The sequence below is a fragment of the Melozone crissalis genome, unplaced genomic scaffold (genome assembly GCF_028551555.1).
Source record: "Melozone crissalis strain CALT ecotype California unplaced genomic scaffold, PUWL_Pcris_2 ptg000061l_1, whole genome shotgun sequence".
NCBI classification, from domain to species: domain Eukaryota; kingdom Metazoa; phylum Chordata; class Aves; order Passeriformes; family Passerellidae; genus Melozone; species Melozone crissalis.
The window spans coordinates 19,139,580-19,211,377 of NW_026535839.1; positions in this window are offsets into that span (position 1 = coordinate 19,139,580).

Below are 71,798 nucleotides of genomic sequence, written 5' to 3' on the forward strand. Positions count from 1 at the left end.
AGACCCGAGTCCCCTGAAGGCCACCCTGGGACCCTGATCTCATCCCACTGAGCCCTGGGAGAACAAGGAACACAAGGAGCCTCTTCAGAGTCTGGTTCTTAGGCCTGCTCCTGAGAGTGGTTCTGGAGGAGAGCTAAGCCTCTCTGCCCTGTCCTCAAGAGATGCCCTTTGCTGATGGAGCTGCTGTGCTGGAGCCCAGCTTTGTTCCAGCAGTGCCCATGGCCTGGCCCTGCCTGTGGCCACAGCAGGGACACGCAGCAGGACAGTGACCAAGCTGCCAGAGCACTCCGGCCTTACAGCCACAGCAGGGCTGGGAAGGACAGGGTGGAGTTGGGCAGAGCAGATGTGGGAAGAGCCAGGGCCATTGTTCCTGGCTGTGCTGCTGTGCTGGGAGCCTCTACTCTTCACCTCTGCTCAAAGGCAGAGACAGAGAAGGGCTCAGGAAGAATCCAGGATAGACAGGTTAGAGTAAGAACTTGTTTTTATTTAAATGCCAAGAGAACAAGCCTCTTGTAAGTCTTTCTATTTCAAAAGAAAGGTGGATATTCATGTAGAAATGCTAAGAGTAATACTACAGTATTTTGTGAGAAACATTACAACAATAGAAAAAGTTGCCATAGTAAAAAATAGACAAATAAGGGGAAAAGGCTGAGATTTTAAAGAGTTATATTCTGAAGGTTCTGTAGCAGAAAAGAGAATTTCTTGCTTCTAAAGTTGCAGTCACCAGTTTTCCCAGGGCATCCTTGAGCTCCTGGTTCCTCAGGCTGTAGATGAAGAGGTTCAGGGCTGGAGGCACCACCGAGTACAGAACTGACAGGGCCAGATCCAGGGATGAGGACGAGATGGGGGGGGGCTTCAAGTAGACTAAAAAGCCAGTGCTGACAAACAGGGAGACCGTGGCCAGGTGAGGGAGGCAGGTGGAAAAGGCTTTGTGCCGTCCCTGCTCAGAGGGGATCCTCAGCACAGCCCTGAAGATCTGCACATAGGAGAAAACAATGAACACAAAACAACCAAAATATAGATGACCACTTAGCAGAATGAGCCAAAGTTCCCTGAGTTTGGAGTGTGAGCAGGAGAGTTTGAGGATCTGTGGGATTTCACAGAAGAACTGGCCCAGAGCATTGCCATTGCACAGGGGCAGGGAAAATGTATTGGCTGTGTGCAGAAGAGCATTGAGAAAGCCACTGGGCCAGGCAGCTGCTGCCATGTGGGCACAAGCTCTGCTGCCCAGGAGGGTCCCGTAGTGCAGGGATTTGCAGATGGACACGTAGCAGTCGTAGCACATGGCAGTGAGAAGTGCAAATTCTGCTGACATGAAAAAGGCAAAGAAGAAAACCTGTGTAGCACATCCACATCCTGAGTAGATGTCCATGGTGTCCCAGAGGGAATTGTGCATGGCTTTGGGGACAGTGGTGCAGATGGAGCCCAGGTCGCTGAGGGCCAGGTTGAGCAGGAAGAAGAACATGGGCGGGGGCAGGTGTTGGCCGCAGGCTACGGCGCTGATGATGAGGCCGTTGCCCAGGAGGGCAGCCAGGGAGATGGCCAGCAAGAGGCAGAAGTGCAGGAGCTGCGCCTGCCGCATGTCTGCCAATGCCAGCAGGAGTAAGTGCCTGATTGAGATGCTGTTGGACATTTGCAGCCTTGGGTTTTGGTTATTTATAGAGGACTATCATCTGTCTGGAAAGGAAATGGCAGTGCCAGATTAGGCATTTCTTCACTCTGGGAATCGTGGACTGTTGAAAGAAGACTTGAATAGCTGGACAAAGTCTTTATGTTAATCCTATATATTTTATTTGGAATCCCCTTAAAATTAATTCTCTTCCCGTAACGGAATTTTGCTAAACTTTATTTGAGTTCGGGTTTGTGCTGCTGAGTTTCTGCCTCACAGAGTTTCTGTCTCATATTCAGCACTGCTCTCAGCCTGAACACTGCGGAGCCCAAAAGGGAAAACAGGGCTCCCTGTGCCCCAGTGCAGTCAGACCTGCTGGAACCACACTGGTGCCCTTTGTTGATTTCACCACTTTTGATTTCAGCATGATCACACTTAAAATTTTCTTGAAAAATAAAGTGAACTTCTTGAATTCTCCAGTTAAAAAATTATTTTCTCCAAACCCTTCTCTCTTTCCCTGTGCAGCTGGACAGGATGAGATACCAAGGGTTGGTCTGGCTCTCTGCTGACTTGAGTTGTGCCTACTGGGAACTGTTCCTCTCAATCCAAGCCTTGTCCCTGCCTGTGCTGCCAGGGCCCAGCCCAGCCCTGGGGGCTCAGCTCTGCCCTGCAGACACCCCGCAGCACAGGGCACTGCCCAGGGGCATCTCCCTGGCACCAGGGCCTTAAGGGCAGGCCAGACAAACAGAGATGCTGCAAGCCAAGGTGCTGTTGCTGCTGTCTGTAGGGAGAGGAGGCTGAGGAGGCACTTTCTGAGGGAGATCTGAGGCACATCTGCTGATGCCCAGGCTGACAGTGAAGGAGTCTCAGTGACACAGCCAAAGCTGACAGCCCCTTTCCCTTCCCTTGAGGAGAAAGCTGAGAGCAGCCCTGGCCATGCAGCATCATCTTCACAGCAGGAGGAATCTGCCCTGATGGGGGTGGCTCCTTCCACCTCCAATTTCTCCCCTGCAGCATCCATGGGGATCTGCCAGGCAGGCTGAGAGCTGCCCCTGGCAGGTGGCACATGCCCTGGGCTGGCCAAGAGCCCTGAGGGCTGCAGGAGCTGCTCTGCAGGACAACCCTGGCTGCAGCCCCAGCTTCACCCCCTGCAGTTGTCCCTGGCAGCAGGAGTCGTCCTGCCCTGTCACTCTGACGGTGCCCAGGGCAGCCCCGCTCTGCAGCACATCCTCCTCCTGCTCCTGTGCCACAGAGAAACTGGGAGAGTTCTCCTGACACATCCCCCAGGCTGTGGGGTGTGCTGGCTTCAGGAGATCCCTCCAGGGGCGCAGGGGACATTGCCCTGCACCCACAGACTCACCATGCACAGGGCTGTGAAGATGTTTCCCCAAGTGAAGTCTCAGCTCAATGTCTTCCTAGTCCTGATTGCCTTCAGACTGTCTCTGCCTGGCTTTTGTCCCCTCAGTGCCTGCAGGCAGAGCCCTCTGCCCTGCTGGGCTGGGAGAAGAGCTGGTCCTGGGAAGAGCTGTTCCTTTAAAGCTCAGCAGCACAGACACAGCATAAGGACTTTAATGAGCCTCTTTGGGATTTAGTGTTGTTTACATCAGACTCATTCCCTAAGAGGGTCTTCAAAAAACTTCTCAACAACTCAAAATTAAATTGAAACTCCAAAGTTTCTTGAAGTTTTAATGGGTCCCACTGAGGGACACAACTGATAAAATGTCCTCAGGTTCCAGTTAGAGCAGAACACTGGAGGCAGTGATGACAGCTGGGGACAAAGAAGGCAAAGGTGTCTCTGGTGCTGAGCACACCTGGATGTGTCTCAGGAATGCAAAGGGCCAAGGCCTGAGCCTCAGCCCCTGGCCAGGCAGATTCTGTCCCTCCCTCCTTGCTCAGGGCTCTTCCTGGGATGGGCACTGGCATGTGGGGATGTGCAATGGCAAGGGCAGGAGCATGGGGCGGCCCCTGCCAGGCTGCTGAGCAGGGACAAGGAGGCAATGAGGCCCCAGGCCTGCAAGAGTCACTTGTCTCCTCCTCCTGCCTCAGGATCAGGCCCAGCAGCCATGGCCAAAGTGCTGCCCAAGGTGGCTTTTGCGGGGCTGTCTTGCAGCTGCCGCACATGCCTGTGCTCTGTGCAGCCCAGGCTGTGCTACGGTGCCCCTGCCCTGTCCCTCTGTCCCTGCAGGCTGTGGGGAACTGACCCCTCTGTACTTTTTGGACACATACGTTGGCATATTGGAACGTTGTCCACATAGATGGCTACAGAACACCAAAACAAATTCTCATCCTTTTTTTCTGAATATATAGCATCATAAGTCCCTATACTATCCTTTGGTGGTTTTTATTATAATGAAACTGTCCTTTCTCAATAGAAGGTTGTCCTTCTTTGTGTGTAATATCTAAAACAAAGGTAAAAAAATGAGAAATTATTTTAGGCATTGGAATTCGTGACCATAGCACTCCAGGAAGGGGAAAGTTAGAATCCATGTGTTTTTTTAATACAACTATTGTTCTGGAAGCTTGAAACATAACTGAAGAGGACAACAGGGAACTGACTTTGTCCTGCAGCCTTATGGTGCTTCTTTTTTAATAAATTAATGTGTAAAATTATAACTAACCTGATGTCACTTGTATTTTTAGAGGGAAAAATGGGGTGATTAACGGTAACTAAGGCCTATCCATAAGACATTCTATAAATCTTTAGGTTACTGAGCCCCAAAGGATAAGTTATCATGGTATACCATGATAAAGGTATCAATTTTATCAACACCATATGGATCCCCCCTTATCTGGCCTTTGGACACTCAACTTTTCAGCTACCTCATACAGACATGTTCATACACACAGACAAGTGTGCAAAAAGTTTTCTCATCTGATTCCACCAGATCCCACTGGCTCTGCAGAGCTGTCAGAAAATACATATCGTGTCAAATGAGGAAACAGGGTACATCTTTCCTCCCTGGCTTCTCTGGATCTGTAGGGTCGCTGCCTCTGGGCAGAGCTCGAGCAGAAAAGGGAACCCCAGTTCTCCTCCCTGCCAGGGAGCCCCCAGGCTTCTCCTCCATAACCTCCCCTTCTTTCACTCCCACACTCCCCTTCAGAGCCCCTGTGCTGGTTTTAGGCCTCAGGGCTCTTCCAGGTCAGTCCCTGTCCTGCTGTGTGACTGTCCAGGGACTGCAGGCAGAGACAGACCGTGGGCACTGCTGGGACAGAGCTGGGCTCTGCAGCAGTATTTCCATTGTGCAAGGGCATCTCCCCAGTGCAGGGCCTGAAAGCTTCAATCCTCTTCCCAGTTTGCTCTCAGGGATGTGCCCAACACAGGGTCCTGGAGAGGAAACCAGCAGTGACCAGCAGAAGTGTGGCAGTGATCAGGGTGGGGGCTGTGCCAGCATTGCCCTTGCAAAGCCAGCATTGCTACAGCAGTGGCCTCTCACCCCAGGTCACAGAGGTTGTTCTTCCCTCCATGGAGGGACATCAAGTGACGGGGTCAGGAGTCTGTGTTTGCAGTGCACGGCCATTCCACAGCCTTGAACATCATGTGTGTTTGAGGGGACATAAACCCAGTGAGCACAAACACCTTCAGCTGCTCCTGGAGCTTCCAGAGAGTAACATCCCCTGGGAACCCCTGAGTGCAGGGCTGGGATGAGCTCCTGAGCACAGAGCTCCCCATGTTCATCCCTTTGGCCATGGGGCACCTCAGGAAGGGCAGGGCAGGGCAGGGCAGGGCAGGGCAGGGCAGGGCAGGGTGACACCCGCAGGGCTGAGGTCCCTGCCAGGCTCTGGCAGTGGCAGTGGAGCCCAGGGAGCTCCTGCCCATGCTGCAATGAACTCTGTGCGTGTGTGCAAGGGAAGGACTCGTGTGCCTGGACAGCCCTGGGACTGTGAGCAGGGCATGAGCCCAGCTCAGGGGTGGGCACCTGACAGAGCCCTGACATTGCTGGCTGTGCCTATGTCTTTGTTTAGGGCAAATCTGTGAGAAAACCTCCAAAGGGGGTGCCTCCAGAAAGCAAACCCACACGACCCCTCCCCTCAGTCTGTTCGGGAAGGATTCCTTGAAGAGAAATGGAAAAAACCTGTTTATTTAACAGGCAAAGCACTCGCAAGCACACAAAATGAACAGTACCAGATGACAACACTCTTTCACCACTCTGAAAAAGATGACCAATTCAGAAAGTCTCTCTCAGGGGGTGGTCGCTCTGTTCGCAGTCCCTCTGGTGCTGGGGCAGCTGCTGCAGTCACAAGGTGCAAACTCTTGGTGTTCCCAGGTCCCAGTCTAGAGCAGGTTTGAGTAGGTCCAAAAAAGGGAAAGGAGAAACAGTCCAGGGAAAAATTTGGACTGCTTAACTAAACTAACTAATGAGCAGAAGCAAAAAGCAAGGGCAAAGCAGGAGCAAAGCAGAAGCAAGAGCAAGAGCAAAGCAAAAAGCAAAAGCAGCACAATGTACTGCCCTGTCTCTGTGTCGCACCAGCTGTGGGGGAGCGGCTGATAGCAAAACCAAAACAAAACATTCGCTCTTCAGAGGCAGACTTGACGGCACAGAACACAATATCCAGCATAAACAGAACAGATGAATGGGGATACAAGCATCATGATGTCACCCCAGGAAATTCCACCCCTTATCCCCATATTGTCAACATACTACCACACATCATGCATTTTATTGATGTAAAACTTCCATCTGTTCCCCCCAAAAATTACAAGCAATATTCATCATGCCCTCATTGCATCCCCACACTGGACCACTGAACCCAGGCCCCATACCACAGAGCTGCAGGATTCCCCCCTTTCACTTTACTCACTGAAAGCTCCATCTTTCACTTGCTAACACCCTCGATACTTACACATTTCCTTCTATCTCATCTCTGTATGGTTTTTAATCTACAGACAATTGCAGTAACATCCAACGAATATCATTTTTGCATTTGCATATCATTTTCACCCCACAATCAGATCTCCCTGAATTACACATCATGTTGTTCCATCTCTTTGCATTATCCAGCATGTGCAACCTGAGCAAAGACAATCCCAATAATGGGTTTGTCTTTACTTGAGGCAGAATTGATCCACACAGTCTTCCCTAACAAACCTCTGATATGTACCACTGGGACTTTGTCTCCAGCTAATATATTCAGGGACTCAGACTGGGCAGGACCTGCTTGGAACCTCAGGTGTTAACTAACCAGGTGGCTTTTGCTAAATGCTGCTCCCAATTTTTGAAAGATCCCCCACCCAAAGTTTTCAACTGGGTTTTAGTAGTCCATTGTACCTCTCCACTTTTCCTGCATCTGGTGCACGGTAGGGGATATGGTACACCCACTCAATGCCATGTTCCCTAGCCCAGGTGTTGATTATGCTGTTCTTGAAATGAGTCCCATTTTCTGACTCAGTCCTCTCAGGGGTACCATGCCTCCAAAGGACCTGCTTTTCAAGGCCCAGGATGGTGTTCCAGGCCGTAGCATGAGACACAGGGTAGGTTTCCAACCATCCTGTGGTGGCTTCCACCATGGTCAGCACGTAGCGCTCGCCCTGGCGCGTCTGGGGCAGTGTGATGTAGTCCATCTGCCAGGCCTCCCCATACTTGTACTTGGACCACCGCCCACCGTACCACAGGGGGTTCACTCGCTTGGCCTGCTTGATGGCAGCACACATCTCACAGTCATGGATAGCCTCAGAAATACTGTCCATGGTTAGATCCACCCCTTGGTCTCATGCCCACTTATAGGTGGCATCTCTGCCCTGATGGCCTGAGGCATCATGGGCCCATCGAGCTAGGAATAACTCTCCCTTATGTTCCCAGTCTAGGTCTATTTTGGACACCCCTATCTTTGCAGCTTGGTCTACCTGCTCATTGTTTTGGTGCTCCTCATTGGCTCTACTCTTGGGGACATGGGCATCTACAAGGCGGACTTCCACAGGTAGCCTCCCTACCCTGGTAGCAATGTCTTTCCACTCTTCAGCAGCCCAAATTGGTTTTCCTCTACGCTGCCAGTTAGCCTTTTTCCACCTCTCCAGCCATCCCCACAGAGCATTGGCTACCATCCATGAATCAGTGTAGAGGTAGAGCTTTGGCCACTTCTCTCTCTCAGCAATGTCCAGGGCCAGTTGAACAGCTTTGAGTTCAGCAAGTTGGCTTGATCCACCTTCTCCTTAGGTAGAACCTGTCGTGTGGGGCTCCATACGGCTGCTTTCAACTTCCGGTTCATTCCCACAATGCGACAGGAACCGTCAGTGAAAAGAGCATAGCATGTTTCCTCTGGTGGCAGTTGGTTATAGGGAGGAGCCTCTTCAGCACGTGTCACTGGTTCTTGTTCCTCTTTGTCTGTGACACCAAAATTTTCACCTTCGGGCCAATTTGTAATGACCTCCAAAATCCCAGGGCAATTCAGTTTACCTATACGGGCGCGCTGAGTGATAAGAGCAATCCACTTGCTTCATGTAGCACTGGTGGCATAGTGAGTGGAAGGAACCTTGCCTTTGAACATCCACCCCAGCACTGGTAGTCGGGGTGCCAGGAGGAGTTGTGCTTCAGTGCCTATTACCTCCAAGGCAGCCTGGACTCCTTCATAGGCAGCCAAGATTTCCTTCTCTGTGGGAGTGTAGTTGGCTTCAAAGCCTCTGTAGCTTCGACTCCAAAATCCCAGTGGTCAGCCTCAAGTCTCCCCAGATACCTTCTGCCAAAGGCTCCAGGACAAGCCATGGTTCCTGGCTGCAGAGTAGAGCATGTTCTTTACCTCTGGTCCTGTCCTGACTCGGCCAAGGGCTATTGCATGAGCAATCTCCTGCTTGATCTGGACAAAGGCTTGTTGCTGATCAGAGCCCCAGTGGAAATTGTTCTTCTTGCGGGTGACCAGGCAAAGAGGGCTCACGATCTGACTGTATTCGGGAATATGCATCCTCCAAAAACCTATGGCGCCTAGGAAAGCTTGTGTATCTTTCTTATTGGTGGGTGGAGACATTGTTGTGATTTTGTGGTTGACATCTGTGGGAATCTGACGCCGTCCATCTTGCCACTTCACTCCCAGGAATTGAATCTCACAAGTTGGTCCCTTTGCTTTGCTCTTTTTAATGGCAAAACCAGTTTCCAGGAGGATCTGGATGATTTCCTTCCGTTTCTCAAACACTTCCGCAACAGTGTTCCCCCACACAAGATGTCACCAATATACTGCAGATGTTCTGGAGCCTCACCCCTTTCTAGTGCAGTCTGGATCAGTCCATGGCAGATGGTGGGGCTGTGCTTCCACCTCTGGGGCAGTCGGTTCCAGGTGTACTGCACTCCCTCCATGTGAAAGCAAACTGAGGCCTGCATTCTGCTGCCAGAGGAATGGAGAAAAATGCATTGGCAATGTCTATAGTGGCATACCACTTTGCTGCCTTGGACTCAAGCTCATACTGGAGCTCTAATATGTCTGGCACGGCAGCACTCAATGGTGGAGTCACTTCATTCAATGCACGGTAGTCCACTGTCCATCTCCATTCTCCTTCAGATTTTCGCACAGGTCAAATGGGGCAGCTCTCGGATCATCTTATGGATGGGGATCACAGCATCTTGAGTAGTTCTATACTGTCGTCGATGCACTATGGAAGTGGCAATTGGCACTCGTTGTTCTTCTCCTGTCAGGCATCCTACTGCAGATGGATTCTCAGACAACCCAGGCAAGCTGTTCAGTTGCTGGATGCCCTCAGTCTCTACAGTAGCTATTCCAAATACCCATCAGAGTCGTTTTGGGTCTTTGAAATACCCACTTCGAAGGTAGTCTTTGCCCAAAATACATGGGGCCTCTGGGCCAGTCACAATAGGATGCTTCTTCCACTCATTTCCCGTTAGGCTCACATCAGCTTCCACCAAAGTGAAATCCTGGGATCCCCCTGTCACACCAGCAATAGAAATGGACTCTGTCCGCACGTCTTGATGGGATTAATGTACATTGTGCACCAGTATCAACCAAAGCTTTGCACTCTTGTGGTTCCGATGTGCCAGGCCAACGAATCCACACAGACCAGAAAACATGATTTTCCCTAGCCTCTACCTGGCTAGAGGCAGGGCCCCTCTAAGTCTGGTTATCCTTCTTTCCCTGGACATATGTTTTGGATGTTCCTTCGAGGGGATCAGACATGTCATCATCATCATACCTGGCCATTCGGCTACGGGCAACTGGAGCTGCTTTCCTTCTGGTGGCTTCCTTCAGTTCACGCACCCATCGTGCCAGAACAGCAGTAGGTTTTCCATCCCACCTTCTCATGTCTTCCCCACAATCAGGCAGGTAGAACCACAGCTCAGCTCGTGGGGCGTACCTTCTCTCGCCATCTGGGAAACCTCTGCCTTGGATACCAGAACCTCGGATCTGTACTGCTGAAATTTGGAGAAGGTCTTCTTTAATCTCCTCTTTAAGCTTCTTATGATTCTCCTGTATCTTATCCTCTAAGTTCTGCAGACGTGTTTCTACCGCTGCGATTCTGGCATGTGTCGGGCCATGTACAGCATTTGCATATGCTCGGAGCTTCCTTGCCATGTCAAGCACAGTCTCATCCCTCTCATCCCTCTTCATGATGGCTGAGGCAGAAGCATATTCATGTGGCCCAAGTCGTACAAGTTTTTGCCACATCGAGACGTGCATGGTACCAACTCTGGGTTCCTAGTTGTTACATCATCTGAGAAGATAATCTCTGCCACTGCCATTTCTCTCAGGCGTTGGATCCCTTGCTCTATTGTCTTCCACTGAGTTTGTTGCATATAGAGATCATCTGCACACAGGTATCTTCGTGCAACACTTTCCAAGACCCGTGCCCAGAGGCTGTGTGGATTAGCCCCCCTCATTGTGGAGAGTTTTGTGGAAGAGTAGCTCGAGGAGAGGGGACACAGCCGAATCAATTTGGTAAAGATGTCCTAACCAGGGCAGAGGCCCTTTCTCAGGCAGGGTGTCTTTGTTTACAAAGAAGATGCTGAAGTTATACAAGGACGGGGTGTGGAATGCAGAAGTTGCTATTCTTGCTAACCACAGGAATGTAGATAAAGGCTTAATTAGGCAGGGTTGACATGTAGCTGAAAAGCCAACCCTGAGCTCAGCTTTTGCAATATGTATGAGGCTCATTATGTACTGTATTTAGGTTGCTGAATTAATCAACAAATTAGACCTGTTGATGACCATCTGGTGTCCTGGTCTCCTTCCTTCGACACCTCATCATTTATTGGTCGATGACAGGATCCTGTGACAGGGATCCCAAATGCCACGCTTCAGTGCCATCCAGAATTGTAGCCACACCTGCAGCATCCCAGAGATGGACCAGCCAACTAATTATGGATTCATCAGGTCGTCAAGGGTAATCCTTCCGCAAGCCACGAAGGTCCTTCAGGGAATAAGACTCAATATTTGCATCTGACCTTGCACCTGTTGCTTTGACTCCTGATTTTATGTCAGGAGGCATTGAGGTTCCTTCTTCATCATCATCATCATCCACTGGTCGATTGGTCTTGTCCGTGCATTTTCCCACTTCTAGTGCTGGTAGCAACAACCATGGGTTTAGCTGCTGGCTTAGGCTCACTATCTGGTTGGGCTACTGGCTTCAAGCCTGGGGTGTTGGCTGCAGCCTGAGTAACTGGGATAATTGCTGATTTATCTCCCTGCCCCCCTGCCTCTCTCTGCTGCCCGACAGTATCTAGCAGTGTGCGATAAGCATATGCCAGGGCCCAGCTCACTGCAATGACCTTCCTCTCCTTAGGCTCATCCTGGTACTTCTCTTTCAGATATTTCCCCACCTCAGCTGGGTTCTGAATTTGTTCATGGGGAAAATCCCAGACTATAGGGTCAGAGAATTCCTTCAGGATTTGGTCCATATCCTCCCATTTCCCACATCACTTAGGATTTCCCACACCGGGGTCTACTCCTGAGTCAGGGGTCTCATCAGCCTGTCTAGAAATCTCAGCCCTCATTCTAGAGAAGCAGCAGGCTGTATAGAGGAAGGTTACCAGATTGAATACAAGGAAGATGGTTTCTTTAACATTGAGGGGAAACTTAACATCCTTCACTAGTGATGCAACTGATTCATAGGAGAAGAAGGAAAGCAGAGGCTAAAAAATCTCATTCCCTCCTGCTCCTCCTCTAATAAACTGGGTGCATAACCATAGCCATGAACCATTCATACCTGGAGCAGATCCTAACATGCTTATAAACTTCTTGCAAATCATTGCCACCAAGCCCAGCAGGATAGCTAGTCTGGTCACTGCCCCTCTGATGTAAAAACTACGTATTAGGGACAATACTAGAGCTATTTCTGGATAAGAAAATAAACCTAGGGACCACTGAGGTGTTAAAATCTCAAAAAACCCTAGGGACCAGAAATGCATGCAAGCCTTCACCCCAACAGATATTATGTATTCAAAAAGCATGGCTATAAGTTGATTTAAACAAACACAGAGTAATAGCAACCAAAATGCAGTCAAAACAGGGTTTTTCCACTCTCTTGAGCCCCACATTGGGCGCCAAGATTTTGTTCTGGTTTAGGGCAAATTTGGTAGAGAATCTCCAAAGGAGGGCCCCTCCAGAAAGCAAACCCACACAGCCCCTCCCCCCAACCGGTTCAGGAAGAATTCCTCGGAGAGAAGTGGAAAGAACCTGTTCATTTAACAGGCACAGCACCCCCCAGAACACAAAATGAACAATACCGGATGACACCACTCTGATAAAGGTGATGAAATCAGAAAGTCTCTTTCGGGGGTGGTTGCTCTGTTAGTCCCTCTGGTGCTGGGGCAGCTACTGCAGCCAAACGGTGCAAACCCTTGGTGTTTCCAGGTCCCAGTCCGGAGCAGGTTCGAGATGGTCAAAGAAAAAGGAGAGGAGAAACAGTCCAGGAAGGAATTTGGACTGTTTAGCTAAACTAGCTAATAAGCAGAAGCAAAAGTATGCAGAAGGGAGAGCAGAGAGAGAACAAGCAAAGCAGAAAGCCAAAAGCAAAAAGTGAAAATAGCCCTATGTACTGCCCTTCTCTGTGTCCCTGATAAGAGAAACCCAAACAAAACTTTCACTCTTCAGAGACAGACTTAAAGGCACAGAACATATAAATGGGGATACAAGCATCATAACGTCACCCCAGGACAGAGTGCCTCCATCCATGTACTCCATAACCAGGGACAGTTCCTCACCCACAAGGTAGCTGAAAGAAGGAAACAAGGGCGTGGAGATGAATTTACATGGCTAGGTTGCTGTTTGGAAAAGACGGGTTGATTCTTCTTTTCCGGTCCCTTTGAGACAAAGAAAAAATAAAGGAAGAGACATTCCCACTTGGCTGTGCATTGTTTGCCATCTGTGCAGTCTCAAGGAGAAAGGCACAGCTGCGAAAAAGAAGATGTCTTAGATGGGCAGCAAGCAAAATGCGCAGTTTAGTAACAGTCCAGATATAAAACCTGTCATGCATGGTGTTTCTGGGAAAAAGCAGCTAGTCTTCCTGGCATACATAGCAATGGAAAACAGTGGCAACAATCCAAGGGAAATCCTTGTTAGTTTACCTGGACATAAGAAGACACTTGAAAAAAATCAAGCTCCAAAACAAAGTGGTGGCTGTGAATATAGAGATCATTGATTTAGTAAGACACGACTCATCCGAGGTTTTGAAAAATTTTCAAATACTATTGCCAGCAAAGACTCATGCAGACAAAATGCAATCTCTTCCCATCCACTGGAGATGAAAAGAGCAAAAATTATTAGTGAATAATTACAGCTCTATTTTCTGCCAGTGACCAAAGTGGGATTTTACCTTCCATGTTTGCAATAGATGAACAAACATTCATGGGACAAAAGCACAACTCACCTGTCAAAACAGTTGACCAGGTTGGGATTCCTGTTCACCTTCATGACCATGAGTTCATTGACTTTTGGTTCCTTCTTCCTCAGTCCTTGAAGCTGTATTTTCTTTATGGCCACCTATAATGACATTGAAAATCAGTAACTTGAGAGGTTGGTGGCACGAGACCACAAGGAACGTGAAGTGAGTGATTTTGCAATGACACGGCTGAGCTGTGCCAAACTGCCTTGTGATTAGGCACTGCAGTAATTAGGAACTGACATTCCAACAGCCCATTTCTCTGCTGCCTTGGGAGCCAGTTACGGGACACGTGGGGCCACTGACATTTTTCCTTGACCACTTGGTAACAGCACTGTCTCAGCTATCACCCACAAACCTCTGACCACACTCTCTGCTGCTTTGTTTGGGACTCAGAAGAAGTAATCCATGCCTTAATACTCTGTGGATACATCTTCTGATATGGGCAGGGCTTAGGGCTTTCAGGGACGCCTTGCAGATCTCTCCCTATGCGCAGTTCCCAAGTGCAGCACTGCAGGTGGCCAAGGAACTACCAGTAACTTTCAGATGGATTTGCTGGCAACCAGAAATGAGAATTCAGGACTCTGAAGCTGTAGCCTCAAAGAGCAGTGAGGTGCTTGCAGGCACCGCCTTTGTTTTAGCAATGGAGAGCGAGTGAGCGCGTTCTTCTCTGAAACGAACCGCTGCCCTCCGTGCCTTCCTTCCGGCAGCTGAGGAGGACAAAGTCCCAGATGTGTTCTGTGGGCTGGCACCAGTCTGTGCTTCTTGTGCCTTTTCAACACAGCTCTGCCCAAAGCTTCAGCCACAGCTCACACCAGAGGGGAAAGCCCTCGAGTGCAGCAGAGTCTGCAGGGGCTGTTGACATTTACCTCTCCTCCTGTGGCAGTGTCGAGTGCTTTACAAACATCTCCAAAAGTCCTAGAAACAAAACAGAAGCAGAGAAAGGAAAAGTAATTTAGATCTTGCAGTGAAAGCCAGCCCACACAGGAGATCTGTGCTGTAAATGCCTAAGACCTGCAGAACACTGGAAGCATGGAGATGTCTTTGACAATGCCTTCTGAGCACACTTAGAAATTCTGATCAGCACTGACAATCTAAGCCCAGTGCCTAAACACATTTGCAGCTTGTCTGACTTCACACTTGATACCTATTCCACCAGCAAAACACCTGACGCATAGCTTTGTACAATTAACATTGCTTGGACTCACCCACTGCCAATATTTTCCAGTTCAATGTATTTTAGAATAGGATTTTCCATCTTCACCATTCTCCCTGAGGGAAACAAAATGCAAGATGTTCGCTTTAAAGCAGAGATCACACCTTCTAGGAGATACAAAAGGCAGCCCCACTGTCTGGGGCTCTGAGCCCTCCCTTGGTGGACAGCTGGCTAACAACAACAGGAACAGCAACTGGAACAACAAGAAAAGAACAGCAAGCCCACAGCACAAGTGGCTGGCACGGAGACTGATTTCTAGCATCCTTTAAAGTGAGAGACCTCTTGACAGCAGACACACTGGGAAGCCCAGGGAGATACATTCAGAGGAGACTGGGACCAGAAGAGAATACCTACCAAGGCAAGTAAGTTTGTCATCTAGAAACATTAAGGAGAGCTGGAACTAACAGTGCCTTTCTTTTCTTGAGAATAAACACTGTGAGATTTATAAAAGTTTCCTCCTTGCTAAGATTAAATGCACCTGGACATCTGGTATCAATTCCTCTGAACAGATGCCAAGTTCAGAACAGGAGGAATATTGCCAAGTGTTCCCATCTTTTCCACCTTGCAGCAGTTTGCCAGAAGAATGCCTCTGTGTTTGTAAACCAGAGCAGCTCATGCTAGAACCAATCCCCATGGGGCTTTCAGCATCAGGACCCTCACCCTTTATGAGCAGGCTGAGCTCAAAGACGCCCTTGCCCGTGCCCCGCGTGAAGAACCGCGCTGATTCTCTTCACCCTGACAGCGCGGATCAGTCGCTCCCATTGCACTCGCCCTCTCGGCACCGCACACGTCCCCATCTTCCCAACTCGGCACGGCGGGCATGGGCACAAAGGACAGCAGTGCTCCTCAAGCGCCCCTGTGACACAGAGAGCTGCCCAGAGGAGATGCTGACCCTCTTGTGAGCCCAGGCCGTGCGAGGCAGAAGCCGGCCCAGAGAAGGGGCTGCTGCCTCAGGCAGCTCCGCGCTGCAGCAACTGGGCAGCAGCAGGACCCTCCCAGCTAAGGAAGGCTCCAGCCTCTGCATTTCCACCAGCCCTCAGGGGCAGGGCAGTGACCACAACAAGGCTGGCAAAGCCCAAGCATGAGCACTGACAGGCACTGATGGGAAGAACCCAGAGTGAGCCTGAGCCCCGGACAAGCTGTTGCCCCTATTCAGGACACAACAGGATGGGCTTTGAGATCAGCCACGCCAAGGCGCAGATCAGTGCCCTTTTTGTCCCAACAGGTGATGGTAGACACAGAATCCACTGGGCTCTCTTCTCAACCCTACCAGATCTTATCTGAGGGCACAGCACTGCCAGCTGTTACGGGCAAGAAGCAGATTCATTGGGTTGTGCTGCAGAATCACAAAGGGCTTGATGTGTTCTCCTAGAGACTGATCTCAGCAGGGCTTCTGCCAGTGGCTGGGACTCAAGCAGTCACAGCCTTCTGCTGATCCAGGAACAATCCCTGCTTCTGCCTTCGGCAGAGAGGGAAGCCCAGGCAAACTCCAGCAGTGTAAGCTGCCCTCAGAGGCAGCAGGAACACCCAGAGCTCTCTCTTGCTGCCTCAGAGCACTGCCAGCACTTCTGTGATACTAAACTGAGCAGAACCCTTTGGTACAGCTATGCTGACATGTGCACACAACACACTGTCCCTCAGATAAGAAAGATACCAGATGTATTCTGTTGCTCCAGAGAGTCACCCACACTCACCTGTTGCTGAGTAGCAGCTGGGTCAGCACAGGAGGTGAACCAAGGGCTCAGGCTCCACTTCTTCAGCTGGGGAGCAAAGGCTCCTTAAGACGGCACTGCTGCTGCTGCAGCAGCTTCAGTGTCAGAGTCGGTGTAGATCTGAGACAAGAAATGAGTTGATGTCAGGAAGGTGTGGCAGAGATTGCCCTGAAATGCAAGAGAGATTGCCATTTGAAATGCAAGCCCTCAGGAAGCTGCTGTCAGCCACATGCAGAGCTCTTCAACTGGATTGCTTTGGATGTCCACTTGTGAAACCAAATGGTCAAAACCAAAGGTGGTTTTACTCGAGTTCATAGCCAATTTCTTGTTCTAAAGGATGACTGCAGCAATGACCACTCCACTTCCTCCCAAAGACTCCTTTCCCCCTCCTAGGTCTGCAGATACATTTGCAGCTCCTCATTCTACCTCCTGCCATGAAATTCTCTTTTTCTGCACCTTCCTCGGGACAAGCTTATCCTGCAGCATCTCTGGATGGTTCAGTTCCTGGGCCTCATGCCAGCCTCAGGGCTCTTGGTTGCCCGTCATTTGCTGGAACTCTCTGCAGGCTGCCAGGTAGGATGGCGACACTTCCACCTCAAGTCAAACAGAACAAAGCAGTCAGAGACTACAGCTTGTCTCCGTCAGCCAGGAGTCATCGACTGGGAAGAAAGTAAAGAAAAGGACAGGAGCAGATGATTCACAAGGGATACAGATAGCTTGTAGCTCGTATTCCAAATCTGTGTGAGTGACCATGTTCACCTGCAAAAACACCTCAAGAAACAAGGTCACCTGGAAGAAGCCAGCAGGAGTTCATTCGGATGACTGCTGGCTAAATGGCCAGAGGAGTAATGCCACTGTCTAGAGCATCAGCTGAGATCCAGCAGAGCAGGAAATGTCCTTGAGAGCAGCTCTGACAGAGGCCTCATCAGGATGGCACTCAGAGGCATCACCCACCCCCTGATGCTCTGCCCTGGAAAGGCAAGGAGGGCAGAAACCACCCCTTGGGTGACTGCACTGCCTATTGCTATTTCACTCACTTGCTTTTCTAGAGCCTTTTGCTCCTGAAGGAGGCGATTAATTTTCTCTTTGATCATTTTAATTTTTTAATCTAGCCTCTTCTTCCTTGCCTTGGTCCTAGCCTCAATTTCCTGCAGCTCTGTCTGCATCTGTTCATCAATTCTCTGTAAAGAACAACGGAAAGGACTCACTTTCATGAGTGGCTGCCATTCCTTCATTCACCTGTTTTTGTTGATTGCCCCTCTGCATAGGGAGATTCTTCTCCTCTTGGATGTCTTCATTCCTCCTCTTCGCAGCCATGATGGCACTCTGAGCTTCAGGCAGCTCTGCTTGTGGCTCTGCCTTGATGTTCTGTACAAACAAAAGCAGAGCAAGAGACTGAGAGCTGCCATCAAGCTCAGCTTTTCCCTCTTTTAGCCTCAAAATCACATTTATTCAGCCCCTTCTTTCTGCTTCCCTACCCAGCTCTGCTTCCACTGTAACCATCCTGTCCTGGTGCTGATCTCTGCAGATTCCAAGGCTCTGTGCTTCCAGTGCCTGTGGGACTCCTGGCCTCCTCAGTCCCAGGAGCTCTGGTTTATGCCCCTCTTCCTGCCCTTCCCTCTGTCCCCTGGCCAGTCAGGCTCACCTGGCCATTCTCCTGTGGCTCTTCCACCTGCTGCCTGAGCTGCTCTTCCTGCCCTCAGGCAGGGAACAGCTCTCCCTGAGTCTGGCATGGCATCTCAGATAAGGCAGTGTGCTCCTGCTCTTTCTCTAGAAGCACCTGCACAGAAAGCAAGAGAAGATGGGTTTCAGCTTCCCATATGCCCTTTGTGGGCCAAGACTCAAAGGCCGCTGGGCTCACACGTTCCCAAAGCACTGTGCTGCTGCTCTGCTGGGTCGTTCTCTGCCTGAGGGGAGGCACAGATTCCAAAGTGACCCTGGCCCTACAATCAGGGGCCATCTGGGACTGAAGCTCCAACAGCCTCTCAGGCAGCTGACAGGGAAGGGGTGGCATTTTTCAAGGGTCTGGTGAGAGCCTCCCTCTGCTTCTGCCATGTCCTGTTTGTCTTTCAGTAGTGACTGACACCCCGCCCTGTCCCACAGCTCCATCCTGGCTCTGCAGGGGCTTCCTGGCTGAGCTCACTCCTTGTGAGAGACACTTCTGGAGTTCACCTTCTCTTCAGGCCTGCACCAGCTTTGTGACTTCCTGACATCCACACTCTTGTTAGAAAACCGGGTCATTCAGGAGATGAGGATGCATGCAAAGATCTCTGATGGAAGTCAGAGAACCTCTATGGCCACCTCAGTATATGGAGGAGGACCAAGGTGTTTCTTCTCCCTCTTTTGTCAACTGAGAATTCTGACCAGCAGTAACAGAGTTTCTCATAAGGCCCCATTAACGAATGCACCTACACAACCCTGGGGATGCCAGCGAAGGAAACCATGTGTCATGTATGGCATGTATGAGCAAAGTCACCAGACCCCAGCTACAGCATGGGATAGTTCCACTGCCTCAGGACATGCAAAAATTTAAAGGATAAAAAGAAGGCTTCAGGGCACAAGAGGCTGGAAGAGGAAAACAGGAGGGGAAAAAACAACCATCTCTGGAGGGGGAAACATCTCTGCCTGCTCAGGATCAGTCAGTGGAACTTGTCTCTACTCCTCTCCTGAAGGGATGCCTTTAGGTGAGCTTTGCATCCTCCACTGCTTTGGAGCAGAGTCAGGAAGATTCAAATAGATATATAGATAGACAGATCTCACTTTTATAATCTCTCTTTACTGTACTGTGGTATTTATATTCTTTGAACACAGAGATATAATCCCCTCTCCTAGGTTTTTTTTAAGGGAAGGTAGTGACAAACTTAGAGAAGAAGAGAAAACAATTATTATCTCTACTGGCTGTTCTTGTTGTTTAGTTCCTGTAGAATGTGTTATAGTGATTGTTTACTGAACGTGATTTGTTAATTGGATTTTAGTGATAGTTGTTTAGCTTGATTAGCTAATTAGATAAAAGCTGTGTCATGACTTTCTGGAGACAGTCACGAGTTTTTCTTTAGTAGCTTTTTAGTATAGTATCCTTTTAGTATAGTTTTAATATAGTACTAGTGTAATAAAACATAGCTTAATAAAGCATTTGTTTAACCTTCTAAATCATAGAGTCAAAGCACATTATTCCCCACGTGGGGGTCACCCTGAATCAATACTGTCCTTTCTGTCACTACACACATCAGCACTCGGTAGCAGTGCCCCGATCAGCAGCCATCCTGAACTTGCTCTCCTGTTGCTTCAGTAATGCACACTCTTGGGCAATCTGGAGTGTGTGGGTCCTTATGGAATGCAACCAGACCCAGAGCATTGCACTGGGAACTGCACTCTTTGTGCATCTGTGCTCGGGCAAGTTCTTCTCTTGCCCTTGACCACACTGATGGTGCTGAAGTGGCTGGAATCAGAAATGCAGCCCAGCCCCTCCCAGCTCCTCTAAACTACGAGGGCCATCTGGAATGCAAGGGCATTAATTTCCTGCTCAATTCCCAAACACAACACACACTGATTCCCTGGGCTGCCAAAAGACACAGGACCCATTAACTTGAAAATGATGGGCAAGCCCTACTGGCTGGTCTGGCACCAGAACAGCTTGTTCTGCACCAACATCCCTGCCCCAAACTATGTGTTCTTGTGCAAAAATACTGCATTATCCAGAACTGCCTTCTTGAAAACTAAAATTCTAGCAGAATTTCTGCCAGTGCTGGAAAAGGGCAGGAAAGATTGAGAAAAAGTTCCCTTGCTCCCTGGAGAAGGAGAAATTGCACAAGGCTTCTCCTTCTAGCAAACAAACAAATAAACAAAATATGAAAGTATTACCTACTCCAGTGTCTAAAGCACTTGGATGCAGTGAAGGGATGTTTGGCAGGGAAACAGCCCTTGTGCTGAGCACTGGCTCTATGGATCTAAGGCAGGGATCTATGGCAGTCTCCCTGAAGGTCCCTCATGAGCCCCCATTGTGCAGGCTAAAGCTCCCTCAGCACCTCTTCACTGGCCTTGTGCTGCCCCCCCTTGCCCAGCTCCCCTGTCCTTCTGTGCACTCGCTGCAGCCCCTCCATGACTTTCTGCTTCCCAGGGCCCACAGCTGCACACAGCACTCCACCTGTGGCCACAGCGCTGCCCAGCACAGGGCCATGCTCCCTGCCCTGCTCCTGCTGCCCCACTGCTGCTGGCACAGCCACCGTGCCCTTGGCCTTCTTGGCCCCCTGGCCCCACGCTGCCTCATCTTCAGCTGCTCAAGGCCGCCAGCCCTGCATCCTTTTGGCCCACGCAGCTCCCCAGCCACAAAGGTGCCCATTGCACTTCAGATACTGCAGGCACCATTGCAAGATGGCCTTCCTGTTCTACAATGACATCTTCTAAGTAGATATCATAAAGTGTGATAAGAATAGAATTGTAAGGCACTCTGACTAAATCAAAATGGTCTAATTCAACTGTACAGAAAATTGCTCTTAAGTAAATATTCCACCCTATCTGCCGTCAGCAAGAAAGGTTCTCTCTGCAAAACTGGATTTGTAGTTCTTTAAAGCTCTGAGATGGAAATTTTAAAATATCCACTTATGCCTTTGTTATTTTCATTGCAGGCATGAAAATTGATTTTCTTTCAGCCTTCCTAACTGGCCCTCTACACTCTATTGCTACTGGCCAAGCTCTCAGCTTCCTCTACAATTCTTAAGCACCAGTAACATGAAATGTTCCTTTCTCACTCACCTCAGGATCAGCACTGCTGAATACACACTTCAGGTGACCTGTAGTGGGCAGGGAAAATGAACCAGATGGTGTGAGAAAACTGCTTGGGCTGCTGAATCCAACAGAAAAGTCAACCCAAACAGGGAAGATTTCCCATTTTGTAACATCCCTCCAGGAGACACATTTCATTCACACAGCCAGCAAGGGATCAGGACAATATTCTTGTTTTTGCCTACACTTCAACTTGTTTAGCCAGTAAATGAATACAAACATGACCAAGAAAATCCAAATTGTTCTTTAACACTCAATGCTCCTGTTCTAGAAAACACATAAAACTGCTTTTTAAATTCACTCCTTCAGGTCTTTTTTTGGGGGTTTTTTTTGTTTGTTTGTTTGTTTGTTTTTTTTTAATCAGTTGCATGCACTAATTCTCTTTAATTTGCTGGAAATGCTTGCCCAGAAATGCTTCCCCAAAATCCCTCTGAGCTGTGGCAGAGACTCACTGCTTTAGAGTTTGCATTTCCTTGCAAAGAGAATCACGAGTTAAGCACTTGGTAAAGGGTCAAGTTAGAGAGTTAAATCCTTTCATGACAAAATTTAAAAAGAAATAAGCTTTCCCTGAGTTCTGGGAATAACTGCAGAGATTTTAAAAGGCATTCCAAGAAGGTCTGCCAGTCTGCATTTTCAAAGCTGTCTTGCTTGTCCCAGCAAACTGAGGAAATGACAGACTCTGCTGCCACAGACTCTCCCGTGGAGGGAACAGAAGCCCTGCAGGTTCCCCTGCAAATTCTGCCCCTGTGGCTACAGACACCCCCTTTTAGCTGAACCTCTTGGCAGGAGCTTTACCAAACCAGTGGCATCCTAATGCTCTTTCTCTTTCAAAATCAGAAACTGAGCCACCAAGAAAGAGCAGGAAGACATAGAAAATCCAGGTTAGGATACACCCTAACCTAAGTAGAATGGAAAACTCTACTTACGTGCAAAGTGGGTAACATAATACGCAGAAAAAGAAATGCCATAAGCAGCAAAAGCTGCCCTGGCCAGATGGTGAAACATTGTTATTTTTGAAAGTTAGGTAAATAGATGAAACAATGCTCTTGTCAATGGGCAGCTACCCACTGACAAAGGTGCCAACCAGGAAAGTTCTCCTGAAAGAGAGAGCTCTAGGGCTGCTCTGACACTCAGGCCTAATGCGCACCAAGGCAACCTTCTGATGTCACTATGACAAGGTGGCAACCATGCCCTGACATCACAAAGCAAATGCTCCACGTTGGTCTGTGAATTTATGTACAGCAATAATCAGCCTTCCCTACAGCAAACACAAAAGAGCCTGAGAAGTTCTTCTCTGTCACAAAGCAGCACAAACTCCCCCCATGGGCCAAACCCTGTTGTTCAGGGATCCAAGAGGAACTTCAGGAGTGCCCCACGCACCTACAGCCTGTACCCCAGCTGAGCACTCAGATGGGACACAAGCAAAGGAAGGCAGACAAAGAAAATGGCCCACAGCATTGCACATGTGAGAAATGACTCTCACTTTTAACATTTTGAAGGTTTAGTAAACCTTAACAAATGACTGAATAAGGAAAAATTGCAGCATTGGGAGTCTCTGTGACTAGCAGCCATGTGCTCATCTACAAAAGGATGCTCTGCCTTTTATACCCTTAGCCCCTCTAAAAGTTTTGTCAGTCAACTCTTTCTCTGCTGTCCATTGGTGGAGATTACTTTCTTGCATCCTGACTGGAGGTCAGGTGTTGTTACACCCTGCCTGCTGGTCACAAGCCAGCCCTCCCCAAATGCCCTGACTACCAAGGCTATTACAAGGGGGATGGGAAAGAGGACTATGGGAGGATATATTACAATATCATCACTACACATTTGAACATCCACATAACATCTACTTCTTAATTGTCAGAGCCAACCATTGTATTACTCGTCCAGAACACACAGAACCAGGAGTGAAGCCATTGTTGGCATCACAGCTGAAATCCTTCCTAACAAAACTCCCCACATATTTGCACCTTTACTGGACATGCCCAGGGCTCTGGTGCGTGTACATCTCTGTCTTTCTTCCCCTTTGGCAGCAGTCGAACTGGCAGCATCTGCCCGCCAGCAGCAGCTGCTCCAAGCTGGGAACGCCACTGGCGGTGCTGATTTCCAGAGGCTTCTGTGTGCCAGGGGAAGCCAAGGCAGGAGCGGGTTGAACGGTGCTGGCGCTGCTGCTGCTCTGTGCCAGAGAGCCCCGGCTGGGCAGGGCACGGTGCCCACTGCGCTGCGGGCTCCTTCTCCTGCCACAGCTGGGCACATGTGGCAACAAGGCATGACAACTTGTGGGCAAGCCAAGGGGTTTCTGGGGCTGCACTGCTCTGCACACACCCAGCACACCTGCAGCACAGAATTTTAACCTTCAAACAGGTAAACCAGAAGGAAACAGGTAGAAAAGATTTAATTTCAACCATTCTTTATGCTTCAATAGAAATGACCAAAATGAAAGTTACCAAGCAGGGCACGATCCACACTGCCAGCTCAGTGTGAGAAAAGAGGCATTACTTTATTTCAGTGCTGGGTGTGCAGGAATCACTCCCCTGAAACATGCACACCCACGTGTTAGTATCCACGGAACTAAGACATTACTTTCATTACTTTTATTCATTACTTTGCTCAAACTCACAGGCTAAACATTCTCCCAAAGTATTTGACATGTTTAAATCACTTCCCCAAAATTACTGACATTTAGAGTAGGGGTCTCTTGAGGGTCTCTGGTGGTCATGTGGTGACCATTCCGTTCCTCAAATTCTCCTCCCATGGTTAAGAGCCTTCTTCTCCTTGAATGCATTGCAGCTACCTCCTCAGTAGGCCCACTGTCTTTATTCTCAAGGCTAAGCCATCCACTTGCACACATTAACCACTGGTGTGAGGGAAGGTACGACTAAGCACTGCCTGTTAAATCTTAAAAAGTTCACAATTTGTTGCACGTCAACACTTCCCCAATATCTCTTGTTCCTTCTCTGGGAACCAAACACAAGCATTTTGTGATCCCTGAGCCCAAGGTCGCCTCCAACCCTCCTGTCACCCAGCAGCCCTTCTCTCCTCACAAAGAGCAGGGCCAGCAGTGCCTTCCCTCACTGGCTCAGTCACCAGCTGTGTCAGGAGTTCTCTGTCACACACTCCAGGAACATCCTGGACTGTTTGCTCTCCGCTGCCCTCTGTTGCCAGCAGACATCCCCACCCTGTTCCATGCCCCGTGCAGAACCCTGCACCTGCTGTCCATGGGCACCTGGCAAGGGGAGGCACTCACGGCAGAGATGCACCAGCTGCCCTGGGCAGGAACCAAAATCCTCTGGCGGCACAGCTGCTGGCCTGGGTCTGGCACAGCTCTGCACGCTCCACTCCTCACGGGCTTTGGGCTGGAAATGCAATTGCACTTTCTGCCTCATGGAGAAATACCAGGGCTGCACAAACAACGACCAGCAGGCCACATCCCAAAGGCACTGCAACATGGAGCTGAGAAGGAAGAAGACCCTTCCCCAGTTCCTAACCATACCAAAACCACCAAAACCACCATCATTGGGACTTATAATCTTCTGAATGTAGAGTTGATTCACAGGGTGACAAGGGAATCTTCCAATGGAGTTGAAGTTTGGTAGAGTTTTTATTCTGAGTCCTACTCAGACTGTTGATTTGAAAATTTATTTCAAAATATTTTTTTAAAAGGCTGTCCAGTCATATGGTTTTGTTCTAATACCAAAATGGCTAGATGAAATGTGCTGGCATTTTAATTACATCCAAACTCATTAGTCTATAAAAGCTTTCCTGCAGAATAGCCACTGAACAAGAAATGAAAATCTGTGGACTGTTGACTTTGCAAATTTCTACTAAACTTATCAGACAATGAGGCATTTTTAGGTAGACCATAGAGCAAATTAATTCCTATGGATAACTTGATTTGGATAAACCTGTTGATTTCAAATTAAAACTGCCTGCACATACTAAGTGGAAATCTGAATACTCACTTCTATGAGCTCTGAATTATTAGATGGTCATTGTTTGCCATATTAACAAAAATTAACATTCTGGCTATTTTTTTTACTTACAGCCAGCTCTTCAACACTCTTTGTAACATCGGAAAGAGAGTTTGTAGCAATGTGAACCATGGGTTGGTGGGGCATTGCAGAAGGCTCCTATGCCAGCACTAAATGTTCACATTTACCATGGCATCACTTCTTACCTTTAATTCCAAGCTACAGCTCAGTTCCTGCAGTATAGATGCACACTTGTAGTCTGTATTTGCAGCTGGTTCTTACTTTCCTGTCCAGAAAAAAATCATGCTTGGATCTCAAATCAAAATAAAACAAGGAGACAGTCAGGTTCTGGATAGGTATAGCAAGAACTAAGACATTTTTTCGCAAATATGTTGAAAAGTTGTTTGTACATGCTGCAAAAATGGCAGATTAAAGACTTGCACTCTAACTTGCAAGCTGAGGTTTGCCTGTTCTTTCTGGACTGATTTCTTGAGGCCAGACACTGAACCTAATCAGTAAGAAAATCAAAACCACAGGAATAGTTTGGAGAATATTGTAAATTATTCTGTCATGATGCTTTTTGCCTAAAAGTTATGGCCATCATCCGATTGGAGTAATTAGAGGAGATTGAAGCCATCACACTGTGCCTGTGCACACAATTCCTTCCCAGGAGTAATCCATGAAGCAACGCTGACAAATCCACACCAGCAGATGTTGCCACACAGTCATGAAGCAGAGAATATGTATTTCTGCTACACTTGGACAGCTGAAGATGCCTCTGCTGAGCTAATTTTAGTGACTGCCCACCACAGATTAGACCTTGTGGTCAGTCTCCAACAAGTCAGGGCAGTTAATATTCTGCCTAAATGAAGTAAGTCTAGCAATACATAGACCATGGGGCCTGAGGAAAGCCAGCAGCTGTGGGAGACCTAATTTGTTTCTGTATCTTTCTTTTTACTAATTTATTGCAGTCAATTAGTTAAAGAATGGAAACTTTTGGCATACCATTGGCTGAAAGGTTGGTCAATCTTCCATTCATGACTCATCTGAAAGCATCCCCCCTGTTTTTTTATCAGTAGCTCTTCCATCATCATGGCTCACACAGCATTTCCTGCAGCTCTTGCTGGAGTCAGGGAAAGGCACCAGGAGAAGGGGGAGAAAGCTGTGTGCAGAGACTGTGTCAGCTGAAGAGACATTTGTTTCCTCTGATTTGACTGAATGGCTGCAGGAACCTTGCTGGCACTGCTGGCGGGGTGGCCTTTTGCAGGGCTGGGCAGAGTTTGGGGCCCAGGATCCCTGCTCTTGGTGGGACACCAGGGTGAGCAGCCCCTGTCCCAGGCAGGAGCAGTGGTTCTGTGGCTCTGCCCTGGGCACAGGGACCTGCCACTGCCATGAGCTCCTGCCGTGGCTCCTCTGGGGCAGCTCCTGCTCTGCAGTGATGATGGGCGCAGCTGGGGGTGGCTGCAATGGAGGGTGGCTTCCAGTGGGCTCTGCTGGTCTGCCACACTGGAGCCAGCAGAGCTTCTGGAAGGAGTCTCCTCTTGTGAGCTGCTGGAGCTGGAGCTGGCACTGGCCACAGAGCCTCTGTGTTCATCCCTGACAGGACCAGAGCACAGCAGCCTCTGGGCCTCCTTGCTGCACGATGGCAGTGAGGAGGCCATGGACCAGAGGTTCAGTATGTGTGACTCAGCTTCCTGATAAACTGTGCTAAGAAAACCCTGCACCCCTCCTGCCAGATCTAAGACACTCCAAGAAATCTGTTGGCACATTGGGAACTCTGAATTGTTTGTATTTTCAACGATTGTCTTATGAGTGCTTTTGATTGTTTTTCTCATTTTGTGTTGATTCAGTTGATCCTTCAGGAAAAAACATGGGGAAGACCCTGGGGAGGCATTCCCTGGTCTAGGGAGACACAAGAAGCTTCCCTCAAAAAGCTGTTAGACCCCATTGGCTCCTTCCCCTGTTCCTGTGTCTGTTCCTGTGTTCCTGAGCCACACCTTCCCTATTCCCTGATTCCCTGATGCCCCCTTATCTTTGTACTGCCCCGAGAGCAGGGTCAGCCCCCAGACCCCTGTGGAGACAAAGTGAGACCCTCTGTGTGTGGGTGCTGGGACCTGAACATCTCCCTGCACAGCTGAATAAAACATCTGTGGAGATTATGCAAAGGTCCTTTTTGCTTCTTTACCCTGGACTCTGCTAGCAGCAATTCAGACTCCTACAGAGGAGAAGCTGCAGTACTAGCACCAAGATTTCGGCAACTTGACCATAGGCACAGAGGGCATGCAGGATGCTGCTCTATGAATTCCTTAACCAGCCATCCCTGGTGCTGGCATATTCCCTCCAGCTTCTGCTGCAGCCAGGGCCACCTTTGGGCCAGTAGATGACATTGTTATTTGAAAAATCCGGCCCACTCCTTGGGCAGGAGGCCATCCACAGGCTCTGGTCCTGCAGCCCCCTGCTCAGCTAGGGACAGTGTTCCCTCTGGGGAAGATGGAGCAGCCATTACAGGGTCTGGGGGGCTGTTTTCAGCAAGGTGGCCAGGCTCTCTCCCTGCTGGACTCTAGCAATTGTTTGGGGGAGCTGATGGCACATTGTATGTAGTCCTGTTCATCCTACTCAGAAAACCTGACAGCTTCTATCATTCTTCTGCAGAGTGGACACACTGGATTTCTCTTTGCCCACTGCAGGATGCAGCCCAGGCAGAACTGGTGGTGACAGGGCAGAGAAGAATTCACATCCTTCTTAGTGACCTGATAGATGGGGCAGCTCCATTCCGTCCCCATGGCCATGTCTGTCTGTCCCAGCAGCAGGGAAGAGCTGAGGACCATGAGCTGCTCTCATTTGCAATCTTGCTTGGCCAGAGCCCAAGCTCGAGCCAGAGTGGTCCAGGCTCTGTCAGTGCCCAAATAGAAGCAGAAAGGGATGTTGTATCACAATCTATTCCTTGGTGAAGGAAGTCCATAGCAGCCTCAAGAGGTACCTCAGACACTCAGCAGTCAAGGCAGTAACATATGGACAGGACACAGATGGCAGTTCATGGCTGGGAGAGCATTCGTAGACAGATCCAAGGACAAATTTCCCAGGAACTCTCCACAGCTCTGGGATCTGCCCATCAGCTCTGTCAGAAGCTGCAGCAGAACAACCAAAGTCCTAAAAAGCAGCTTCCAGACACTTTTCCTACCATCCTGCCTGAGCAGCCAGGTTGCTTGCTGCAAAACACTCCTTTTCTCCTCTTCCCCAATGCCCTGTGGACACTTGCAGCCAAAATAAAAAGCTCCTGGCCCTCTGTGTGATGTGATAATACAGTTTTTATATTTCCATGCTGGGATGAAAGAAAGCTGTGCTGTGGGTCAGGAGAGGCCAGGACCCACTTGGCCTTCCTGCAGGCTGAGGGGGTCCCAGCAGACATCCTGCTGCTTTTTTGGGGAATGTGTGAGGGGGAGTGGAGGGGGTGACAGAGAGTCTGAGATCATAGAGTGGAAACTCAGCTCCAGAATGGCAGTGCAGACTCTGCCTGCTGAATGCCTGCTGGGGCTGGCAAAGAAGGAAAATGCCCCAATAACAGCCCGGTGGCACTGTGTCTCAGGGACAGGTACAGGGAGGTGACAACAAACAGCAGCATGGCCCGGTCTCACAGCTCCTAGGAAGCAGTGACAGAGGGGCCTCATGTGCCAGAGATTTCACAAAGGCTGTCTTCTCAAATGGCCACTCTGAAACCCCTCTCTTTGCCTCTTGGGACTGTGAATGCTTTTGACAGCCACAACATCCTGGGGCAATGCGTTCCACGATTTCATTAAGCACTCCTTGAAAAGCACCTCCCATTGTTCAACTGAGCTGCCAGCCTGGTCATTTCAGAGGGTGCTGCCTTGGTGGAGAGAAAAATCAATCTTCTGCCTTTCAGAGAGCTGAAGGAGAAGGGACTCTTCACCATCCAACACCTGGCTGGGTCCCATTCAGAGCTCCTGCTCTGTAGACTTGGTGAGGTTTGCTTGGCAGTTACCAGCGAGGTGAGAACATTGTTCTGAATTGTCCCCCATACTTCATACACAGTGTGTACAGTAGGTATGTGCTTGCTCATCTCCATGTGTGCTCAGGGTCTGCCTTCATTTCTGGTTTTAGACCTGAGATTTCTAATGTCTGTAAGCTATCTGTAGGATTTGTGGGTACATGCAGCTGTATTTACTGGCAGGTTGGGTATCTGACCCTCATCTTTGAGTGTGGTGCCTTTATGATGCAATGTGCAAATGCAGAAACTGAGACACTAATGATATTATTTGCCAGAGTCCCAATCTCTGCCCAAGCTGTAATTCAACACTGCAAATTATTCTGTAGACCTGAGCCTGAGTTTTCTGTTTCCCTAGGACACACGTAAACTCCTGGGTCTCGTGGCATTTTTCCTGAGCAGAACAGGCCAGGGCTTGGCCGGAGCCCAATCCTCAGCTTGGAGGGTTTCCCCTAAAACATCCTACAAGCCTCTATTCATGTCAGTTGGGAAAATTTATTTAAATGATACCTTTCTTGCAGGTAACTACACAAGATATGTGAAAGTCTCCAAAGCAGCTGGTTTGGTGTTAAACTGCTGGCAGAAGCATCTGGGTCATCTATTTTTAGCCAACGAAAACTGATGGTGTCAGTCACATAATGCCCAGGGTTTGTCCTGTAAGCTAGCTCTGGCTGAGGGCTGCTACTCAGGCCTGAGCACATCAGCAGCTGAAGTGACCACGACTGGGAATGGCAAAAACACCCACTGGGACTGGCCCAGAGGCCCTGGGACTGCCTGGCATGGATCACCTCAGGAGACAGGATTTCAGGGAGCCCAAAGGACTTTTGGGAGAGCTGCTGCAGAGAGAGGGAATGGCACAGCTGAATCCCTTGCCTGGGCACCCTTCTGCTGTGGGGCTGCTGAGGGAGGAGGAACAGCAGGTACCCATGGCCACCCCAAACCAGGGCCCCGTGGGCAACACGGCCCCGACCGGGGCTGTGGGACCCCATCCCTGGGATGAGTCAGGAGCTGCAGAGCTGGGAGTGCTCAGCTAGGGCCGCTGAGCCTTCAGCAGCCCCCCACGGCCAGAGCGTGAGCCCAGTGGGGAGTGGGCACTGACAGGGACTGTGGGGCCTGAACCAAGGCCCAGCCCCACTGAGAGCAGCTGTGCTGGACATGCTGCAGCTCCAAGAACAGCTGGAGTCCCAGGCAGCCAATGGGTGCCACCACGGACGTTCCTTTCTTTATCCTCAGAAAGGCCACTGGGAAGCTGGGGAAGTGTCAATGGAAGGAGTAGGGATGGTGGGAGCTGTGGAACAGCACTGACAGGAGAAACCCAAACTCTCCTGAGAAGGGAGGGCAGAAATCCCTGGTATCCAGCATCCTGCCAGAGAAACCCATTCCCAGAATTACCAACATAAAACCATCCTCCAATTCTCTGGATTGTGCTGCTCCTCACCCACTGACACCTCCCCACCAGAGTGAAGCTCTGAAGTGGGATTGATGGAGGAAAGCTGAGCCCTGAGCCGTGCCAGGGTCAGTGCCAAGAGTATCCCCTGGCGCTGTTTGACAGCGCCTCTGCAAGAACCGGGGATGCAAACAGGACAAACCTGAGCCTCTCCCACCATCAGATACCTCAGAGCTTACACAGCAACACGGCCGTGGCTCTCCCAAACTGGATTTAGGAATGGCACACCTACTGCAGCCATTGGATCCAGATGTGCCCAGATTCATTTGGGACTCCTGCTTGTGGTGTCTCTGCCTCCTCTCCCTGCCCCAAGGAGGCTCCTCTCTCCCCTCTCTCTGCCCTGACAAGACAGTCACACAAATAAAGACGTGGGATTGCCGGGTGCTGAGGGCTTGTAGAAGGAGCCTTCTCCAGGTCTGGCCTGTTTCCAAAACCCACACAGTGTTCTGCAGCAAGGAAACTCCTTGTTCACCCTCTCCAAGGGTGTCAAACTCAGCAAGAGATTCCTGACAGCCTGTCCAGCTGGGAGAGCTCCTATGTCTCCATATCAGGAGGCAAAACCGAACACAGGAACCATGGGGGGACTGAGCTTGTGGCATGGGGACATCTGCATTTATTTCCCAGTGACAAACAAAAATGTGGAATGGTGCCAGAGCTTGTTCTGGTCTACATCAACCTTTGATAAACATCCCTCGTCCTGACAGCGACTCCTCTGCAGCTGCTCTGGGAGATCTGGGTTGAGTGCAAAAAGAGGAGATTGCAGTGGTGCTGAGGTGCTTGAGGGGGCCCATTTCAATGCTCTGCTGAAGTCCAAGGACATTGTATTTCCCTAGGGAGCAATGTTCCTTTCTGGCACTCACTGCCCATGAGGGACATTGTTCAGTTGCTGCCCTTGGGTGGGTTCCAGCCACAGGGAGAGGAAGGAGGAGATGATCCCACCCATGGCTGCTGCTGGGTCCAGACAATTGGTGAGATAAAGCTGAGCCAGAACCTCAGCATCTCTCCCAAAATCACAGAATCACAGAATGGCTTGGCTTGAAAGAGACCTTAAAGTTAATCTCATTCCACCTCCTTCCATGGGCAGGGACACCTTCCATTATCCCAAGCTGCTCCAAGCTCTGTCCAGCCTGGCCTTGGACACTGCCAGGGATCCAGGGGCAGCCACAGCTTCTCTGGGCAGCTTCTCTGATCTCTGCCCAGGTGAGCAAGGACAGGACCCAAGGGAACGGCTGGAGCTGGGCCAGGGCAGGGCTTGGCTGGGGATCAGCAAAAGCTTCTTCCCCCAGAGGGGGCTCGGGAACTGTCCAGGCTCCCCAGGGAATGGGCACAGCCCCGAGGCTGCCGGAGCTCCAGAGGCTTTTGGACACCGCTCCCAGGGTGCTCAGGCTGCAATTGTTCGGGGGTCTGTGCAGGGCCGGGGGCTGGACTGGCTGATCCCAATGGGCCCCTGCCTGCCCAGCCCCTTGTGCAATTCTCACCCTTTGGCTCAGCCTTTGTGCCTCCTCGAGGCGCTGGCAGAGCTGTTGGGGACAGGGCAGGAGCGGGGCAGCCCCAGCGTTGCCCTGTGTGTGACACCCCAGCAGTGACAGCCCCAGCATTGCCCTGTGTGTGACACCCCAGTGGTGACAGCCCCAGTGTTGCCCTGTGTGTAACACCCCAGTGGTGACAGCCCCAGCGTTCCTGTGTGTGACACCCCAGCGGTGACAGCCCCAGTGTTCCCTCCCTGCAGTCGCTCCAAGGGAAGCATCCAGAGCCGTGTCCAGTCCATGGAACTGAGCGGTCACTGCCCACCCCGGCCTGGGCTGATGTGGATTCCTCTGCACACACCTTGGGGAAGGTCCCCATGGCCACTGCACAGTGCCACAGACAAGTGTCAGACACAGTCACAGAACTCTGCTCAAAGCTGACAGGGGGAGTTCATTAAAAAAGAAACCAAAAAAACAAAGAAAACTAATAAAAAACCAAACTAAACTATACCAAAAAAACCCCCAAAACCATCACCTAAAAAAGAAAAAAATACCAAGAACAAAAAAGCAACCGAGAAAAAACCCCAAAATCCAAAAAGCAAACAAACAAATCAAAGCAAAGAACAAAAAACCAATCCAAACAAACAAAAAAAAAACCAAAAAAAACAAGAGAACTCCCCCCAGCAGAGCTGTTCCATCCTTCACTTGTCACACCTGTACCCACACAAGACCACAGGCTGCAAAAAATGGGGGTTCATTGGGCACATTTGCAGGAGAAGCAGGTTTAGGACAGGCTCTGAGCAGAACTGTTCTCAGCTGAGCCAAAAAGGTCCCTTAGGCATCTGCAGGGCCGTTGGAAATGCAGAGCCCCAGCCCACAGGGCAGAAAAGGGCTCTGAGTTCCCCTCCCCTGACACTAAACCCTGTTCCCAGGCTGCTTCAAACTCAGGATTCTGCTGGAGGGCTGCGCAGAGCTGAGAGTGGGCTCTGGCTTCTCTGTGTTGCGTGTCCTAAAGCTGTCTGGGAGAAGGAATGTTGGGTCAGCTCCACTGGCGCAATCCCTCCTGGCGCAGGGCACAACCCCAGGAAGGGCTTTGCATGCCGAGGCTTTGCTGCAGGCAAGGAAAGGTCCTGGCTCAGGGTCACCTTTGCTGCTCAGCCAGAGCCCCGAGTGCCCCAGCAGAGAATGGCAGCACTGCCACGGGCAACCATCACCATTGCATGGACACCATCACCAGGGCCCTGTTGCTATGGTCAGTTTCCAGGGCAACCATCCCCACCTCCCTGTTGCTATGGTCAGCTTCAATGGTAACAATCCCCAGCCCCCTGTTGCTATGGTCAGTTTCTATGGCAGCTCCATGGAGACCTCATGCCAGGGGTGGTTGCCATGGACACCAGCTCAGGCCTGCAGCCAGAGCCGTTGCCATGGACACCATTGGCAGCCCCATCCCCAGGTTTATGGGATCCCAGAACCACAGAATTGGAAGAGCTGGGAGGGACCCATCAGGATCCTCCAGTCCAACTGCTGGCCCTGCACAGAACACCCCAACAATGCCAGCCTGGGCCTGGCAGCGCTGTCCAAACGCTGCTGGAGCTCAGAGAGCCCTGGAGCTGGGACCCTTCCCTGGGGAGCCTGGGCAGGGCCTCAGCAGCCTCTGGGCAAAAACCTTTTCCTGACATCCAACCTGAGCCTGCCCCGACTCAGCTGCAGCCGTTCCCTCCACTCCTGTCCCTGGGCACCAGAGGGAAGAGGTTCCCACAGCCCCAGCCAGGGACCCGCTCCCAAGGCTGTTGCCATGGCCCCCAGGGCTGGGACCAGCTGGGATGCTCGGTTTCCACGGGCTGGGGTTCAGGAATGGGATTCCTCAATTTCCTGCTCCTGCTAAAACCGCGCTGCCCTCGCTGCCCTCCAGCCTCCCCTGGAAAGCACAAAAGGCAAAGATCCCAGGCTGGGATAAGAACAATTTATTGGGAACAGAAATGAGGTAAGGGACAAAGAGAACAGAAGCAATATTGATAACAGAAGGGATAAATGAAACTGTTTACAGGGAAAACTAAAACACAACTCGCTGGGTCTGCCTGGCCACAATTTCCCCTGTCTGGAAAGGACACCCTTCTTCTCAGGGAGAGAGAGAGTCCCTTTTTCCCACCTGGAAATGTTCTGAGGTGGGAGTGAATGTAATGACACAGCCATGGCCAGACCCTCATGTTTTTCAATGCCACATCATATCACTGGCAGGGGCAGGAAAAGGGACAGGTGTCTTCCCAGCATGGATCATGGGGAACATGGATCACCAGGGTTTCTCCCAGTGTGGGTTCTCCCATGGGGGATGAAGCTGGAGTGGTGCATGAAGCTCTTCCTGCACTTGAGGCATTGGCTGGCCGTCCTTTACTGGTGGCTCCGTTGGTGTCTTGTCCAGTGAGAGCTGCTGGTGAAGCTCTTCCCACACTGGGGACACTTGTAGGGCCTCTCCCCAGTGTGGATGCGCAGGTGGATGATGAGGGTGGAGTTGTGCTTGAAGCCCTTCCCACAGTCGGGGCAGGGGAAGGGCCTCTCATCCGTGAATCCGCTCGTGCAGGAGGAGATTGGAGCTGCTCTGAAACCTCTTCCCACAGGTTGGGCACTCATAGGGCCTCTCCCCAGTGTGAATGCGCCGGTGGGTGACGAGGTGGGAGTTTTGCTTGAAGCCCTTCCCACACTCAGGGCAGAGGAAAGGCCTCTCCTCGGTGTGAATCTGCTGGTGCTGGAGGAGATGTGAGCTGGTCCGAAACCTCTTCCCACACTCGGGACACTCGTAGGGCCTCTCCCCAGTGTGGATGCGCAAGTGGATGATGAGGGCAGAGCAGCAGCTGAACCCTGTCCCACATTCTCCACACTCGTAGGGCCATTCCCCACTGTGGATCATCTGGTGGCAGATCAGGGTGCTGCTCTGCCTGAAGCTCTTCCCACACTCCAAGCACTTGTGGGGCTTCTCCCCATCATGAAGCTGCCCATGGATCACCCGTTCTGAGCTCTGGCTGAAGCTCCGTCCACCTTCCTGGCACAGGGTGGGTCTTTCCTCCTCAGAGCACCCTGGGATGGGTTTGGAGCCCGTCCTCCTGTGGAATCTCCGTGGATTTTCCTCCCCACTGTAATTCTGCACTGTGGAGTCAATCAAAACTGCCTCTTCCACAAGGTTCTTCCAAGGAGATTTTTCCTCTGTGGTCTCCATCCTCAGCTTCTTGTCTGGGGGAGGAAGGACAAGGAGAGGATGGGATTTGCCTACGTGCCAGAGGGAAGGGGAAGGAGATCCCCCCAGTGCATCACTATCAAGACGGCATTGGCAGCAGGGTTGTCCTGCAGCCGGGGGCTGTGCTGGGCTGGGAGATGGAGCAGGAGAGAGGGGGAAAGGGGTCACTGACTTCCTCCCCACCTGCCTGGGTGTCCCAGGGCTCCTTCCTCTTCCTCGCAGCCTCCTCCTCCATCCAATCAAGATTTGGGAATGGGAAATCCTGTTCTGGGAAGAAAACAAAGGGTGCGCACATTGTCTTTGGTTGTGGTTTGAAGGCAAACCTGGGGGAGAGTCTAAGTCAGAATTACAATTTAATAAGAAAGTGAAGACCAAGGCAATGATACAGAAACCCTGCCTTAAACTGACAGAGTCAGGATATAACCTGACACCCTGGTGGTGAGGGTGGTGGCAGCAGTGCCATTAAATGGTGGCTGCAGTCCTGTTGGAGTGATGAACGTGATTCTGTCAGAGCAGTGATCCTGCAGAAGGGTCTGGTCTTCCTCTGAAGGTCCAGTGGTGGTTATGGAGCTCTTGTCCTCTGGCAATCCAGTAGCCAAGGTGCTCCTGGTGTTGCAAGGCTCAGCTTATATCCAGGTAGGAATGCTTGGATCCTCCCCCTGGGCGGAGCATCTCACAATGGGATGATGGAATTTTATCAGCCCTGCAGTGACACTCAATGGCCCATTAGCAGAAGATATCTCCCCTGGAAGGCATTATCAGGGCTGAGTCATGGAAGAGATGAAGAACACTGCCCCATCTGTTTATAGCAGTTGATGAAGGTGGGGATTGAAAACATGCATTTTGTTACATCTAGCATGGCAACCTGAAACAGTGGGGTAGTCCCTGCTCAGGTGGTGAACACCACCCCCCTTATCCAAACAGGCTCAGCTGTAAAACCCCCACCCCGGGAAGGCCACGTACACAGGGGACAATTTCACACTTGCCCTGCTCCAGGGGAGGTCTCTGTCCCTGTCACTCTGTTGCTCTCCCCCCTTTTCTATTTCTTTCCCTCTTTCTCTCTACCTCACATTCAATGTTTAATAAAATCCATTTTGGATTTGGTCTCGTTAGCACCTTAATTGGGGCAGAGGAATCTCTATAACAATTTGAATAACCAGACTGTGACATTATTTTAGCACAGTGGGTTCAGGGCGCTGTTCTCTGAATCCAAGTGCCTTTGACAACAGCATGGTTCCCTCCTCTGAGGAGGTTGTGGTTCTTTCTGGAAGAACTCTTGAAAACTTGGACACTGTCCCTCCTTCCTCCTGGGTAACTTAGGGGAGAAATGATGAAGAAAATGGCTGTTGTGAGTGACCAGTGAAAAAGAAAATATTTTGTTGTCCTTCCTTGAAAAGTTTGTAAAAATCACTGGAGGAAAGGGACTAAATGTTACCAGTGAGACTGACAAGGTTCATTCACTCCAAGGTGAAGAACACAAGGGGCTGCTGAAAGTCCCAGAAGAAGCTCAGCTCAAGTAGCTAAATTCCCAAATAACGCAAACCAGGGGTCTCCAGGAGGAGTTTTTGGAGTGTGTTTGGAGCCATCAGATCCTGGACTCGAGCCCCAGATATCTCCGGGCTCCCTAAGATGAGCTTTTCTGGGGGGAGAGGAGACACAATCGCCCCTTGGGAGAGTCCCAGATGAGAAGGACGCGGACCTCCCTGGGGAATGGCCTGTGGTGACAGAGACAGGGACAGTCCATGGGGAATAGCCTGGGGTGCCAGAGACAAGGACAACTCCCCAAACCCCTCCCAAGCATCCCCCAGGGTGAGAGGCACAGAGACCCCTTGAGCATCTCCTCGGCACTGGTCAAAATAAACTTGGCAGAAATCAAACTTTATCCTACAAAAAATACCTTGATGAATATTTGATTTCCCACAAGTCACATGTGATGAAAACACAAATCCCAAACATGAATAAACTGACAATAGAAGCAATTCTGCGGCAATTCCAAATTACATTGGTTCCTGCATAGCTACAGATCAGCTGCTGGCAGGTTCCAATAAAAGCAAAGTGCAAATTTGGCCCAATACAAATATTATTAAAAGGAAGGGGAAACTCAGTGTAGCTGTCAAAAAGGTGACAGGAATGAAGAGAATAATGATTCTCACATTTGACAAAGCCCACAAGCCTGTGAATTCTGGAGTTATTTGGGAATTGAGCTACTTGAGCTGAGCTTCTTCAGGTTGCCATGCAAGATGTAACCAAATGCATGTTTTCAATCCCCACCTTCATCAACTGCTATATACAGGTGCAGCAGTGTTCTTTATCTCTTCCATGACTCAGCCCTGATAACGCCCTCCAGGGGAGATATCTTCTGTGAATGGGCCATTGAGTGTCACTGCAGGGCTGATAAAATTCCATCATCCCATTGTGAGATGCTCCGCCCAGGGGGAGGATCCAAGCATTCCTACCTGGATATAAGCTGAGCCTTGCAACACCAGGAGCACCTTGGCTACTGGATTGCCAGAGGACAAGAGCTCCATAACCACCACTGGACCTTCAGAGGAAGACCAGACCCTTCTGCAGGATCACTGCTCTGACAGAATCACGTTCATCACTCCAACAGGACTGCAGCCACCATTTAATGGCACTGCTGCCACCACCCTCACCACCAGGGTGTCAGGTTATATCCTGACTCTGTCAGTTTAAGGCAGGGTTTCTGTATCATTGCCTTGGTCTTCACTTTCTTATTAAATTGTAATTCTGACTTAGACTCTCCCCCAGGTTTGCCTTCAAACCACAACCAAAGACAATGTGCGCACCCTTTGTTTTCTTCCCAGAACAGGATTTCCCATTCCCAAATCTTGATTGGATGGAGGAGGAGGCTGCGAGGAAGAGGAAGGAGCCCTGGGACACCCAGGCAGGTGAGGAGGAAATCAGTGACCCCTTTCCCCCTCTCTTCTGCTCCATCTCCCAGCCCAGCACAGCCCCCGGCTGCAGGACAACCTTGGTGCCAAGACCGTCCTGCCGGGGATGCACTGGGGGAATCTCCTTCCCCTTCCCTCTGGAATGGAGGCAAATCCCATCTTCTCCTTGCCCTTCATGCCCCAAACAAAAAGCTGATGATGGAGACCAGGGAGGAAAAATCTCCTTGGCAGAACCTCATGGAAGAGGCAGTTTTGATTGACTCCACAGTGCAGAATTCTAAGGGGAGGAAAATCCCCAGAGATTCTGCAGGAAGAGGGGCTCCAAACCCAGCCCAGGGTGCTCTGAGGAGGAAAGACTTATCCAGAGCCAGGAAGGTGGACAATGCTTCAGCCAGTTCTTGGAGCTGATGGCCCAGGAGCAGCTTCATGATGGGGAGAAGCCCCACAAGTGCTTGGAGTGTGGGAAGAGCTTCAGGCAGAGCAGCACCCTGATCTGCCACCAGATGATCCACAGTGGGGAATGGCCCTATGAGTGTGGAGAATGTGGGAAGGGCTTCAGCTACAGATCCAACCTTGTGATCCACCAACACATCCACACTGCGGAGAGGCCCTATGAGTGTCCTGAGTGTGGGAAGAGGTTTCAGACCAGCTCCAATCTCCTCCTGCACCAGCAGATTCACACGGATGAGAGGCCCTTCTGCTGCCCTGACTGTGGGAAGGGCTTCAAGCGCAGCTCCCACCTCATCAGACACCGGCGCATTCACACTGGGGAGAGGCCCTACGAGTGTCCCCAGTGTGGGAAGAGCTTTGCCCGGAGCTCTCACTTGACCAGTCACCAAAGGAGGCACCGGTAAAGTAAGCCCTGCCAATGCCCCAAGTGCAGGAGGAACTTCGTGCACTGCTCCAACTTCAACCCCCATGGAGGACCCATGTTAAGCAGAGCCCTGGTGATCCATGTTCCCCATGATCCAGGCTGGGAAAACACCTGTACCTTTTCCTGCCCTTGCCAATGGACATGATGTGGCTCTGAAAAAACACATGTGGTTCTGGGCATGACCATGTCATTACATTCTCTCCCACCTCAGGACATTGCCAGGGGCAGGAAAGGGACTCTCTCTCTCTCTCTCTCTCTATCTCTCTCTCCTGAGAAGGGTGTCCTTTCCAGGCAGTGGGAAATTGTGGCCGGGAAGAGACAGTCAGTTGTGTTGTCGTTTTCCCTTTAATTTATCCCTTCTGTTACCGGTATTATTTCTGTTCTTGTTTCTTCCTTATCTTGTTTCTGTTCCCAATAAATTGTTCTTATCCCAGCCTGGGATCTTTGCCTTTTTTTCTTTCTACAAGAGGTGGGAGGGCAGCAAGGGCAGCGTGGTTTTAGCAAGAGCAGGAAGTTCAGGAATCCCATTCCTGAACCCTGGCCTGTGGAAACCGAGCATCCCAGCTGGTCCCAGCCCTGGGGGCCATGGCAACAGCCTTGGGAGCGGGTCCCTGCCTGGGGCTGTGGGAACCTCTTCCCTCTGGTGCCCAGGGACAGGAGTGGAGGGAACGGCTGCAGCTGAGTCGGGGCAGGCTCAGGTTGGATGTCAGGAAAAGGTTTTTTGCCCAGAGGCTGCTGGGGCCCTGCCCAGGCTCCCCAGGGAAGGGTCCCAGCTCCAGGGCTCTCTGAGCTCCAGCAGTGTTTGGACAGCGCTGCCAGGCCCAGGCTGGCATTGTTGGGGTGTTCTGTGCAGGGCCAGCAGTTGGACTGGAGGATCCTGATGGGTCCCTCCCAGCTCAGCCAATTCTGTGGTTCTGGGATCCCATGAGCCTGGGGATGGGGCTGGCAATGGTTGCAATGGCAACAGCTCTGGCTGCAGGCCTGAGCTGGTGTCCATGGCAACCACCCCTGGCATGGAGTCTCTATGGAGCTGCCAAGGGACTGACCATAGCAACAGGGGGCTGGGGATGGTTGCCATGGAAACTGACCATAGTAACAGGGGGCTGGTGATGGTTGCCTGCTAAGGATCAGATTTGTCACAGGCCCTCAGAGGGGTTCCATGGGGACTTTCCAGGAGTCTCTAGGCTGTTTCAGAGCTGGAATGTCACAGGCAGAGACAGGGGCTCCATGGAGACGTTCCAGGGCTTTCTGGGGATGGTAAAGAGCCCTGTGGTCAGAGGCAGTCACAGCCATGGTGACATCCCAGGGTACCTTGTGCTGCAAAGGCACCGATCTGTCACAGGCACTCACAGCAGCTCCACGGTGACATCCCAGGAGTCCCCAGGCTGCCAAAGAGCCGGGATGTCCCAGACACTCACAGGGGTTCCTGTCATGGGCACAGTGAGAGCTTCAGGCAAAAGCTTTATTTCTTTATTGGAGAAACTCCTCCTGATACATGAGGTGCAGATATTACACAAAACAGCCACCATGGATCCTCAAACTCGTGCAGGGCCCCTAGACTTTTAAAATTCCTTCTAAGAGAGGAGACTGGGAACGGCTGTATCCAATCCAAGCCCCCGTCTTTGTCAAAGGTGTAAAAGATTGGACATTGGAATTGAACTTAAACGCTATTTGTCCCACAGGATTAATCATAGAATGCCCGATAAATTTCTATAAATACAGCTCTGATTTTTTCTGATCATGATTAGACAGAATGGTTCATTTACACCGGAGAGTAAATGAAAAAAAATGACTTATTGCTGCAGTCTTAGGTGGTCTGGATACAATCTTCCCCGAGAGTGTCTTGTGCTAATGGGTAGGAACCATGAGAGCACCAGCACACAGACACAAACACAGACACACACACAGACATACAAACACACAGATACATACACACACACACACACACACACAGAGAAACACTGAAAGTGTCCAGAGGCCAAAGAGAAAGGATTGTCCAGGGTATAAATGGAGGGAAAGAGGGTGCAATGGAGAGCACCAGGGATCCAGTGGTCTGAGGGCTCAGAGGTGGTACACAGGGAAGGGACCAGTAGGGAATGCCAGGGTAGATGGACAGGGTTACACACCAATGGGAAGGGAGAACTCACCAGAACATGAACATAGAAGTGTAAAAGGGGTAGAGAAGGCCAATAGAGAGGACAGAACTGGGACAAATAAACACAGTGCTGCAGAACACCATGGGGAAGCCTTTTTTCTCACCCTGAGCTGTGAGGAGTGCCCAGAGTCTGTGGTGTGTCTTTCCAGGGCATTGCTACTGCCTTTTCCCCGGTAGGCTCACAGGTTTCCACAGTTGTGCAGTGTCGCAATGATCTCCTTCATTCTGCAGCCCTGCTGTGGCTGCTGCGTAACAATGGACCTGTGGTACCATGAGGCTCCATAGTGTCACCATGGTCCCTTTGGTTCCACAAGGCCCTGCTGGGACATGATGGCCCCTTGGTTCCATGAGGTGCCTGGCTTCCCACAGCCCCTCACAGGGCCTTAAGGCCTCTCCGAGTTCCCCATGGCCCATCATGGCCTCTCAAGGCCCTTCATGGTGCCTCATGACTGATGGCCCCTCACATCACCTCATGGCCCCTCACAGCCCCTCTCAGCCTCAGGCCCGGGGCTCCACCCAAGGCAGGAGAACAGTTTGGGCCCTACTTGTTCTCCTTTCATTTCAGTCCCTTCATTACAGCGACAAGTAAAGAAAGGCTGAAATGAAGCCTTTCCCCAGCGTTTCCCTCGGGGTTAACTGTGGGCTGAAGCTCTGTGCTGGTGCTGGCCCGAGCGCCACCATCCCTGCAGCCACCAGGCCTTTGCTGTCCCCCCCGTGTCCGTTCCCTGTCCCCGAGTCCCGCCCGGCTCTGGCAGCAGCAGCAGCCGCAGCGCAGGGGGCGCCGGCCCGGCCCAGCCGGGGCTCCAGGCCAGGAGCAGAAGCAGCGCCGGCCCCTTCCCGCCTGCTCCTGCCTCGGCTCCCAAGGGCTTTTAACAGCTCAATTCTGGACCAGAGCAGCCAGCACCCACACACAGCCCTGACTGCTCAGGGCCCGCCTGTGCTGCCCCGAGCCAGCCCACAGAGGAAGAAAGGATCGGATTCCAGAGCTGTTTTCAGCACTCTTTTACTCACCCTGAGGTGACAGGAGGAGGCTGCTGATGACTTTGCCTTGGGAATTGCAGATCATGGCTGCTCTTGGCCCTCTTCTGCTTGCCACCTGAATTTTATCCATAAAAATGCAAGTGCCTCTTTCAGTTGGTGCTACCCACAGTGCTTTCATGACAGTGAAGTCAGTATTTTTGTCACAGGCATAAAGATCAGCAGATACTGGAATGCTCACCAGCCCCTGAACACTAAGATGAGGGGAATTAAAGCCACACAGGCCACATTTGCAGCGCTCAAACACAGCCCTGTTGCTGGCGTTGTTGAAATAGAATAAGCTGACAGAGGCTGTCACAGAATTTGCCAAACCTCCTGCTCCTGCCACCCAGCGCCAGCCTTCTCCCCCTCCTCCTCCTCTCCCAGCACGGTACAAATTCCAGCTTGGAGGAGGCTGCCCCAGAGAGGGCTTCAGCTCCTGTGCCAGCCTGTGTCCCTGCAGAGGAACAGGGCATCTTTCAGCCACTTCCACAAGCTCACGCTTCTCACTTCATAGGGAATCTGGGATGCAAATGGCCTTGCTAAGAAAGCCAAAAGATGAGGGCATGGATTAGCAATTATTAGAAAAATTTACCCTTCTTCCAGGCGAGGTTCACCCAGTCATTCCCTGCATTTCTCCTTTTCAGATTGTTTCAGTCAGCTACTCTGAGAGGTCCATCTTGTTCTGGTGCTTACCATGAATTGATTGTGCTCTTGATTTATGCACCAAGGCACCAGATGTGGAATCATCCACACTGAATTCAGGAACAAACTCCCTCTGTCAGAGCATTTTCACATTCCAGATAATTTTCAACATGTCCAGTGACAGGTTGGAATGATCATCACACAACTCTCCACTTGTGGCTGCAGGCTCTGGAGATTCTTTCTCTGCATTCAGCCAGGCTTGTATTCCCTAACAATTCTTTGTACCACCTCCGGTTTTCTTAGCCTGGAACAGTAACAATGAAAACCTTACCCATAGCACAACTCCCCAGTCCACCAGGAAAAGAAAGGACAAGTTGTCAAGTCCTACAAACTTTTGTCCTGCTTTGCTCCAAGAGTCCTGCTGCACGCAGTGTGGAAAGCCAAGAGAAGCTGCAGTTGGTGGCACATCTTGTGACAGGAGCTCGACCTCATTCTCCAGAAAAGGTTTTTGAAAAGAGCAGACAGGATCACAGAGAAGATTCCTGGAAAACTGAACCAGCATTCCAGAAGTGAAATGAAAATGGAAAGAAATCATCTGAAATGTTTTCCTCAGTTTATTTCTATGCTCCTCTTTTCCATCTTGCACTTCTTCTCCATGCCATGAGTTCTAAATGCATCTCACCTCTAAGATCAATGACTTAGCGAGTTTTAGACACACTAAAATACCATGACCTGCACAGTTTGGCTTCCCCTGTTTTTGTTGGAAAGCAACACTGGAGACACAAGTGCAGCGCTTGGGTCGGGCACGAATCCTGCAGGCAGGGAATGTGCCCCGGCAGTGTGTGACCCTCAGCAGGGACAATGCTCAGCAATGCTGCAGGCAGGAAATGTGCCCCGGCAGTGTGTGACCCTCAGCAGGGACAATGCTCAGCAATGCTGCAGGCAGGGAATGTGCCCTGGCAGTGTGTGACCCTCAGCAGGGACAATGCTCAGCAATGCTGCAGGCAGGGAATGTGCCCCGGCAGTGTGTGACCCTCAGCAGGGACAATGCTCAGCAGCGTTGCTGTGCTCGCTCTCCATGGAACCATGCCAGGAGCAGCTGCTGAGCTCAGAAGCCATCGCAGCCCCTGCCCTGCACCAGAGCCCCTTGGCAGGGTGGGCTCCTGCCCTGGCTCTGTGTGCCAGGAGCCGGCAGCGCTGGGTGCAGGGAGCCCAGGGAGGGCACAGAAACGCTAGGTGAGAAATGCTGGGGCACAGCGAGATGGGCGAGTGCAGCCGGCCAGGGCAGAGGAGCAGCACGCCCAGGGGGTGCAGCCTGCAGGACAGATGGCCAAGGGGAGAAAACAACAAACTGCTCAGGAGGGTGGAGAACAAACTTTTAGTTGCAAACTTCAGAGAATGAGGTACTTGGGAAATCTGAAGCAACATGTAATTTCAGTAAATCACTTCATAAAGCACTGACTTCCCAAACTCTAACCTGTCCAACTGCAAGTTATCCAGATTTCGATAAAAGGAAGTCGGGAGAAGAGAGAGAGGGAGAGAGAGATCCACAGTCAGTCTTGGATCTCAGCTGCTGTGAGCTCCAGGGCCGTGGGATGTGTCAGTGTCACACCCGTGTCACAGCCAGACCTGCTCTGGTCCCTCTCCCAGGTGGGGTTTTTGGTGTGCCAGGGGCTTGGCAGCCACTTTGGGGCTGCACCAGAGGCTGCAGTGGCTGGGGTGGGGCAGTGACCACCCCACCCATGCAGAACTCTCCCTGCCCCCAAACACACACTGGAGATGTCTGGGGCCGTTCATCATTTCTCTGCTCTCCAGCACCGAGGCAACGAACTCTGGCTACAGCTCTGAGCTCGTGCCCAAGGCAACCACCCCTGGCAATGGGGCTCCATGGAGCTGCTCTCAGGAAAGACCCCTAAGAGCTGGGGAGTGCCCCAAAACTGCCTCAGAAACATGAGATGCCTCAAATTCTCTTCAGGAATGTGGATTCTTGAAAAATTCACTCAGTAAAGGGCTCTCCCTTCCTTCATCATCCCCAAACTTTGGCTGTCTCATTCCTGACCCCAGCCCACCTCCCCAGCCCCAACCCCAACCCATCCCACCCCTTCTGGACATCATGACCCCCCCTCCCAAGCTGTACTTCCCCAATTTCCCACCTCCCAAACCCCATCCCACCCATCCTGCACCACCCAGTACCCATCTCACCCCTCCTGATTTGCATCACACTTCGCCCAATCCCCTTCCAACCCCATTCCACACCAAGGGGCTGTGGAATCGAGGAATTTTGTGGTGAGAGTGAGTAGTTTCAGTGCTATTGAGCTGACACATCGAACCCTCTTGTCTCTTTGAGTGCCAAGAGAGGGAGAAAACTAAAGCAAATACCCCAAGACCCCCAAATTCTCCCAATTATTTCCCTGAATCCCAGATTGCCCTGAAAAACAAGTAAAAAGTGAGGATTCATGCCTTTGATTAATTTATTGATTTTTACCCCAATTTTCTCTGTTTTAAAGGGATAAAAATGAATCCAAAGAAAATTAGGGTCATAACAAAAAAATACCCAGCCGTCTTCCTAATGCAGATCACCGAGAATGTGGGTCACCAGGGCTCTTCCCAACGTGGGTCATCCCATGGGGGATGAAGCTGGAGCAGAGCATGAAGCTCCCCCTGCAGCTGGGGCACTCACAGGGCTGCCCTTACCGGTGCCTCTGTTGGTGTCGGGTAAAGAACAAGCGGTCTGAGGAGCTCTTCCCACACTGGGGACACTCGTAGGGCCTCTCCCCAGTGTGGATGCGCCGGTGGGTGACGAGGGTGGAGTTGTGCCTGAAGCCCATCCCGCAGTCGTTGCAGCAGAAGGGCCTCTCCTCGGTGTGAATGCGCTCATGTACAAGGAGGTGGGTGCTGGTGTAAAACCTCTTCTGACACTGGGGACACTCGTAGGGCCTCTCCCTAGTGTGGAACCTCAGGTGGACAACCAGGTCGGACCTGTGGGTAAAGTTCATCCCACATTCCACATACTCATAGGGCCGTTCCCCATTGTGGATCATCTGGTGGCAGATCAGGTTGAATCTCTTCCTGAAGCTCTTCCCACACTCCAAGCACTCATAGGGCCTCTCGCTGGCATGAAGCTGCCCATGGGCCACCAGCTCTGAGCTCTGGCTGAAGCTCTGTCCACCTTCCTGGCTCAGGGTGGGTCTTTCCTCCTCAGAGCACCCTGGGCTGGGTTTGCAGCCCCTCCTTGTGTGGGATTGCCGGGGCTTTTCCTCCCCATTGGGTTCCTGCACTGTGGAGTCACTCAAAACAGCCTCTCCCACGAGGTTCTGCTGTGGGGATTTGTCCTCCCTGGTCTCCATCCTCAGCTCCTTCCCTGGGGGAGGAAGGACAAGGAGAGGATGGGATTTGCCTCCGTGCTACCCAAAAGGGGAAGGAGATCCCCCCAGTGCATCCCCAGCAGGACAGCGTTGGCAGCAGGCTTATCCTGCAGCTGGGGGCCGTGCTGGGCTGGGGGATGGAGCAGGAGAGAGGGGGAAAGGGGCACTGACTTCCTCCTCACCTGCCTGGGTGTCCCAGGGCATCTTCCTCTTCCTCCAAGCCTTCTCCTCCTCCATATTGCCAAGTTTGGGAATGGGAAATCCTGGTTTGGGGAAAAACAAGGTGTGAATGCCTTGGGTTGGGGATTTCTCCCGCCCGAGTCCATCACTAGAAGTCATCTGGTGTCCATAAAATCCTTCAAAAATCAAGAGTGAATCAAAAAAAGCCACCAGGAGTTTCCCATTTCCCGTCTCTGGGGTTCTGGTGGTCCCCCCTTCTCAGGGCTGTTGGAGATCCCATGGGCACTGGGGATTCCCCCTCTCCAGGGTCCTGCTTAGGGATGCTGGGGGGTTTTGGGGTCCCCTCTTCAGCCTCACCCCAGTCCAGTCACTTGGGGCTCCTCTCTCTTCCCACCACCCTGTCCTGGTTTAGGGCAAATTTGGGAGAAAATCTCCAAAAGAGTTTCCTCTAGAAAGTAGATTCAAGTGGCCCCTCCTCCAACCAGATCGAGAAAATATTTCCATGGAGAAAAGGGGAAAAAAACCTGTTTATTTAACAGGCAAAGCATACATCAGCACAAAAATTGAACAATATTAAAAAATAAAACCTCTTGCCGCTCCAAAAGAGATGACAAACTCAGAAAGTCCCTCCGTGGGCTGTAGCTGGGCTCACTCAGTCTCTTATCAGTCTCTTATCAGTCTGTTATCAGCCCCTCCAGCACTGGAAATGCCGCAGCCCAGGCTCAGCCTGGTGGGCCACAGGTGGAGCTGCCAGTGGTGTTCAGGGTGTTCAGTCCAGATCAGCTTTAAACAGCTCCAAAGAAAAAGAAAAACCACAGTCCAGGGAACTTCTCTGCCTCAGAGAGCTAAAAACTAACTAAAAGCTAAGGAGAACTCTGTTCTGCTGTCTGTCTGTCTGCAGACAACCGGTATCTTAGGTTTTAAATTTTTCCGTTCTGTTTGGATGTGCAGCTTTTAGCTTTATATTAAGTGTTACAGGGATCTGTTCTCAGGGTGGTGAAGACAAAACAATCCTGTTCTAGCTGGAGACTCAAGGACAATCTCTTCAAACTTCAGGCCCAAAGCATAAACAACGTGAAAAGAGGAGAGCAGGGATGCAAGCAAGGAAGATGCAACTTCATAATTTGAAACTATTAATTGAGCGTTAACTTCTATATACAAATGGATTAAAACTTGTTTAAATGTGAGATCTCATGACCAAGCCCTCTTCTGCTCCCATCTTGGAGCCATCCAGGCAGAGCCACAGCTGTGGCTCCTCTGCTGCCAGGGTGTGGCCTTTGAAGGCACTTCAATAAAAATCAACTTTATTCCTCTTAACTCCATGTGGCCTCTGTTCCAGCTCCTTAAGGCATCACAACAGTCCAGGAGCCGGAATGTGGAGGAGTGAGTGCAGTGAATGAAAACAAACTACTGCTCTTCCTCCTCCCCTTCGCTCTCAGAACCAGCCTTAAAGGTGCAGAACTCATTTCTGGGCTAAACAGACCGATGGGGGCATGAGCATCATGAAGTCACCCCAGGAAAAGGTGAGGGGGTCCCGTCCCCGCCTCATCTCCGGGCTGCCGGGGGTGCCCCAGCTCCGGTATCGCCCCTTCCCCTCTCCCCGCCCCGGGGGTCCCCCGTTCCACAGCCCCGGCTCGCACGGGGATCCCCAAAACCAATGTCCCGCCCCGTCGGTACCGGGCCATCCCCACGTGGACCCCCCGGGCCCCTCCCGAGGGGCGATCGCGGCTCCTCTCTCCCCAAAAAAGCTCCTCTTAGGGAGCCCGGAGATATCCGGGGCTCGAGTCCCGGATCTGCCGGCTCCGAACACTCTCCAAAAAATCCTCCCGGAGACCCCTGCCTGGAGCCGGGGCGAGCTCGGCCTCCGCCCTCCCCTGCGGCTCGGGGCTGGGGGCGATGCTCCCGGGGCAGGGGGCGCTGCAGGCTCGGCGTGCGGGCGCTGCGAGCGCCGCGATTCTCCCGCTCCCGCTCCTGCTCCTCCTCTCCCTCCTCTTCCTCCCGCATTTCCTGCGCTGCCAGACCGGACCCCCCTTTCCCACCCCTCTGCCCCCCTGCCCCGCAGCACCGGCTGCTGGGTGGGGGAGCCCCCGATCGGCCCCAGGGCTGGGCAGGGGCTCGGGGACCCCCCTGGGGCGGATCCGTCCCCCGGCCCGAGCCCCAAATTCCGCTCGGGGCCGCTGGGCTCTGCGGGTCCGCCTGGCAACCGGTGAGTTATCGGCGAGAAAAGCTCTGGTTGGCTGAAAATTGTTTAGCGCCTCTTCTGATTGGCTGGAATTGTGAAAGGCGCTGCTCCCTGCGGGTGACCCTGGGAGCTGCGGAGTCCGGGCCGTAGCCTTTTCCTATTTCTTTCTGTTCTCTGAGACCATTTATCTACTTCTATCTCCCCCTCTGAGACCTCTTTCCTATTTCTTTCTCTCTCTGAGACCATTTTCCTATTTCTTTCTCTTCCTCTCTTCTTCTCATTTCTTGTTCAGTTCAATCCACGTTCAGTCAAATCCGCAGGTTGGGCTCCCACGCTCTCACTCGCCCCTTCACTGGAGCAGAGGCGTCTCTCCCTCGCAAAATCGTAACCCGTGGGCAGGGTCCCTTCCCACCCCAATCGTTCAGGATTCTGTCAGTGACCTGCTTCCATTTCCTCCCTCCATCTGGTTCCAGACAGAAATGTGCTGGAAAATGTCCGGAAAAGCCACCTTTGCTGTGTGCTCTGGGAGCCCACAGAGCTGCTGGACCTTGTCCCCTGGCCCTGCAGAGCTCCTTGAGAGGCACGGCAGGAGCAGCACCCTGGGAGCCTCAGGAATGCCCCTCTGGCATCCATGGCACACACTGCCAGGGGCTGGAATTCCAGTTCCCGGCCAGGTAAAGATGTTCCTGCCCTGAAAGGAAAAGCTCTTAAGAAGGAGCCAAATTCCAAGTGGAGCAAGGTCTTACAGTGACATTTCATTGCCAGCCTTCATAACTTCACCCATGGTTGTTGTAGCTCGTGGATTGGGAATTAAACCCAAGGGCAGGGTCTTTGGTGGGAGCTGCCCTGGGTCAAGGGAGACACTGAGAAACAGAGCAGGCAGAGAGGCAGGAGAGAAAGGAGGGCACAAACACAATCAGCTGAGAAGGTGGCACTCTGAAATCAGACCAGAACTGGCTGAAAATGAATAGGACAGAAAGAAATAATTTTGCATCTTTTATTTCTTATCAAAATACAATTTCTTCATTTTCTCACAAACCTCCTCCCAGTGTCATTCAGCAGGGCTGTCAGAAATTTCTTTGTTCTCAATCAGTGTTCCAGGCTGCAGCCACAAGGAAACAGGGAATGAGAATTTTCCTGCTCCTGGGGAGTTTGACATCCTCAGCTGAGGAGAGGAGGAGGCACCAGAAGAAAAGGGCAGCTGGGCTTCATCCTTCCACAGGAAAGAGAGAGGAGAAAAACTCTCATCCTGTCTGCAGCTGCTCCCACAGGGATGTGAGGGCAGATCCCAGAGCCCCAAGGGTCACAGTCAGGGCTGCCCTCAGGGAATGCTCGCCTGGTATTGGGGGGCAAGGTGGGAGAACCTGGATCTTGGAGCACCCAGCTGCCCCCCATGTGTTGAAGTGCCTGAGGAGGGCTGGGATGATGCCAGGGACATCCTGCAGTGACATCCCCCCTGTCCTGCTCTGGGTGAGCTCAGTCCCAAACCTGACCCTGACCCTGGGTCTCAATCTCACTCCATGTTTAGACACACTCACAGTTCTGCATTTATTCTCATCCCAGTCCCAGACTCGTCTAGCCACAGACCCAATCCCAACCCCAGCCCAAAGCCAATCCCATGTGTAGGCTTAACCCCAATCCCAGCTCTAATCCAAATCTCAGCCCCAACTCCAACCCCTTCCTAAATCCTAAGCCCCAAACCAAATCCCAGGTTCAGCCCTTCTGGGGGTTTGGAGGTGTCTCTGTCCCTCTGACCCCAATGATGTTTGGGTGAGGTCACAGCAGGGCTGAGAGGGACAGAGACCCCCCCGACCTCCCCAGGTGTGAGAAGGTGGGAGAGCCCCCCCCAGCCCCGAGCACCCTCAGCGGTGAGAGGGACACAGAGCCCCTGGTCCCCAGCCCTGCACAGGCATTGCCTGAGGCCAGAGGGATGGAGATCCCCCGAGCATCCCCCAGGGTGAGGGGACAGAGAGCCCCAAGCATCCCTGGTGCTGAGAGGGACAGAGACTGCCCTGAGCACCCCCTGGCACAGGGGTGAGAGAGAGGGAGACCCCCCAGGCATTCCCTGTGGTGAGAATGATGGAGATCCCCTGGGGAATGGCCTGGGGTGAGAGGGACAGGGACAACCCCTCCAGCCCATCCCAAGCATTCCCAGGGCATGAGGTACAGAGACCCCTCGAGCATCCACTGGGCACTGTGTTATAAATAAGAAGCTTGACTGGGTAATGTATGATAAATACAGCACTGGGTACAGTGGGGGAAGTTTTCCCTCCAACTGCAAACTGATAGTTGAGGCTTACAGTTATTTATAAGGGTACTCATCAGTTTTCTCAGCAGTTTTCTATTCCCAATTTTTACTCAGCAGTAGTTTTTCTTAGGATGTTTCCCAGAAAAGGAGTATCCCAGATGGTGTGGTCCAGCTCTCCAGATGTGGGTCCACCTTTTAATTGCAAGGACTATAAATCTCATAACAGTGATGTCCAGCTTCCATTGGTTGAAACCATAAATCCTTGAGTTGATGTTCATCTTCCTTTCTCAAGCTACTTTTCACTGTTTTGTTAAGGTGTGAGATAAGCATGTTTCCTTTGTATATATTCTAAAGCTATAGTTTCAAAGATCCTTACTACAAGCAATATTCCAAAATTATACTTCAAAAGGTTATTATTGCAAAACTCTTTAAGGCTTAGCTAAAAGCAGAAAGTTCCTGTCAAAAAGCAACATCTTTAAAGCTTTAATTCAAATGCTCCTAAATCAACTTAAGACTTATAAAGGTTAATTACGAACAAAAGATAGGTTCCAAGGCCTTCTTCCATGCTTTACTTTCCTCAGTAATTATTAGAATTCATCTTTATACCTGTCCCATGGTCGGTTTCCACACATATTACAATCACAAATATCACGTTGCCTGTATGTACCTGACACGAAATACGGCTTTGTATTTCACAGGGGGGCACAGGGACAGCTCCTGTGAGAAGCTGCTGGAAGCTTCCGCCGTGTCTGGCACAGCCAATTCCTGGTTGCTTCAAAGATGGACCTGCTGCTGGCAAAGGCTGGGCCAGTTACAAATGGTGGCAATGCCTCTGTGATAACAGATTGAAAAAGAAATCAAAATAGAGATTGTGACACAGTTTAAACTCCAGTCAGAGGAGAGCAGAGGGAGAACATGTGAGAAGAGCAACTCTGCAGACATCAAGGTCAGTGCAGATGGAGGGGCAGGAGGTGCTGCAGGCACTGGAGACCCAGGCACCCTGCAGGAGAGCCATGGAGAGAGGGGCCCTGCTCCCAGGCTGGAGCAGCCTTTCCGTGCAGGAATGCACCCCCTGGAAGAGTGACCCATGCTGCAGCAGTTTGGGAAGGACTGTTGTCCCTGACATGGACTCGCACTGCAGCAGTTTGCAGAGGGCTGCTGCCCCTGAAATGGACTCACATGGGAGAAGCTCGTGCAGAACTGTCTCCCTGGGGAGGGACCCACGGTGCAGCAGGAGAACCACTCCTCTCCCTGAGCAGGGGCAGAAGCCATGGGTGATGAATTGACCACAACCCCCATTCCCTGTCTCCCTGCACTGCTGGGGTGGGAGGTAGAGCTGCAAGGAGGGAGGTGAAGGGCTTATTTTATTTCCCCTTTTGCTGCTCTGACTTTGTTAGTAATAAATGAATTTCACATCTCTAAGTAAGCCTGTTTTGCCCAGGACAGCATTTGATGAGTGATCTCACCCAGTCCTTATCTCAACCCATGAACCCTTTATTAAATTTTCTTTGTCCAGCTGCAGAGGGGAGTGAGTGAGCAGCCCACATGGATGCCTGGCATTTGGCCTGGGTCAACCCAGGACACCTTGGTACCACAGGGTTACAATGGACCCTTGGTTCTATGGGGTCTCATTGGTTCAATCAGGCCCTGCAGGGCCACTTAATTCAACAAGGCCCCAAAGTTTCACAGTGGTCTCCAGGATTCCATGAGGCCCTGCAATGTCAAAATGGACCTTTGGATCCATGGGGGCCCACAGTGTCACAATGGGCTCTTTTGGTCCTACAGCTTCACAATGGCCCCTCGGTTCCATGTGTCCTGCACTGTTCCATGAATCCTTAGTTCCATGGGGTCCTCTAGGGTCACAATGGTCTCCTTGGTTTCATGGGGCCACAGTTGCCATAATTTCCATGGTATCACAACTGCCCTTGGATCCCAAGAGGCCCCAGACTGTGACAATGGCCCCTTGCTTCCATGACGCCCTGTAGTGTCACAATGGTGTCCATGATTCCATCAGGCCCTGCAGTGTCACCATGGACAGGTGGTTCAATGACACTCCACAATGTCACCACAGCCCCTTGGTTCCACAGAGCCCCACTGTGTCACTGTGGTCTCCTTGGTTCCAAGGCTCAGAAGTGCCAGAATGACCCTTTGGTTCCACCACGCCTTGAAGTCTCAAAATGTTTTCTATGGTTTCATGAGCACCTTCCACTGTGTCACAAGAGACTCTTGGTTTCCTGAAGTTCTCCAGTGTCACAATGGGCCCTTGGTTCCATGAGGTTTGGTAGAGTCACAATTGACTCCTTGGTTCCATGAAGCCCTGCTGTGTCACAATGCCCATGGTTCCATGAGTGTCCATGGTGTCACCACGGTCTCCTTGGATCCCCAGTATCACCATGGTCTTCTTGGATCCCCAGTATCACCATGGTCTGCTTGGTACCATCCAGGCCTTGTAACAAGAGATAGGGAGCCATTTTGTGCCTTAGATGAAAGGCTGCAGAACTCATGCTTGTGAGGCTGTTTCACTGGTAAGAAAAAAAACCACCTGAATCTGAACGCGAAATATCATCTCAAGTACCTTCAATCTAACCTCGACAGAGGTTGAAAATTCAAACAGAGATTCCACAGTAAATAAAAAACAATGCAGGCAAAATGCATTCAAGCGCATTTGAATGCACTCGCTATGATGGGGAGGCGATGATCTCCTATTCCAAGAGTGAACTTAAGAAGGGCTGACTATTGAAGGAACTACAGAGAACCACAATATAAGAAAAGCAGGTGCCATAGGTGATTCTGGGATAGGGAGACCAGAAAGCAAGAGCAGATGAACCAGTGCAGTCCCCACCAAGAAGATCACGTTCACACACTGTGGGCAGCAACCCCATCAGGCCGTGTCATGATCCCCCTGTACAAGGGGGGGTCACGATGGTTCGTTTCACTGATCTCAGGGTGCAAAGACACACAGCAGGGGACTTTCCATATCAACCAAAACAAATGCACCTTTTATTGAGTGCCCACAGCAAATGTGATAGAAGGATTAGAAAGGAGATAAAGGATAGAGAGACAGAGAAAAGGAGAGGGGGAATAGCTACCAACAGAGAAATGAAATCCTCGTGGTCCGGCCAATAGATCCGTCTGGTCACGTCGGGGAGAGTCTCAAAGTCTTTGGTTAACTCAGGGCTCTTTTATAATCTACCACCGGGAGGGGAGCAGGACGGCACATGGAGGGAACAGTGGAGAATAAATCCACTGAGAACAGGTACAGACAGTCCAGTTCTGAACAGCACAAACCGGTGCCAGCAGTGAGCGGGGCCTGCTGTTTCCGGACTGGTTCCTTTGGCAAACCTCCTGCTTCCCATGGCAGACATCCCGCTCCAGTCAGGCCAGCACCCCTGGGTTAGAATTTGAAGGGTCTCAGTCTCAGTCCTTGGGGAGGGCTTCAATCCCCATCCTTATTGTGAGGCAGATGAGGGATGTTTGGACCATCTCTTTAAGAATGACATCCCAAAGCATAAAAAATTTATGCATTTTCCTGTAAAAAAATGTAATAATTTAATAAATGATATTATTTTTCTAATTTATTTATAATATTGTTATTCTATATTAGTATTACTAAATTTTAGTATGTATATTTAAAATACACATTTAGCAAGCAAAAAATTTCTTAGTTATTGGTTCTAAGTAACACAATTCCCTTCATTAATGCATTGACCAGTTTTGGCTATGATTTCTTCTTCTTTATGCCAATTAGTCCTATTTAAAATCTTTTTGTCATCTTTTTAATCATTTCAACAGACAGGGTAAAAGGGGCCACTTAGGGGTCCCTGGAGACATTTCTGGGGCAAATTTGGGGCAGTTTTGTGTCTGGGGAGGGAATTCAGAGAGAACTTGAGGGTCTGGAGGACACTTGGGGGAGCGCGTGGGCACTTGGAGGGGTACTCAGGGATTCTGAGGGACAGTTCAGGGTCCGGGGCAGCACTTGGGGGTCCAGGGTCTCTGGGGCGCGGGGGGTGATGGGAGTTGAAGGCGCGGGTATCATACAGTTCAATGAGGCCGCGGCGCATCACGGGAGTTCGAGGCACAGCTGCAATGGCTCTCGGTAGGATGCGGAGAATGACAGGAGCTGCAGTCCCGGCTGGAATAGCGCTGGACGTGCGCCGCGGAGCACGATGGGAGCTGTAGTCCCGGAAGTGTTTCGAACGCGATTTCGGGGAGGGTCTTGGGAGACACTTTTGCGTCCGAGCCGTGACTTGAGGTCCTCGGGGGAACTTAAACAGCTCGGGACCCCTTGGGAAGAGCTCGGGGAGCTCTAACGGGGCTCTTTAGGACACAGGGCACGGCAGGAGTTTTAGCCGCAGGACTGTGTTTTGAGGGGCTCTGGGGCCGCGGGGGATGAGAGGAGATGAATTCCCAGAAGTGGCTGTACCGGGCATCTGTGGGGTTTTGAGCACTCAGGGGTTCGGGGACGCTTTTGGTGGGTCCCGAATGGGCGCTAAGGGGACAGTGAGGTATCCTGGAGGGTCTGGTGGACACTTATGGGACAGATGGCGGCGGATACCGGAGTTCTGTGGAGCACGGGCCATGATGGGTGTTTTAGTCCCGGCTCCAATGGGGCTGTATCCGGGGCATGACGGGAGTTGCAGGCAAAAATAAAAGATGTCGCAAATCCAGGCACCACCCCCAGACTCGGATCCCTGGCACTGATTGGCTACAACTTGTGATGGGCGGGAACCTTGGAAAATGGGATGCGGTGGAGGTGGGAACAGCTAAATCACCCTCCTCCAGTTCCTCGCACTACAGCCCAGTTCATTCCCAGTACTGACCAGTATAACCTCAGTAAAGCCCAGTTCATCCCAAGTAGAACCCCAGTGCCCCTCCACTTCCTCCCAGTACAGCCCAGTCCCTCCCAATACACCTGAGTTCATTCCCAGTCATTCCCAGTTCCTCCCAGTGTGTTCCACAGTATGCCCCAGTGTCCCTCCCCAGTCTTCTCTGCAATAACCCCAGTGTCCCCAGTTTGTCCCAGTCCTCCCCAGTGTCACTTCCAGTATGTCCCAGTATCTCCCACAGCCTTCCCAGTGTCCCCAGTATGTCCCAGCCCTCCCCAGTGTTTCCAAGGACAGTTTCATTTCTCACGGTGGCCATGGCAGCCAAACCCAGCAGTGGGGTCAGTGCAGTGCCCATGGCCACAGCCCCTTGCAGGGGCCCAGTGCAGCTTGGGCTGATGATCCACCCTCACAGCTGGCCCAGGGCAGCTCTGCAGTGGCTTTGGTGGCACCTGGGGCTGGCACACACCTGAGCAGTGTGTCTGTTTGCACTGGGGAAACTCAGGAATTTCAGATTACTTAAAAAAAAAACAAAAAGGGAGAACCCCTCTCAGGCTGGGTGCAGCCAGCTCTGCAAGCACAGCAGGGCCCAGGCAAGTGAGGACAGACAGGATGGGGCTGGGCAATGTGGAGCAAGGTTATCCACACTGGGTCACAGCTCAAGGCACAGCTTTTGTGAGCAGGCCAGAGCTGCTGAGGAGAGACCCTGGGTCAGTATCAATCACAGAATGCTGCAATCACCTCTGCTCCAAAGAGAAATAAAATAAAATAAAATAAAATAAAATAAAATAAAATAAAATACATCATTTAAAATTGGAATGTGTATTTCTGACAAGGTCCTTGAAATCTTTCTCCATAACTGGACTAGGAAAACTTTAATGACCCTCTCAGGGCTTTTGTGTTATTTACATCAGACTCAGTCCCTAGAAGCATCTTCAAAAAACTTCTCAAGAACTCAAAGTTAAATTGAAACACTGAAATTTCTTGAAGTTTTAATGGGCCCCACTGAGGAACACAACTGAGAAAGAGCCCCCAGGTTCCAGGTAGAGCAGAACACTGGAGGCAGTGATGACAGCTGCGGACAAACAAGGCCAAGGTGTCTCTGGTGCTGAGCAAACCTGGATGTGTTTGAGGAATGCAAAGGGCCAAGGCCTGAGCCCCAGCCCCTGGCCAGGCAGATCCTGTCCCTCCCTCCTTGCTCAGGGCTCTTCCCGGGATGGGCACTGGCATGTGGGGATGTGCAATGGCAAGGGCAGGAGCATGGGGCGGCCCCTGCCAGGCTGCTGAGCAGGGACAAGGAGGCAATGAGGCCCCAGGCCTGCAAGGGTCACTTGTCTCCTGCTCCTGCCTCAGGCCCAGGCCCAGCAGCCATGGCCAAAGTGCTGCCCAAGTTGGCTCTGGCAGGGCTGTCTTGCAGCTGCTGCCCATCCCTGTGCCCTGTGCAGCCCAGGCTGTGCTACGGTGTCCCTGCCCTGCGCCTCTGTCCCTGCAGGCTGTCGGCATCCCCCGGCTGCCCCACCTGGCTGGGCCCTTCCTTTGCTGACAGCTCTGCCTCCTGCCTGCCTCTGCCTGCCCACACAGAGCCTTGGCCTGATACCAAAAGGGTTCTTTCCATTTTTACTCTGCCTGTGAACTTTCAGCACAGAAACAAGGCATGCAGGGACTGCTTTCCCAGCAGGAATGATTGGAGGGGAAGATGAAGACATCTGGCTCAAGGGTGCAGGGATAGAGAAAACAAGGACTGAATCTGGGAACTTGAGGTGTGTTTTATGGATATGGGTAAATTGTAATTCACATTTAGTGACTGTATATAAGCAACACCCTGGTAGAATTACATGTCCATGTGAGGTTGGGAGTTATCCCTCGCTAGAGCTCAGGCCTGAATAAATGATACCCTCTGAAATAGCAAATTAGTGTACAGGGACAAAGCAGCTCTGTGCTCAGTGGAGTGGAGACTGAGGACAGCAGAGGAGACCTGGGAGGGACTGAAGGGAGGTTTCAGAGATGGTGGATCTTTTTGGCACAATAGAGAACAGCCAGACAAAGAAAGAATTAATGCAAAGGGCAGACAGGGAGAGCCAGACAGGACCCAAACAGAAAGGAATTTCCCTGCCAGAGCAGGGCTTTGGTGCAGCACGTCCCCCAGCAGGAGCCTTTGCGTGGGCAGGAAGAGGCAGGCAGTCGTGTCCCTCAGTGGGAGCCATTAAAACTTCAAGAAAATTTGAAGCTTAAATTTGAGTTGTTGAGAACTTTTTTCAAGACTCAAGGACTGAGTCTGATGTAAACAACAGCAAAGCCCTGAGAGGGTCATTAAAGTTTTCCTAGTCCAGTTAAGGAGAAAGATTTCAAAGACCAGTAATAAAATATACATTCCTATTTTAAAGGGTGTCTTTTATTAAATTTCTCTTTAGAGCAGAGGTGATTGCAGCATTCTGTGATTGATATTGACCCAGGGTCTCTCCTCAGCAGCTCTGGCCTGCTCACAGAAGCTGTGCCTGGAGCTCTGACCCAGTGTGGACAACCTTGCTCCACATTGCCCAGCCCCATCCTGTCTGTCCTCACTTGCCTGGGCCCTGCTGTGCTTGCAGAGCTGGCTGCACCCAGCCTGAGAGGGGTTTTCCCTTTTTGTGCTTTTTGCGGCAATCTCAAACTGCTGAGTTTCCCCAGTGCAAACAGACACACTGCTCAGGTGTGTGCCAGCCCCAGGTGCCACCAAAGCCACTGCAGAGCTGCCCTGGGCCAGCTGTGGGGGTGGATGAAATAAACAAGGGCCAGGAGACTTCTTCTCCTTTTTAATGCCTTTATTGAAAGTGATCAGCTCAGGATTGGGTGGCTCGACGGGTCTGCAGTCTCCGTCGTCTTCCCGGGCGACTCAGAGGAGGAGGATATGCGCAGCTCTGTCCACAAGGGGCAGAGCTGGGGGAATCCAGTCCTCGTGGGAGCCTTTAGGGCGTGATTCCCCGTCAGATGTTACTCCACCCACTCAGTCGGCCTGGTCTCACCACCAGGGTCGTCTCTCATGGTCAGGGCGAGAGGGTCCAAAGGTGTTCCGCATCTCTGCAGGCTCAGCACTCGACTCTTCACGTCTAGACATCACTCCAGTCTCTCAACTCTTAGGTGGCTCGTCGTTTTGGGGTCTTCTTTGTACACCGGGGGACCCATGCTGCATTGTGGTCTTGGAGTCACTTTGCATAGCCCCCCTCACCTTCTCAGGTCTCTTCTACTGTTCGGGAAGGTTCCCACCCTTCTGGGAAAGGTACAACTTAGCTTCGGGCGAGGCTCTGCTGATACAAAAGGAGCGATTAGCCACAACGACTCGTGATTACAATAACAAAACACAAAGAACTTCAGCAGCTACCCGTGGTCTGGCTGCTTTTTGTAACTTTTTCTCACAAAAAAAAATATTAACCGAATTTTTGTTCATAACAGTCTCCCCTCTTTTTCTTTGATCGAGCTTAAATTCTAAGCTCGCATCAACTCACAATTTTTTGTTTTGAATCTACTATAAATCTCTTGTGCACTTTGGTAATCCTGGTTACTTAACCTTGTTACTTTCCTTGGTTTCTTCAGGTTGGTCTGCACGGCAAGTACTATTCTACTAAAACAGATTAATAAGCATAGTAAAAAAAGCAATCCTCCAAGTACACACACAGTGAGAAAAACTACCTTTTCCCATACATCTTTTTTGAAAATCTCCAGGTTCTCCCACCCACTGGGATCAAGTGTAGGAGTTTGTTCTTCATTATTTACACATGCTAATCTTTTTATTTCGTTTGAAATATTCTTAAAATTGAATTATTTATTCTTAATACTGCCTGGAGGCGGATTACTTTATCTAACATAGAAATTGGAATTCGAATTTGGCTTTTACAATTTTGGATTTTCTCAATTTCTATTTCACTTTCTCTGTTCTGTTTATTTTCTCTCAAATCATTATATATAGGAACTCCCAAACTTGATCTAGTTTCTTTGGGTAATAAGAAAATTGGTTTTATCACTCTAGCAATGCAGTTTCCAGACGAGATCAAACCTAGGGATTTTGGGCTCCCCTGAAATGTGTTCCAAAAGGGGTTAATCTCTTTTCTAGTACACTTATATAAATACTTGTAACAAACAATTTTTCTTACTATTTTCACTATTTCTTTGCTTTTTACTAGATCTGCTGAGCTTGTTTCAGCAGCATCACATTCAAAGCACAACCAGGCTTCTTCTATAGTACACTCTCCTAGGAGTGGCTGCCTAAAAGTGGCAGTATTGTATGCTATCTAATACACTCTCTTATTTTTCTGATAAAGAACTAATTGGGAGGGGTTAACACGATCAGGGTCAGAACTGATGTGGACTCTCGACAAGGAGCTCACTTCTTCCTCACAGAGAGGTTGGTAGCACTCACTGCACAGCTCAGCTGGGCTTCTCAGAGCACTACTAGCTATCAGAGCTATCAGTACTACCCTTCCCAAGAGTCCGGTATGGGTCATCTTGCACAGTCTGCCCACCCGGCCTTGCCTCTTGGGGAATTTTTCTGAGGAAAAGCTTCTAAGCTCTTCAGAGTCTTTTCTACCCGCTTCTCTGGTTAAACCTCTCTTGGTCTGTTCCCTACTAATTTTGGTTTCCCCTCCCAGGGGAGTGTTCTGTGGAGGAGTAACCTGGAGGTTTTTTTTTGAAATAAATTGGGGAACTTAACTAGAATTACTTATTTACAGTCTTAAACTTTTTACTAACATAGTTTACACAAAACAGTTTTGAAACATTTTAAGCAATATTAGAACTCTAATACCAATTTTTCTCACACAGTTCAGTCTTTTTGACTCTTCTTTCTGAGAGTCAACTTTAAATCTTTTGGTCTTTTTACCACAGTATACTCAGGTGATTTAGCTTGTGAAGCAGATGAATCTTTATCCAGTGCTTAGAGGTGAGAGTGCTGTGGACTCTGGCCCAATGCCAGAGGGAAAAACTGGGAGTCTGGCCCAATGCCAGAAGGAGAAAGGGGTGGAGTTTGGTCTAATTCCAGAGGGAGAATGGGGTGCAGTCCGGTCCAATGCCAGAAGGCCAGAGGGAGAAAAAAACTGGTGTTGAATCCTGGTCTAATGCCAGGATGCCAGAGGGAGAAAAAAACTGGTGTTGAATCTTGGTCCAATGCCAGGACGTGAGTGATGTGAGTCCAACCTTTTTCTTTTGGACTGCACAGTCGAATTAGTAATGAAGAGTACCTGAAACGGGCTTTCAAACACAGGCATTAATGGTCTGCTATTTAATGATTTTATCAAAATTCAATTATTGATTAATTTTATTGGTTAATTTCTCTTTTTCCATAGTTTGCATGTTTCTCTAATCAACTTCTGCATACTCTGTATTTTGCAAGGAGTTGTATTTCTGTTAGCTAACTTAACTCCCAAAGTACTTTTATTCTCTTATTTTTCTGTGTATTTAATTCACTGGTTTTCTGTTCTATTTTTCTAAGATCTTATTTATCTCTTTCTTCTGTTTCTTACTTTCACTTAGAGCCTAGATATTTCTTTCAACCCCTTACACTTAAATTTTTGGGGTTTTTTTCTTACACTATTCTTCTATACAATACACTTCTCTCTAAGGAGATGTGGTAAAACTTATAATGCACAATCTACATTACCTCTATTCTAATTTGTCTATATTCACTCTCACACATTCTTTCACACCCTGAAGACACAAACTGGATCATTATTGCTAGAAAATCACGGGTCCCTGTAGCCCCCCTCACCCTGGGGTTGGCCCACAGGTCTCAGTATCCCTGGGCTTCTTGGAAGGGCCCTGACTCTGGTTGCCTCTGGTGCACATTCACCTGTGAGGCTGTCTGTGTGTCACTCACGCTCTTACAGCTAGGGCTCCCTCACACACCTGGGGAGCACTAGTCTGGTTTGCAGGTCACACACACTCTTTGGCCACAGCCCCCACCCGCCCGGGGGACACAAGCCTGGTTTGCAGGTCACACATACACACACTTGCACTGCCCCCTTCCCACCTGCCCGGGAAGTTGAGGCTGACTTCGTGACTCACTCTCACACACACAAGACAACAATAAGGTAGCTTTTACTTTCACATAATTTATTACACGTTAAGTATTACTGGCCAGTTTTGGTGCTATTGGATATCTTTTCTACTTAGCTGGTTTTTTTTGTCTAACTTCAGATGTTTTTCACTATTCTATACTTCTTAGTACTTTGTTGAGACAGGACTTATCTGCTCCTGTATCTACTCAAAAATTCAAATTCTTCATTTAGGGGTCCCACTTCAAAGTTTACCAAGGGGCTCTTCTAGATGTTGCATCGGGTCCCCTAAAGTGTAAAGCCCCTGACTCTCTAATCGTCACCTTTAAGGATCTTCCCTAAATTATCTTGTTCTCTGGCTATTGCTGCATCGAGACTAAGCTTTCTACAAAACCTCCTGACGTGTCCTGGCTCTCCACAGTAATAGCAATGTCGCTCTCTCAAAGGGCCTTGAGGTGTCTCTATCTCTCTTGCACTTGACAGTACTGGCCTATCCTTGCCTCCTCCTGGTGGTGGACCCGCCCACTCTGCACTTTCTCTAGCTACAGCAACCATTACCTTAGCCTTGGTTTTTGCTTTTTCTTCCTCCCTCCTTAAATACACCTTCAATGCTTCTCTTAATAACTCATTAATGTCTTTCTCTTGCCAATCTTCTATCTTTTCTAGTTTTCTCCTTATATCAGGCCAAGATTTGGTAACAAATTGGACTTTTAGTAGCATTTGACTTTCTGGGGTGTCTGTGTCTATTTTAGAGTACAACTGGAAGTTCCGCGTTAGGCGATTTAGCCAAGCAGCAGGAGCTTCATCTTTCTCTTGTGTACCCTCAAATGCCAATTGGGTGTTAGTTCCTTTGGGAACTGACTCTTTGATCCCCCGTATTATCAAAGACTTATATTCTTTCATGGCCTTCCTCCCCTCCTCCTGGTTAGGGTTCCAGCTGGGCTCTGTTAGTGGCAATTTCTGTTCACCTGTTGGCACCTGGGGTCCTGGGCTGTTATCTTTCTCCCATATTCTTATGCCAGCCTCCCTTATCATCTGGACCTCTTCTGGGGAAAATAATATACTCAGGATGCAATTCATCTCCCCCCAAGTGTAGATATTTGGACTTAGAAATTGTTCCACTTGGTTGGTTATGCCCACTGGGTCCTCCACTAAATGCCCCAACTCTTTCTTGAATCCTCTCACCTCAGAAGCAGTTAGGGGAGCATTCACAAAGCTAACACCTCCCGCTACTCTTCCCATAGGAACCTCTCTGAGGGGAAAGAGTCTCTCCGCCTTGGAGGTCTTGGATCTGGTGCTGCAGTATGGCTCATCTTCAGGTGCCAAACTACTTTGCGGGATATCTGGGTTATCCTGAACTTCCTGCTCATCAGCGGGTGTATTTGCTGATAGCTGTTTATCAGGCGAGGAGGCATTTGTGTCCCAACTAGGAGGAGGTAAAGGGACAGCAATAGGAGGGGGAGAAGAGCTTGAGTGAATATTCAGCGGAGCTGGAGAAGGGGTGGAGAATGCAGCAGGTGGAGTAGGCGCTTGTGGTGATGCAGAAGGAACTGGAGGATCTACTGGGTTTATCATAGCGGAAGCTGAAGAGGTAGAATGAGGAGTTTGAGCAGGTGGTAATGAGATGGCAGCCGGGGGAAGAACCGGACCTGCCATTTGAGGTGCTTGAAGGAGAGGATTATAAGGTGGAGGGGCAGAAGGAGGCAAATAATCTAGGGGGTCTCATCTTCTACTAGTTCTATCATCTCTTCCTTCATTCCCCTCTTTCTTCTTCTGTACCTTACAAATTCGCACCCCTTCATCATCAACAGCGCTCTTTACTCAGCAAGTTACATACAATAATTGCTCAGGATCAGTATCTTTTCGAGTTATCAGATAATAGTTTAATAGTTGGCACATCCACTTATCCTTTGTCCCACACCAAGGCCATCTCTCTTGCAGTTTTAATTCTGGCCACACTTCCATACAATAATGGATCATTTTCACTTTATCTAATCCCTCTGTGGCCTCTATGGACTCCCATTTCACTAACAGTTCTCCTAAGGGACTACCGGGAGGTATGTCTCTCAGTCTCTTGCCAGTCTTTTTACTACTACAACATCTCATTTTTCAGGTCTCAATAAAAAAGTCTCAAAGGTGCCTCAACTGACCGGTAGTTTCAAAAAACCTTATTTGAGGAGCTTCAGCCTCCTCCACTGAACTTCAAATTTCTGCCTGATGCTCAGGACTTTATACTGAAACAACTGCCCAAGCTCTTGATTGCCCAACTTTCGTCAGGTCTTATATCTATCGGGACTTGAACACACGATGCCTCGGCCAAGAATCCGGGTCGTGCCTGACTCTCTCAGTCAGGAAAAACAACTGCCTGATTTTTAGTTTGCCTAACTCGCCAATTTTTAGGCTTCACCGTATCAGGACTTAAAAGCAAACCACAGCCTCCTTCGCTGGGGTTTGTGCCTGACTCCCTTTGTCAGGACTTACTTTGCCTGCAGGGCTTGTGAAAACACCCGAATCCTTCTCGGGACTGACAAATCTTACGCGAATCCTTCTCGAGACTTACAAAAGTGCCTGACCTTCTTCTGTCAGGACTTACTTTGGGTGCGTGCCACTCATACACAGTAATTCACTCCGCACGCCCGGAGTGGGGGGGCCCTTTATTCCCCCTTCGGAGACGACTTCACTCACACTAAGTCCACTCGCTTCCTCCTGTTCCTGGCCGGGTTTCGCGCGAAAAACCAGAAACGCAGTACTGAGGGGTCCCACTCGCTTCGAAGGTCCAGCTGCCGGCCCTCGTCTCACTCACACACACATGCGCACGTCTCCCACTCCCGCCACCGAGTTTCTCACCAGTCCGGTGCTCCGGTGCCCCTCTGCGTCGCTGTCTTGAGCCGATCCCTGGTCCTAGTAGCCAGCTGTCCTCTGAAGATCCAAGATGGCCAGTCCTGAGTCCTCTTGCGGCGTGGCTATCCCGGACGAGCCCCCAGCTGAAATAAACAAGGGCCAGGAGACTTCTTCTCCTTTTTAATGCCTTTATTGAAAGTGATCAGCTCAGGATTGGGTGGCTTGACGGGTCTGCAGTCTCCGTCGTCTTCCCAGGCGACTCAGAGGAGGAGGATATGCGCAGCTCTGTCCACAAGGGGCAGAGCTGGGGGAATCCAGTCCTCGTGGGAGCCTTTAGGGCGTGATTCCCCGTCAGATGTTACTCCACCCACTCAGTCGGCCTGGTCTCACCGCCGGCGTCGTCTCTCTGGTCAGGGCGAGAGGGTCCAAAGGTGTTCCGCATCTCTGCAGGCTCAGCACTCGACTCTTCACGTCTAGACATCACTCCAGTCTCTCAACTCTTAGGTGGCTCGTCGTTTTGGGGTCTTCTTTGTACACCGGGGGACCCATGCTGCATTGTGGTCTTGGAGTCACTTTGCATAGCCCCCCTCACCTTCTCAGGTCTCTTCTACTGTTCGGGAAGGTTCCCACCCTTCTGGGAAAGGTACAACTTAGCTTCGGGCGAGGCTCTGCTGATACAAAAGGAGCGATTAGCCACAACGACTCGTGATTACAATAACAAAACACAAAGAACTTCAGCAGCTACCCGTGGTCTGGCTGCTTTTTGTAACTTTTTCTCACAAAAAAAAATATTAACCGAATTTTTGTTCATAACAGTTGATCATCAGCCCAAGCTGCACTGGCCCCTGCAAGGGGCTGTGACCATGGGCACTGCACTGACCCCACTGCTGGGTTTGGCTGCCATGGCCACTGAGAGAAATGAAACTGTCATTGGAAACACTGGGGAGGGCTGGGACATACTTGGAACGCTGTGGGAGACACTGTGACATACTGGGAGTTACAGTGGAGAGGACTGGGACATACTGGGGAGACTGGGAACGCTGTGGGAGACTGGGACATACTGGGAGTAACATTGGAGGATACTGGGACATACTGGGGACACTGGGGCATCCTGTGGATGACATTGGGATGAACTGGGAGGGACTGGGAATAAACTCAGGTGTATTGGGAGGGACTGGGCTGTACTTGGAGGGGTTGGAGGGGCACTGGGTTTTTACTGGTTTCTACTTGGGATGAACTGCCTTTTACTGGGGATGTACTGGTCTGTACTGGGGATGAACTGGGCGGTATTGTGAGGGACTGGAGAAGTTCAATGGGCTGTTCCCGCCTCTGCTGCATCCCATTTGCCAAGGCTTCTGCCCATCACCGCCCAAAACCAATCGGCGCCGGGATCGGGGCTTCCTGAGCAGTGCCTAGGATGGGTGACATATTTTCGCCTACAGCTCCCGTCATGCCACATGGCCCGATTCAGCCCCATTGGAGCCGGGACTACAACGCCCGTCATGCCCTGCGCTCCACAGAACCCCGGGATCCGCCCCCTCTTTGTCCCTTTAGTGTCTCCCAGACCCTCCAGGATCCCTCAGTGCCTCCTCAGCGCCCATTCGGGACCCCCAAAAGCGTCCCCGGACCCCTGAGTGCTCCTGACCCCACAGATGCCCGGTACAGCCACTTCTGGGAATTCATCTCCTCCCCTGCGGCGGCCCCAGAGCCCCTCAGAGCAGAGTCAGGTGCCTAAAACTCCTGCCATGCCCCGCGCCCTAAAGAGCCCGGTTAGAGCTCCCTGAGATCCCCGCAAGTGCTCCCGAACCGTTTACGTTTCCCCGAGGACCTCGAGTCGCGGCTCGGACGCAGGAGTGTCCCCCAGGAGCATTCCCGGACCCCCAAACAAAGCATTGGAGCCCCTTCCGGGACTATGGTTCCCATCATGCTCCGCGGTGCACGTCCTGTGCCGTTCTAGCCGGGACTTCATCTCCCGTCATGCCCCGCGCTTCCCACCGAGAGCTATTGCAGCTGCGCCTCGAACTCTCGTGATGCTCCGCTGCCTCGTTAAACAGTATTAGACCCACGCCTACAACTCCCATCACCCCCCGCACCCCAGAGAAGCCCGTCAGGGCCCCCCAAGGGCCAGCCCGGACCCTGAAGGGCCCCAAATTCCCCTCCCTGACCTCCAAAGGCCCCCCTGGACCTCCAAGTGCTGTCCCAGACCCCGAACTGTCCCCCGGAATCCCTGAATTCCCCTCCAAGTGCCCACCTGGCTCCCCCAAGTGTCCTCCAGACCCTCAAGTTCTCTCTGAATTCCCTCCCCAGACCCGAAACTGCCCCAAATATGCCCCAGAAATGTCACCAGGGACCCCAAAGTGCCTCCCTTGACCCTTTCTGAGAAAAAGATGATAAAAAAGATGACAAAAAGACTTAGATATTACTAGTTACCATAAAGAGGAATAAATAAATAGCCAATGGAGATTAAGGAATCAATGAAGACAATTATGTTACTTAGAACCAACAACCAATAATGTTTTTGGTTCCTAAAAATGTATCTTTTTTAATATAAACTAAATAAATCAGGCAGGAGTTCTTTCTCCTGTTTAATGTCTTCATTAAAAATCAGCTCAGGTAGGGTGATCCGATGGGTCTCACACTGCCACTGCCCCCAGGAGTGGCACAGAGGAGGAGAAAGAGTCCAATTTGTCCACTGGTCTGCAGGAAAAGCTGGGGGTTCCTTCCTCACCACAGCACCAGGAGATTCCCAGTATTTTGGTTTGACATTCGAGGTCCTCTTTCCAGCCAACATGTTTTAGGTTAGGATGAGGGGTAAAAAGGGTCTTAGTGGACACTGGATTCTGTTCTTCACGTCTAGACATCACTTTGATCCCTCAATTCCATGTTGGTTTGTTTTTTTTAGGGGTTTTTGGCTAAGTTTCATGAGGGGCTTCCTCATTTGCATGCCAACCCCGATGTCATTTGCATGCCAACTTGGTTGTCCCCTCCTCTTCAGCGTCCTGAGTGCCATCCTCCTGGAAGCAGCAAGGTGCCACTCGACAAAAAGGGGAATTCTCAACCATCAACCATCAACAACAAGTAGTAAACAAAAACAACAGGTGATTACAACAACAAACAGTTAGAACTCCTCCCTGGCAGGAAATGGCCCAACCTGTGAACTCTGCAACCTTTTAATAAAATGGGCAACTTTTCTACTTATCACAGTATGACATCACAGAGAGGGTTTTGTGACATCACTGAGAGAGTTGTGACATCATACAGCTTCTGTGACATCATAGAGTAGGGTGTGAGGCCATAGAGGAGATCCTGCCATCATAGAGGGTGGCTCTGTGACGTGAGAGAATGGGTTGTGGCATCACTGGGTGGCTGTGTAACATCATAGAGCAGGTGGTGACATCACAGAACAGATTCTGACATCACATTGTGGCTTTCAGACATCACAGAGTCTTTTGTGACATCACAGTGCAACTGCCTGACATTCCAGGCTGATATCCCAGAGGTTGCTGTGTAATATCACAAGGGTGCTGTGTGACGTGCTAGAGTGGGCTGTGACATCACAGTTGGCTGTGTGAGATCACAGGTGGCTGTGTGACACCGCATAAAAGCTGTGTGTCATCACTGGGGGCTCTGTGACATCACAGGATCTGTGTGACATCACAGGGGCTGTGTGAGGTCACTGGGGAGGTCACTCTGCCCCGGCCCCCCTCACAGCTCCCCCCAGAGCAGTCCAACCCTGCTCGTGCACAGCAGGGTCCCCTGTCCCCCCAGGTCCCCCCGCCCCCGGCCCCGCAGCATCCCCCAGAGGATGTTCCACGAGATCGACCCCAGAGCCTGACACAGGGACGGGGGTCCAGGGCCCCGGGGGTGGCACAGGGGACAGGGACCCCCCGGCAGCGTCCCTGTGTCCCCCAGGGCCAGAGCCTGGGCCAGGGCTCCTTCACCCTGCTGCCAATGAGGGCTTGAGAGTGTTGAAAAAATCTCTGGCAAGAGATCAGAAAAAAACAGATTTAATATAAAGGGACAGCAGCACAAAGTTCCTTGGCAAGAATCACTCTGCTCCTGACTGGACACTTCAGGCACACCAAGGAAACAAAGCAACCACAAAACCAAACAAAATCCAGTCAATCAAACCAGAAATTAAGCGAGAACTGTCCATGTGTGTGTGTGTTTGTGTGTGTGTGTGTGACACAAGGACAGTGAGGGTAAGGATAAAAGGAATATGGCCTAAAGCTTAACAGAGCTCAAACTTCACAGGACTTAACTTATACCTTAACTTTAACTGATACCTTTAACTTCACAATTTAGCAAAAGAACAGCACTTTGCACTATTTAACCTAACTTAAAACCTATGACTTAGCAATTTACTAGAGGAATAACACTTTACAGTCCTTATCACATAACTTAAATAAACTTAACAACTTCGAAAAGAACAACTCTCAGAAGCATTTAACAGCTTATACGTCATGACTTAATCTTACTTACTGATATCTGGATAGCTGACTGACTCAGCTATCCAAGGCAATCCAACCCCTCAGAGAGCAGCATTTCTGCCACATTTCCCCAGCACAGGCACTCCTGTGTGCACACAGACACAAAGAGTCAGTGCAAGGCACCTGTGAGAAATTCCCCTGAGGGCAAGAAATGCTCACTGTGGATCCTTTGGAATCTCCCCAGCAGGTGAGGGGTTGAGCCTTGAGGAGTGAGGGGATAGGCCCAGGCTCTGTCGTTGTTCAGGATCCCCGACTGCAGAGAACGGGAGAGTTCCTGGCTGGGGGAGGCCCCACTCAGAGGGAGTGGCTGGCCCAGGAGAGCTCCAAGGGCTCCTTTTGGAGCACTGTTTGTAGGGCCCCAAGAGAGGGGCTTCAGTCCCAGCAATGGTTCATCCTGGCCGCCCTTGGCATCAGCAGCTTTCTTTGGCAGTGTGAGAACGGGGATGTTGTGCCACTGAGGGAACAAAAACAGTTCCCAGCGCTGCTCCTACAGAAACCAGGAGCTGGTTGGGCAGCAGCAGTGCCTGGAGCAGACAGTGTTTGTGATGAGCTGCAGAGGAGCTGAGCCCAGGGGCTGTTGGCCAAGGCCGAGCCCCAAGGAGCATTTCTCAGCTGGCAGGGTGGCCTGAGAAGGGGAGGGGGGAATGCAGCAGCACAGGGCCCATGGAACCAAGGGACCATTGTGACACTGTGGGGCCCTGTGAGACCAAGGGACCAGTGTGACAATGTGGGGCCCTGTGACCAAGGGACCATTGTGACACTGTGGGGTCTTGTGAGACTAAGGGACCATTATGACACTGTGTGGCCCTGTGACACCAAGGGACCATTGTCACACTGTAGGGCCCTGTGAGACTGAGGGAACAGTGTGACACTGTGGGGCCTCATGGAATCATGGAGAGCCCTGTGACATTTCTGGGCCTCATGGAACCAAGGGGAATGTACTGACGCTCTGTGGCTCCATGGAGTGTAGGGATCATTGTGACACTGAGAGGCCTCATGGAACTATAGAGAACATTGTGACACTTTGGTGTGATGTGGAACCAAGGGGCCATTGTGGCACTATAAGACTTCATGGGCCAAAGGTCCATTGTGACATTGCAAGGTCTCATGGAACGATGAAGACACCAACAAGACACTTTCACAGCCTCATGGAACGAAGTGGCCATTGTGACACGGAGGGGACTCATGGGATCATGGAGACCATTGTGACACTATGAGGCCTCAGGGAATAAGCAAAGCATCATAACACTGTGAGGCCTCATGGAACCAGTGAGACAATTGTGACCCTGGGGTTCCTTACAGAACCAAGAGGACCACTGTGATACTCTGGGGCATCATGTAACCAAGAGGCCTTTGTGACACTGCAGGGCTGCATGGAACCAAAGCTCCAGGGTGACACAGAGGGGCCTCCTGTCATCAATGGTCCATTGTGACACTGTGGAGCCAAAGGAGACCATTGTTACACTGCAAACCCCCAGGGTCCAAAAGTCCATTGTGACATTGCAGGGCTCATGGAACAGAGGAGTCCCATGACATTGTGAGGCCTGGGGAACCATGGAGACCATTGTAACACTGCAAGGGCTTATGGAATGATTTAAGACCCCTGTGACACTTTGGGGCCTTCTGGAACATAGGAGCTATTGAGACACTCTGGGACCCCATTGAACCAAGGGTCCATTGTGACACTGTGGGTCCCCATAAAACCACGAGAACACAGAATAGATCTGGCTGGTTTGGCCTCCCATGGACTGCCTGACTGGGCCAGCTTACCTTGGCATGTTGAGGGTCTCTTCTCATCTGCTCCTGAAACACTGAGGCTCCATGCTTTCCCTCCTATGGAAAAGAACTGTCCTTCTTATCCAGGTGCCCATGGCCAGAATTGGGATTTCACCTCCATCCTTCCCTATTGTGACAGACTGGAGGAGATTTTTGGCTCAAAACATTTCGTGTGTGGGGGAGGAAGGGGCAGGTCCAGCCCTGCCCTGCCCTGGAACCCCAATCACCCCAGAGCCTCTATCCCAGCCCAGCAGTGTCTGCCAGTCTCTGGCACAGAACAGGCAATGCTCCACAGCCACCTCTGGAGCCCCCAGTCCAGCTCCTGAGTGACCAAATGAGTCCAAGTCCCAGCTGGGGGAAGGATCCAGGAAGACCAAAGGGGTATTTAAGGCTGACCACAAGGCAAGCACACATCTTGACCCTACCTCCTCTTGGAATTTCCATCTGAACACTGCTGGAATCCAGGAGTTGGTAGCTGTGTGTGTGCGCTTCTCCAAATCTTATTTTTCTTTCTCCATGTCTGAGAGAGACAGAAAAATACTTTTTCTATTTTTGTCCTCTTGCAAATATTAACTTAAAATTGAGTAGGCTTAGAATTTGTAAAGTTGAATGGGCCAAGTTATTACTTTGCGAAGTGGTTTTGTTGACTGAATGTCATATTAAACATGTTGCCAAAGTTTCTTTGATTTTCTAAAGTTGCCAGTCAAGTTCCTGGTTTGTTGTTTTGAGCTTCTGAGAATCTCCTGTTGGTATTTCTCCAGTACATCCAACTCAGAGCACACAACGAATTGTAACTTCTTTTAAATGTCTCCTTGACAGAGTTGTTTGGGGGATGAGAGTCAGGGCTTGTCAGTCCTGCTTGGCACAGCCCAGGCAGGGCTTTCCCAGCCACATTCCACACTCCATTGCCCAGCTGGAGCCGCTGCTGCCTCTGAGTTGTGCTGCCCCAGCCCCAGGGACACTCTCCTTGTCTGCCCATTCCCCCACGGTCTCTGGGCAGGGATGGCCTCAGTGGGGGCT